The sequence below is a fragment of the Schistocerca americana genome, chromosome 3 (genome assembly GCF_021461395.2).
Source record: "Schistocerca americana isolate TAMUIC-IGC-003095 chromosome 3, iqSchAmer2.1, whole genome shotgun sequence".
NCBI classification, from domain to species: domain Eukaryota; kingdom Metazoa; phylum Arthropoda; class Insecta; order Orthoptera; family Acrididae; genus Schistocerca; species Schistocerca americana.
In genome coordinates, this window is record NC_060121.1 from 127777206 (window position 1) to 127849294 (window position 72089).

At 42.3% G+C, this 72089-nt stretch overlaps 1 protein-coding gene and 1 pseudogene across 1 annotated transcript; one reads left to right on the top strand and one right to left on the bottom strand.

Moving 5' to 3' along the window:
- The first annotated feature begins 1757 nt into the window (after positions 1 to 1757).
- Positions 1758 to 60479, top strand: LOC124607187 (UDP-glucosyltransferase 2-like). Its single transcript, XM_047139408.1, has 6 exons — positions 1758 to 1938; positions 9888 to 10075; positions 10168 to 10627; positions 40613 to 40835; positions 54406 to 54625; positions 59975 to 60479. Exons 1-6 carry the CDS (start codon positions 1762 to 1764, stop codon positions 60249 to 60251), a joined length of 1545 nt encoding a protein of 514 aa, XP_046995364.1. The 5' UTR covers positions 1758 to 1761; the 3' UTR covers positions 60252 to 60479.
- LOC124608140 lies at positions 39875 to 39993 on the bottom strand (annotated as a pseudogene).
- Positions 60480 to 72089: the final 11610 nt, after the last annotated feature.

Here is a 72089-nt window from a genome sequence, read left to right on the forward strand (position 1 = left end):
ATGAGTGGCTGGAAGTGACAGACAGTAATCTCCGTCTAGTAAAGCCCACAACGCCGCCGTCGCGTACCTCCCTCCAGCCACGTCGACGGGGCGAGGTCCTCCTTACTCGTCTTCGGACAGGCCACAGCCCTATGATGCGTAGTTTCTTGCTCCGGCGTACCACTGTGCGCCACATTTTATTAGACTGTGTTTTATTTTCCGACTAGCGGGCAGCGGCAGACTTGACGACAGATCTGCCCTCTATTTTAAGTAACGTTCAGACGAATCTGGTCAGAGTTTTAAGATTTTGTGACCTGTCCAAGTTGTTTCTGAATAATTTAGGGAGATGTTCTTAACGTGTTAACAAGGTGACTGGCTCACTCATTATTTTGTAAGTGATCAGCCAGTCACATTTCCCTGTGCCTCTCTTTTAGCTCTTCTGTGGTTTTACCTCCCTTGTAATCGCAGGTGTAGTACTTTTCATCCTTTCTGCGTTGTTTCAAGGCGTATGAGGTAGAGTGGTTGTCTTAGTGACGTAGTAGTGACGGCTTGAGTGTCGTTTTATAGGTTTCTTCGTCACTGTATGATAACAATTTTCATAACTTTATCCACATTCATTTCTTTTAGTATGCGTAAGGACGCTGATAACCTTGCTTTTGAGCGCCCGTAATCTCCAAAGATACACACACACTAATCTCGAAAGATACACACACACACACACACACACACACACACACACACACACACACACGTTGTGTCGTCTCTCTAGGTGGACGCTTCCTTCTTGACGCTGTGTTCGGTCTGGTTCACCCATTCCTGCCAACATCGTCGACCAGAGGCATAGCTCCTATTCAGATATCAGGCTCAACTACACGCCCTCTCTCGGATACTGACAACTGCGTTTATTGCTCAAGTGCCTGTCTGCGAGGCATAGTTACTGTCCAAATGAGTACACGGAATTAAATTCGCAAAAAATTTATACCCTGGTACCGATGTGTCCTCTATTTACCAAAATGTATAATTTTTCTGTCAGTACCCGTATATGCTCTAAGGCGCTGCAGTCATGGACTGTGCGGCTGCTCCCGGCAGAGGTTCGAGTCCTCCCTCGGGCATGGGTGTGTGTGTGTTTGTCCTTAGGATAATTTAGGTTAAGTAGTGTGTAAGCTTAGGGACTAATGACCTTAGCAGTTAAGTCCCATAAGATTTCACACATTTCACATTTTCAGTACCCGTATGAATATCAGTTTGAGGCCGATTTGCGTAACTCCTTCATGGTGGGTACTTTTTTTTCCTTGGAGTGTGCATTCAGTCATAAGACAATGTACCAGTATATGAAAAAGGAAATTGCACCAAGCCGGCCGCTGTGGCCGAGTGGTTCTAGGCGCTTCAGTCCGGAACCGCACTGCTGCTACGGTCGCAGGTTCGAATCCTGCCTCGGGCATGGACGTGGGTGATGTCCATAGGTTAGTTAGGTTTAAGTAATTCTAAATCCAGGGGACTGATGACCTCGGATGTTAAATACCATAGTGCTTAGAGCCACTTGAACCATTTTTTTTTTTTTTGAAATTTCACCAAAATGGAACCGCAAGAAACGGCACAATTTACAGTGCACAGTGAGAAGCAATTTCGTTTCGTATTTAGCGGCATTTTTCTGATACCTACCATATAAAAAAGTGAGACCAAATGTACGAAAAAGAAACGCGATCTGTTGCGTTTCCGCAAAAGCTGCTAGAGGAAGAATGTCTAACGCGTTTGTTGTTTATTCTTCGCAGGGAGTGCACTATGAATGGCGCGCCGTTGGTCATCTTATTGCTCGCCGTGGGAGGTTCGGAGTGTGCCAAGATCTTGGCCGCTTCGCCCTTTCCCGCCATCAGCCATGTGTTGCCTATGAGGCATATAGTCTTGGAACTCGCTAGGAGGGGACACGACGTGACGTTCATCACACCAGATCCAATCAAAGTATGTACTTTCATTCTTGTCAATACATCACAAAAACGCCTGCCTTTTCTACGAATTATTTTACCTAATATTTGTTACACATCTATTTCCTTCCGAATTCATTAAAGGTGACCGGACCTGCACTAGAGAAATGCCGGGCAGTATCCTGAAACATATTGGAATTGTCAATAATGTTTCTTGAGTACCGACATACTGAACTTACGTTTACTTTAATTTCATTTGTAGCGCTGTAAATGCTCAAAAATAACCTTTCTGAGAGGTTAAATGTTCTTCAAAGCAAGTGGCAAGTAGAATCACAAAATCAGTTGTACAAACTAAGATAACACTTTACTTATCAATAAGGTACACTGGCAACGACAGTGTTAAATCACATTCGTATTACGTATTGTAACATCCAGATGAAACTCACCAGTGTCAAAATCCATAGCGTTTCAAGGAAAAATAAGTTCTTACAGCAGCAAGGTAGAAAATGTGTAGAACGTAGGAAATAGACTGGAAAACAGAATCAAGATAATGAGGACATTTCTACAACGATAAATAATGTGCCAAAAGGTAAATAAGTCCTAACATTTAAGGTCTTTTCATACTTTTTTGCTGCTAAATACAGCAACTTTAGGGCTTTAGGTGTTTAACACTTCCTTCGTGGCTATCCTACAGATCCCAAAAAGAGCGTTTGGAAACAAAAATGATAACTACAACCGCTGCTTAGTATTGCAGTTCGATTCTCCTAGAGTAAATTTCTAACTGGCATTTCAAGTAATTGTTGAAATTGCTTCATAATTTGCTTGGTAAATAAGCATGGAAGGTTCGAAGAGAATGACAGACGGTGAGAGATACTGCTGCCGAGGATTGCCAGCGATGCATCGTCCTTGTGTGGAGCCTTGAAAATGTCAACGTCTTTAGTTGGTAGCATTTGATTTTCAATTTCTACTAAGACACTACTCTTCAGACTTCGTACAATTATCCGTTTGCTTTTGTTAGGGATATATTTATATTCAACATAAAATCTACTTGTTTTATTACAAAGAAAACATTTGGTTAAATGACAGAAAATGGTTGTCGCCAGTTTTAACAAGTAATAGGAGGTTCTCGGACATAGAGGTTCCGTTCTTTGCCATTATCATCGTGGGTGCGACATTTCGGAAGCCTTGGTACCAATACTGGAACATTCATACCTAAACTCTCAGCATCTTTATTTTTTAAATGTGGATGACCATTGTACAGGGTGTATCACATATTGGTACAGGGGGCAGTCTGGCGAAAACTAGAAGAAAAGTTCCCACCTTGATAACGAATGGATCCTGATGCCGCCATGATTGCTCGAGGATTTACATCTATCCTCAAGTAAGTAATGCTCTTGTGACGACCTACATAACTGAATATGACACATTACTCCTCATAACTAAAACGGCCCATATTGCAAGAGATATTGGTTTAGGGACATGTAGCTATACCAAATTTTCTTCTAGTTTTGGCCAATTTACCTCCTGTAGGAACATGTCATACTTTATTTGAAAATTTCCTGTCTATTCCTAGTTTCTACGTGGGATGTTTGGTGTTTTTCAAATAGGTTTCCTCGACACTTCAGTATTACGTATTTTGCTTCTGGCAGCATGGGGTGTCGAATGTTAGTAGAGATGCACCACATGGCTATTTTGCTAGGGAATCAGCAGCGACAAACCTATCATTTGCATGTTGTTTCTGATGATTAGTTAATATGTCAGTTATTCTCATTACCGAATGCACTGTTAGTACAAATGAATTTCTCACTGTGTGGAATCATTCAGATTTTGTGGATTAATACCTGTCAGGAAGGGCTGCTTATCCTTGCTGTGAGTTTAGTCGAAAAACTTTCCAGTTCCTTTCGGTTACTGACGTGTTACTATTTCGTACAATTTGTACTCGTATGCCAGGACCTCATATGAAATTTACTCCTTCAAGCAGTGATAAAAAGTATCAAAAGTACACGAAATGCTGTCATCGGTTTATTAAAAGTGAAATTTTGTGGAAAAGCGTTGCAAACATAGCTAAACAAATAGGTCATCTGATTACATTAGGCAAATTTCGTTAGTAAATTTCCTCTCATGCAAATATGGTGCAGTAAACGTGGCTCAATGAAATAAATATATATAAACAAGCTCAGGTAAATCTCATTATACGCGGAATTTACATTCCGCGAAATCGCCGCGTTTGACGCATTCGCGAAAATCGAGACTCATTTTGTAATTACAATAGGGGACCATGTTCTCATTTACTAACGTATTCAGTTTAAAATAGAGTTTCTTAGTGTTTTTACCAACAATAATACATCTTTTTGAAACGGATTTTAATGCAAAATTTATACACTTATAAATATAGCACTGAAGCACACAATAATATACTCTTTCGCAACCCTTTAGTTCCCTAGGATTTTGAGAGTGATACATCGTAAGAGGGTTTTAATTAGTAATCCCCTGCAACATTTCTTCCAAAATGAAGGCTGCATCTATCCTTGGCAGCCTTAAATCCCGGTAAAATTTTTCCTTCAATGGAAATGGACGTACAGCTACACATTCGTTTCCATAACAACCCCGTTTCATCAAGACTGAAGACCTGCTTCGCGGTATGGTCTTCTTCTGCCACAAAGTCTTTAAACTCTTCTTAAATTCGTCGTCTCCAACTTCATCTACCTCAACCGTCTCTCCTGTGATTTAAGATTGTGAAAGCTAAAACGATGCTAAAGATGACCAAACCAAGCTGAGTCTGCCGAAAAGAGTGATGGGTAGTTCTCTTCTTTCGTTAAATCTCCGAACAAGCTCTTGGCTTTAGCTAGAATAGCAGTTCCAGAGTCGAGAGAGGCACTTGCTGCTGGCTGTGGTGCTCAGTCCAGTGACTTAGCATTTATTCCATTCTTTCCATCGCCTCCGAGCGAGATTTCATCACTCTAGTCACACTTAAGTTAATTGCACTTTGAGCACTTATTCGAACTGATTCCGCATTGTCGCGAATAGTTCTCGCAGTGCGGTCACTACGTCACAAAGCACGCTGAATGTCAACAATACCTTCACATTTCTCATAGCCATCCAAAACTTTCAACTTTGTTTCTAATGAATACGGCCTTCGTACACTCTTCCTCCCTCGATAGGAACACCTTATGCTTTTACCTAATGAACCGTGAATTTAATTTCAAAGAATATTCTTAAAAATTTACTTTATTTACTAGCGATTCATTAAGAACATTAACACATTTAATCACACTATGTGAGCGTGGAAGTAGTTGCCAGGGAGTAACTGATGAAATCAAAATGAAATCGCTTTTAAAAAGTGGGAATTTTATTCCTAAAAGCTTTGTTTTTTTAAGAAACAGATTTAAAATAATAAGCACGAAGCTCCCTCTAAATATCAAGTATCAATTTATTCAGAGGCAGAAAGAAACAAATTTTTGAGTGTATGAGCTTTCGGGCTGAGATCCTTGCCGCTTCCTTTTGACACGTCCGTAGTCACGACCGCCCACAACAACCTCTGAAAGACTACACAGGTGCAAATCTGCAACACACCAGATTACCTTAAAGCTAAAGTTTTAACAATTCACACAAGCATATAAACTATGCACCCCGTAGGAGGGATGGAACTGACACAAAACACTAAAATTAAAAGATCAACCTGCCACCGAAGGTGCAACTTGATTTTAACTTCTAAGAAAAGTCTTACGGTGGAAGGGTGGCAACTTTGTATGCTAAAATGACCATTTAAATAAAAGCCCATGAAATGCAATCTTACATAAAATTATACAAGGTTGGCCAAACATGCTCTACAGTACACATATACCGCCTCTCAAGATGATAGACAAGATAAAAACATTTTTCAGGAATTAGGCCGTTACACTTCAAGCAATAAATTCGTTAACACACCGAATCCGACAAACATGACAGAGGGAGCATTAACGTATGGCAGATTGACAGGGATATTACTGAACAACCCGAACCGCAGGTTTTTCTAACCCGCCCCTACTCCACAAGGGATAAACGGACAGCCCAATTCATAAATAACAACCTTCCCGCGGGTGGGCAAACGGAGAAGAATGGTGGGACGAGCCCAAAACAAAGCGGCTGGTGACCTCACCAAGAAAACAAGTAGAATTTAACAAGTAAATGAAACAACATATCTCCAATCACTTAACTTCTAATAAACTGCGATGTCTGGCAAAGACCTGACGCCGCACCCCCAAAACGCTCTCCCGAACCGTCCGCTGCCAGCCGCTTCAACGGACGCAGGAAGTCACGCTGATCTCCCGTCTCACGGCGTCGCAGCTCGCACCGGCCAGACCGATGTCGAAGGTTGACTCCTGTTGCTCTCGTGTCGGCCGCGAAGCCACTATCCCTCGCTACACAGCGCGGCCCACTGGACTCACGTGACGACCTCAAATGCTCCGACGCTCAACGCGGACAAGTCATCTGGTGTCTCAGTGCGCGACCGACCAACCGATCGATCAATCCAACCGCCAATGACCGTTGCCTGAACGACTCGTGCAGACTGGCGGCCTAACGCGCAGACTCAGATGCAGGAACTAAGCCCCCAACCGGGCGACCACTCGGTGAGTTCTCTCACTGCGCCTCAAATTCGGACGAGAGACAGAGCAGCAAGCTGGGGACGAGAGATTGACCCAGACTGCATGCTGGCGAGCTCATAGCGCCCCTTACATGCACGTGAACACGCAACCTTTCCCCCTTCCCACCAGAGGGAGACACCAAAACTGGGATTGCCGCAGCGGCGCCACCGCCTGAAGCGGAGGGAGACTGCTTCACACTACGCGCTGCGGCGCGCTCTTCAAAACAGCAATTTTTACCACGGCTCACCTAACATTTTAAATACATATGCTGTCACGTGCAACTTCACAGCTCTACCGATCTGAAATGATGATTCACGTCTCGAAAAACACGACAGAAGATGCTGCAACGCATTACTGCTTCCACGTACTGCTAACAGAAGGCAACGCTGGACTTAAAACTGAAATCGCATATTTGCGAAAACGCGGATAACGAATAATCGGCGAATAATGAATCCGCGTATATCGGGTTCTACCTGCAATTGATGTAATATGGTAGTCATGACCTTAATTTTTATTTCTTAGCCAGATATTTTTCCAGTTGAGAAAAATCTGTGAGTACGGTACTCGTGTAGCGCTTTCACTAAGTTTCCAGTCTAGCGTCGGGCTTACCATTGGTGTGATAAAAAACACTTACATTGTACAGGGCCACCCTCAACGCCACCGAAAAAAATTTGACACTTATTCTGGCATATAGGAATAATTTATGAGTATTTTGGTCCAAGAGATCCATGTTCTATGGTGGCTCGTTACAGAATAATTGGTTCTGGTCTGTCGTTTAACTGCCTTTATCTTTGTCCCTGGTTTGCACGGAAAATACAGGGTTATTACAAATGATTGAAGCGATTTCACAGCTCTACAATAACTTTATAATTTGAGATATTTTCACAATGCTTTGCACACACATACAAAAACTCAAAAAGTTTTCTTAGGCATTCACAAATGTTCGATATGTGCCTCTTTAGTGATTCGGCAGACATCAAGCCGATAATCAAGTTCCTCCCACACTCGGCGCAGCATGTCCCCATCAATGAGTTCGAAAGCATCGTTGATGTGAGCTCGCAGTTCTGGCACGTTTCTTGGTAGAGGAGGTTTAAACACTGAATCTTTCACATAACCCCACAGAAAGATATCGCATGGAGTTAAGTCGGGAGAGCGTGGAGGCCATGACATGAATTGCTGATCATGATCTCCACCACGACCGATCCATCGGTTTTCCAATCTCCTGTTTAAGAAATGCCGAACATCATGATGGAAGTGCGGTGGAGCACCATCCTGTTGAAAGATGAAGTCGGCGCTGTCGGTCTCTAGTTGGGGCATGAGCCAATTTTCCAGCTTGTCCAGATACACGTGTCCTGTAACGTTTTTTTCGCAGAAGAAAAAGGGGCCGTAAACTTTAAACCGTGAGATTGCACAAAACACGTTAAATTTGGTGAATTGCGAATTTGCTGCACGAATGCGTGAGGATTCTCTACCGCCCAGATTCGCACATTGTGTCTGTTCACTTCACCATTAAGAAAAAATGTTGCTTCATCACTGAAAACAAGTTTCGCACTGAACGCATCCTCTTCCATGAGCTGTTGCAACCGCGCTGAAAATTCAAAGCGTTTGACTTTGTCATTGGGTGTCAGGGCTTGTAGAATTGTAAACGGTAAGGCTTCTGCTTTAGCCTTTTCTGTAAGATTTTCCAAACCGTCGGCTGTGGTACGTTTAGCTCCCTGCTTGCTTTATTCGTCGACTTCCGCGGGCTACGCGTGAAACTTGCCCGCACGCGTTCAACCGTTTCTTCGCTCACTGCAGGCCGACCCGTTGATTTCCCCTTACAGAGGCATCCAGAAGCTTTAAACTGCGCATACCATCGCCGAATGGAGTTAGCAGTTGGTGGATCTTTGTTGAACTTCGTCCTGAAGTGTCGTTGCACTGTTATGACTGACTGATGTGAGTGCATTTCAAGCACGACGTACTCTTTCTCGGCTCCTGTCGCCGTTTTGTCTCACTGCACTCTCGAGTGCTCTGGCGGCAGAAACCTGAAGTGCGGCTTCAGCCGAACAAAACTTTATGAGTTTTTCTACGTATCTGTAGTGTGTCGTGACCATATGTCAATGAATGGAGCTACAGTGAATTTATGAAATCGCTTCAATCATTTGTAATAGCCCTGTATATGTATAAGAATACTAACGTCGGCGTTATGTAGTGTGTATCTCATCTGGAAACAAACTTGTTCCATTCACTCACGGTCCTCGCTGTTGACAACAGTAATGCCTAGTTTACTCTTCGCTTTGAACCTTGCTTTCACTAGTCCTTGGTTCTCTCTCAGGTTTTGCTATTCCTGCAGTATTGGTCGTACGTGACCAAGCAGTACGGGTATGGTTACTAATGAGGAGTTGGCAGAGATGCGCCTCATGTACGGTTTCACCCAATACAATGGAAAAGCGGCACGATGATGCTACGCTGAACTCTTCCGTTAGCGGTGGTACCCACGTCACATTATGTTTGCATCTGTACTTAGTCTTCCACAAGCAACCTGACCCTTTCGTGTTGCCGCTCGGAGTGGCCGTGCCGTCTAGGGCGCCATGTCACGGATTGCGAGGCCCCTCCCGCCGGAGGTTCGAGTCCTCCCTCGGGCATGGGTGGGTGTGTTGTTCTCAGCATAAGTTAGTTTAAGTAGTGTGTTAAGTCTTGGGACCGATGACCTCAGCAGTTTGGTCCCTTAGGAATTCACGCACATTTGAACAAATGGTTCAAATGGCTCTGAGCACTATGCGACTTAACTTCTGAGGTCATCAGTCGCCAAGAACTTTGAACTAATTAAACCTAACTAACCTAAGGACATCACACACATCCATGCCCGAGGCAGGATTCGAACCTGGGACCGTAGCGGTCGCTCGGCTCCAGACTGTAGCGCCCAGAACCGCACATTTGGACATTTGAACCTTCCGTGTTATGGTGATTTTTTCATATCACAGGCTGCTTCGCCGTTGTGTTTTACCCTAAACAAAGGTACTTGAGATAACAAATGATGACTATGGGTTGGTGATGCCAAAATACTCAAAAAATATCCCTCAGGAACGTCCTACATTTACTTTGTATGTGGTATCACACAGTTTCGTTTGCGCAATAGTACACTGGCTATCGCTTACAAATACCGTCAGACAGTATGCTGGGTGGAAACAGCGTTCTCACTGCGCATAGTCTCCCGTAGTGCTTGGTAAATACCTGCACCCAGGTTGCCGGTCCACCACTGGGTAACTATGGGGTGCTGAGGCCACCAAACTTTATTTACGATTTTAAGTGTTCTAATCAACTGACTGCTAAGTATTGAATGGATCCCTGTTATTATTCCATTTAACTTTTTCGTTTACAGAAGCCTATAAAAAATTTGACGGAGATCGACATATCTCCGACGTATAAACACCTTAGGATGTCTGTCAGATGGATGGACCTCGCCATGCGTGACTGGAGCCCCATGGAGTTTGCGTCGGGCATACCAGGCCCCTCAGGTCCTCTCTGCGAAGATGGGCTTAATAGCCCAGAGGTGATCAGCTTCTTGAAGTACGTCCACCACTGCAAATTACTTACTGCCAATACTCAATTGCTTCAGGACAAAAGACACGTAAGTACCTACTCACAAACTGCTGTTACAGGTCGGCGCAGAAGTTCGACCTGTACATCATGGAGAGGTCGTTGTTGCCGTGCTTCTATGGCGTGGCTCACGCAGTGGGTTCCCCACCGATGGTGGGGCTCGTGACCCTCGGAGCCTACCCTTACACCCACTGGACGCACGGGAACCCGGACAACCCAGCCTATTCACCCTGGTGGGCCCATCCTTATTCCGACCATTTGTCATTTTGGCAGAGGCTCTACAGCTCTTGCGTATGGTTCTACTTCAATTATCTGTGGTTCAATGTTGTGTTGCCGAAACACGACGCTATATTGAAGAATAATTTTGGTCCTGAAGTGCCGTCGATATTCGAACTGGAGAGAAATTTCAGTCTGATGCTCATCACGAACCACTTCACCCAAAGCTACCCCAGACCGAACCTTCCGAATTTCGTGGAAGTTACTGGGCTACACATCCAGCCAGATGTTAAACCTCTTCCCAAGGTACAGCATTTATATTACTATATATAGTGTGAAAATTTTAGTAGTCAATAACCTAATCATGGGTTCAGCTCACACAATGGATTCCATAGGCCTGTATTCCACCATAAGAACTATCAAGATTTCAGAGTGAGTCGAACACTTGTAGATATTGAATCGGTAATTGGTGTTTCACAATGTTGTAAGCGAACCATACAAGAAACAGTCACCCCAAGGAGGCCTGTAGCCCTGTTAATGTCCCTACTCCTAAATCTTTTTCAGGTCTGCCATTTCCAGGTCAAGACAGACAATGATGATTAGATTCCGCAGAGCTACCGTAATGTGGGGATGTTTGCTACGTTTCATCCGCCATGTCAAATAGTCCCACATATTTTCTGTGGCATTGAGATCGGATTATTTATGGGGACAGTCGAGATGCGATGAGGGCCTGCGTCGTCACCAATCAGAAATGTATGCATGTAACCCTCTACTACAGAAGAACAATCAATACTTTCACTGCGCGATAACAATGGTGAAGTCACTGATGACAGCGCCACTAAAGCACAGTTATTAGACACGGTTTTCCGAAACTCCTTCACCAAAGAAGACGAAGTAAATATTCCTGAATTCCAATCAAGAACATCTGCCAAGATGAGAAACATAGAAGTAGAGATCCTCAGTGTAGCAAAGCAGCTTAAATCACTTAACAAAGGCAAGGTCTCCGATCCAGATTGTATACCAGTTAGGTTTCTTTCAGAGTATGCTGATGCAATAGCTCCATTTTGAGCAATTATATACAACCCCTCGCCCACAGAAAGTTCCGTACCTAAGACTGGAAAATTGCTCAAGTCACACCAATACCCAAAAAGGGAAATAGGAGTAATCCGCTGAATTACAGGCCCATATCACTAACGTCGATTTGCAGTAGGTTTCTGGAACATATACTGTGTTCCAACATTATGAATTACATCTAAGAAAACGATTTATTGACATATAGTCAGCACGGATTTAGAAAACACCGCTCTTGTGAAACACAACTAGCTCTTTATACTCATGAAGTAACGAGTGCTATCTACAGGGGATGTCAAATAGATCCCATATTTTTAGATTTCCAGAAGGTTTTCGACACCGTTCCTCACAAGCGTCTTCTGACCAAACTGCGTGCCTACGGAGTATCGCCTCAGCTGTGCAACTGGATTCGTGGTTGTCTGTCAGAAAGATCACAGTTCGTAGTAATGGACGGAAAGTCATTGAGTAAAACAGATGTAACATCCGGTGTTCCCCCAGGAAGTTATAGGCCCTCTATATTCCTTGATCTGTAATAACGACAAAGGAGACAATCTGACTAGCACTATTAGATTGTTTGCAGATGATGCCGTCATTTACCGTCTTGTACAGTCATCAGATGACCAAAACGAATTGCGAAATGAATCTGTATGGTGCGAAAAGTGGCAATTGACCCTGAATAAAGAAAAGTGTGAAGTTATTCACATGAGTACTAAAAGAAATCCGATAAATTTCGATTACGCGATAAGTGACATAAGTCTTAAGGCTGTAAATTCAACTAAATACTTAGGGATTACAATTACAGATAACCTATATTGGAACGATCACATAGATAATGTTGTGGGTAGAGCAAACCAAAGACTGCGATTCACTGGCAGAACATTGAGAAGGTGCAACACATCTACAAAAGAAACTGCTTACATCACGCTTTTCCGCCCTATTCTGGAGTACTGATTGCTGTGCGGTGTGGGATCCGCATCAGGTGACGGATGTCATCGAAAAAGTTCAAAGAAGGGCGGCTCGTTTTGTATTATCGCGAAATAGGGGAGATATTGACACAGACAAGATACGTGAATTGGAGTGGCAATTATTAAAACAAAGGCGTTTTTCGTTACGACGGGATCTTCTCATGAAATTTCAATCACCAATTTTCTCCTCCGACTACGAAAACATTCTGTTAGCACCCACCTACATAGGGAGAAATGATCATCACGATAAAATAAGAAAAATCAGGGCTCACACAGAAAAAATTAAGTGCTCGTTTTTCCCGCGTGCCGTTCTAGAGTGGAACGATAGAGAGACAGCTTGAAGGTGGTTCAATGAACGCTCTGCCCCAGGATATCACAGAACCATCTGTGATTTGAACTTTCATCTCCACAAACTGCTTATTAAACGCCTCATTCGACTTTTGATGCGCACGGAACGTAGTATAATTCGAATATTAAAATCGTCACTGTACCACACTACACTCTTCTTGTTAGCTGTTGCCCAGTTTCTATGTTGCTTGGCCTATTGCACGCAGCGGCGAGCTGTAATGCCTGCAGTGTGACGTAGTGGTTGTCTGGTGTGCTGCAGGTCGATTTATTTGGTGATAAGGCTATGGTGGCTATTTTTCTATACTTTACACTTCTGGTTGGCGAGAACTTAAATGAACCGTGTATCTGAAGTTGGGCGGGAAAGACTTCTACTGAGTTTTGTTACTCGTAAATTTATATAAAAATCCTTGGTTCGTTAGCGGGTGAAAATAGCTCGAAACTGTTAAATATTACGTTATCACGACTTCAAATGGATGTGTCACAGTGGTAAAATACTTTTAAGCAACAAAATTTCATTAGCTGTGAATTGTTACGTAAAATGCAAAATCATGACGTCGCTCCATGTCTTACTTACCGTCTTTCGTTTTGCGTCACTTAAATTGGGAGTTATCATAAAGATCAGAGCCATGTTCAATAATCACTTTCATGTAATTCACAGTAACGTAATCTACAAAGCTAAGTTTTAATTGCAAAACGATGTCAAATTTCAATAAATCATTTTACTGATTTGTTGATCTCTGTTATTCACTAACAGTTACTGAAAATCACTTCTTATATTACTACCATTGTTTTTTCAAGACTTAACGAACATCACTGACTGATCGTAGTTGCGTAAAATGAAAACTTATTTACCATTAAAAAATACCCAAATTACTGTTCAAATTACTAAACTGTTTGGTTAATTACTCTCTTGCATACAATTGAAACTTTAATCACCGTTACTTCTTTCAACGTAGCAAAAAGTTGCTCGCTGCTTAGTTATTTTAATTGACTTATTTCTTTTATAGGAAAACATTGCAGTTGCTTATCATTCATTACGGTTTCCTTAGGTTAGTAATAGTGGATAAGATGGAAGCTACTTTGATAAATTGTCTTAGGTAGAACTGATAAGCAATGCTTCGAAATATTTTGCTATTATTTAGTCAGTAAATTAAGTGCGACGCTAGCTAGCCGTATGCAAGTCTAATCAAATAATTAGTCAGATCTTACTTAATGTTTTCACCGAGCGAGGTGGCGCAGTGGTTAGACACTGGACTCGCATTCGGGAGGACGACGGTTCAATCCCGCGTCCGGCCATCCTGATTTGGGTTTTCCGTGATTTCCCTAAATCGTTCCAGGCAAATGCCGGGATGGTTCCTTTCAAAGGGCACGGCCGACTTCCTTCCCCGTCCTTCCCTAATCCGATGAGACCGATGACCTCGCTGTCTGGTCTCCTTCCCCAAACCAACCAACCAACCAACTTAATGTTTAGTCGTCGTCGGTTCATGTAAGGCATTGTTCGTTGACGTTGTGTCGTATAGGCTCTTCTTACAGCTACACAATAAATAAAACTGGACCCACAGCACAATTCACGTTAACTGGTTTCTCTAGAAGTGGCTGTACTGTACCTCATGTACTGTACTGTACCTTATACTGTGCCTGGCCACACCGAGCTTTTACATCTTTTAGTCCCGCTGCCTTACGACCATGTCTCAACACACGCGCCGCGTCACTACTGTCTCCACTGTTCTTTGTACGCGACTCCACTATTTCACATCTCAACAGCGCTCTACACTAGAATGAAAAGCCAGTCCAAGTAGCAAATTTTTACTTTTTATTCATTCGATGACTAGTTTTGGGCCGAGACCCATTTTCACTTCATCATAACATAGTCGAAAATGGCATTTCCGAAAAAAATGGCTCTAAGCACTATGGGACTTAACATATGAGATCATCAGTCTCCTAGAACTTAGAACTACTTAAACCCAACTAACCTAAGGACAGCACACACATCCATGCCCGTGGCAGGATTCGAACCTGCGACCGCAGCAGCAGCGCGGTTCCGGACTGAAGCGCCTAGAACCGCTCGACCACAGCGGCCGGCGGCATTTCCGAATATGTCGACAATGTGCAATGATCATTTACAGTGCATACAAATAACTATAGCGTTCTACACTAATTTGACGGAGCGCCCGCGCGATCAGCGACACTTCACTAGGCTCTTTGACAATAACTTATAACCCTGAATAACCCAGCGTGTGTACATACAGCCAGCTTTCATGTAATATTCTCTCAAATTTACAATATAAAAGCGTATAACATTTCAACATCTCATAACGAGAAAATATTATTTCAACTGCACAACATTTGCTTCACACAATAAACACATCGGAACATCAAAATCGCAACGAAAAAATTAGTAACCCACAGAGTTCTTGTGTTACACAGTGACCCCACTGAGCCTTAGCATTTCTCCTTTCAGATTTTCTAGACGTTCTAACATATGACATTCCAATTCGGCAACGTAAATGCTGCCGCCTACACGGACAGTAATTGGAATACCAACAGTCCATCGATATCACGGTCTATATTTTCAGAAGAACAATGAATTCCAAACCAGCAGCAAGTCAGCCACATCATCAGTGTTTTCCGTAGATTCTGATCAGTACGCGACGATATTTGTGAAATGATCTGACCGAGTCGCCAGACACAACCGTTAGGATGACCTGACGTGTTTCGCAGATGTATGTATTTATTGGCAGGCGGAGCCCAGCAGTGGTTCGAGAACAACGAAGAGAAGCTCAGTAGCTGGGATAAATTCCAGGCAGAACTGAAGAGAACGCTTAGCGACGATCAGCAGCAAGTCAACAATTGAAGTCCAGCGTCCATCGTCAGGGGAAACGACACAGTCATACCAGGGTGGTTCGAAAATTTCTCGGAATCACCACCAGAGGTCAGCGCCAGCGCAATGAGTTCTTCAAGTGACGTTCATTGGACTGTTGCCTGTAAACACGTGCCACGTCAGTCCTCTTGGTAGAGAGCTGTAGTAGCGACGTGTCTCTGTTGTTGTTTCTGCGTGGTGATGGAAAAAATTGAGATTCGAGCAGTGATTAAGTACTTTCTAAAGAAAGGTATGAAAGCGGGGGACATTCATGCCGGTTTCCAAATACACTGGGAGACTCTGCTCCTTCATATACAACTGTCGCCAAGTGAACAAATGAATTTAAATTTCGTCGGGGAGCTTAGATGATGATCCACACAGTGGTCGGCCAAGATATGTCGCAACTCCAGAAATCATTGCAAAAGTGCACAAAATGGTCATGGAGGATCGCCAATTGAAAGGGTGTGAAATTGCCCGTGCTTACCAGACGTCATCTGAAAGGGTATATCATATTTTAACTGAAGAATTAGATATGAAAAAAAAAATTATCTGCAAGATGGGTGCCACGACTCTTGACGCTGGATCAAAAACGCATGAGAATTGCCATATTGGAACAATGTTTGGCCTGTTTTAGAAGAGATGAACAAGATTTTTGTGACCACAGATGAAACTTGGGTCCACTACTATACCCTAGAGACAAAACAACAGTCAAAGCAGTGGAAACATGCTGATTTTCCGCCACCAAAGAAACCAAAGATAATTCCTTCGGTGGGAAATGTTATGGCATCAGTGTTCTGGAATGCAAAGGGGATCCTGGTTGTAGATTATCTCGCTGCTGGGCAAACAATTCCTGAAGAATATTATGCCAGCCTCCTGGACCAACTGCAACAAAAGATACGCGAGAAAAGGCCAGGTTTAGCAAGGAAGAAAGTCATCTTCCATCAGGACAATGCGCACCCTCACACACGTGGCGTTTCCATGGCAAAATTAGACGAATTAAGGTATGGAATGTTGCCACACCCGCCTTATTCATCTGATATGGCTCTATCAGACTTCCTTTTCTTCCCAAAATTGAAAATTTTTCTTGGTGGACGAAGATTCATTTCAAACAAAGAACTATTTTGCAGGCCTGTAGGAAACTCATTTTCGAGATGGGATCAAGGCGCTGGAACATAGTTGAAGCAAGTGCATTGATCTACAAGGAGACTACATTGAAAAATTAAAAAAAAGTGTCGGTGATGTAAGTACTTTTTTCTATTTTATTCTGAGAACTTTCCAAACCACCCTCGTAAATGCAGAGTACTTTGGCCATATGCCACGTTCCGCATCAAAATATGGCAGAACCTGACAAAAGTAACACACTTGATGAAGGGAGTCGCGTAAGACGTGTACCCAGTTGTCACAACAACCGAGTAATTCAACAAGTGGTGCCAGCACATCGGGAGCTTGCAAGAGAAAAAGAGTTGGACGGAACAAGTATGAGCGACTCCCTAATGTGGCCCTTTGGCAGTTGAGGAAGTGCACCGCTACCTCGTCTCTTTCACATGCCACGTAATGAGAGATGAAATACTGCATTTTTGCAACAAGAACTGTCGGATAAACTAAGCAAGAAATAGCAGTCAAGAATGTCGAGCCAGTACATCAGGAGGTTTTAGAGAATGTTGTAAAAGAGATGTGTCGATCGTTAGCACAAATCCTCGCCACCAGCCAAATGTGCAAGGAAAAATGGATTCGGCCAACCTGGACTTACGCCACAGCTATCAAACGACGACCCAGCACCCAACTACCACAAGTATGACCAGCTCCTCCACCATAGTTCTAGGCGCTCAGTCCGGAACCACGCGACTGCTACGGTCGCAGGTTCGAATCCTGCCTCGGGCATGGATGTGCGTGATGTCCTTAGGTTAGTTAGGTTTAAGTAGTTCTAAGTTCTAGGGGACTGATGATCACAGATGTTAAGTCCCATAGTGCTCAGAGCCATTAGTCCTCCACCATACATTACGCCCCACAGAAGAACAGACATTTGGAGGAGAGAGGAGAACAAGCCTGTGTGTTTCCACTATTGACACCGAGGACACGTTTGTAAGTTAAACAGCTGCTTGATTCAGTTAAATTAAGTGAGGCGACCATATATAGATAATAGCCACTCATCTAGCCTCTGAACTGGGGTAAGATAAATGAGGCGACCATCTTCGGAAATGGATGCCAGTCACAAAGGTTTCAAGAAATCTCATCAACATCACCATTCACGGCCAACCCGTCTGCAGGCCAGTTGACTCACGGGCTTCATGTCAGGTGCTTATTGTCATCAACTATAGAAGTCTATGTTCCATGACACAAAAGCGATTGTGCTGAAAGTCATAACTGAGAAATATGTCCACCCAACAGGACAGTGCAAGGTGAGAATAACTGTCAATGACAGAACACAGCCCTTGAAATTTCTCATTTTAAAAGACTGTAGACATAAAGTTATTCTCATATGAGACGTCTTGCAGTCATAACAAGCCCTCATAGACTGTAAGTAGTGAGGCAGAACCGAAGCTAGGACAGCCTGCATTGTTGCCAAATTTATCCAAGGTGGTGGCTCCCCCACATCCCCCTCACACCCTAGTGGTAGATGTCGCAATGTCACATTTTCATGTCACCAGCTCTACTCCTCCCACTGCCCACTTACCCTCTCATCCTAGACTTCTCCCCTCCCCTCCCCCACAAACCTTCCTCTCCCACACTTCTACTCTCTCCACACCCACTTGTGAATTGGTGGGAAAAAAGCCTCAGTCTTGCTAAGCTGCTGGAGAAAAAGGATGTAAGGCAACGTTTTCATTTATTTACTTTATTTATTTTTGAGGTGTTATCCTCCTGAAGAATTTCCTAAATTTTAGGTGGGGAAACCGAACTGAGAATTACCCTACAGCATGTGTGCTTGAAATTGGCGATACGATAGAAAAACACCCACTAATCGTGAAAAAACAGTGCCCTATAGAAAAACGCTCTGAAAATTGCTCTAAAAACGATGAGTGAAACAAAACCATAAACTGGAATACACGGCGAAAAACTTTGAAGCAAAAACGCTTGCTACAGAGGTTAACAGATAAAAAAAACGACCCGAAAATTACTGAGTGCTACCACATCAGAGGTTATAAATGCTAATAACGCAATGCACACAACCATGACACCCACCACTCTAAAATATGATCGCATATTTAAAAAAATCACGCATCTTCCAGCTGCCTGCACATGTCCAGCTGACTTCATGGCTCACTACTGTCTGATGCCCAGGGCAAGGAGGCTGATATACCACCACCTTGTGACGGGGTCAGGCAAGCACTACCTGAACTAGTGCATTGTCAGGGACAGCTATCGTATCAGTCTGCCGTGGTCTGTAATGTGGTACCTGCTCCGTCTTTTGTCTCATTATATGCTCGCAACCAGATAGGGGAGTCCCTCACCATACCGTCCTCCACTACCTGCTCATGGCTGCAGCGTCACTGCTCGGTCGTGTGTTTGGGACCCCTTGCTGTGAGGCCCTCCATGTCCCCCTTTTCTGCTGCCACAGGTGACTGCTGTTCCGATCTGTGTTTCCCAGATCTGTGTCAATTATACCAGGGAACTGGGACCTATACCTTTGTCTGGAACAGATCAAACTATTTCACTATCAAAGGCGATAGTGATCTACCAGCAACTTCTAGGAAGGATTATGCCATTGCCCACCTCACACAGGAACCAGAGGCACCCCAGAAAAGTATGCAGCTACTTCCTTGGTGTGTGAGAACACGCAGTTTTGTCTGAAAAACGACAATTTATCTCGCTAGCGGTCTACCTCAAAGGTTTGAAGACCACTCAGTAGAAATCGGTGGCTCTGTGCTTGTCAAAGATGATGCAAATACATGCATGTCCAGCATTCATCTGCAGACTTGTTCTAATTTGTTGGTCACTGTTCCTGCAATCCTATTGGCTGTTGTGGAAATAGGTTGGTGATCAGATTTCAAATATACCCTTGTCTTGTTGCAGTCACCCTCATTCAACCTCTGTCTACAGCTACTCTTATTTCGAGTTCTCGCCACTAGGATGAAACGCTCTTCATGAATATCTTCAACCTGCGGCAATCCCAGCTGCAGACGCCTTAGGCTGGATGAAGGTGAATTACTGTATAAGTACATTTTTCCACCTTCAATGTGTGGTTGTGGTCAGAGTTAGGAACAAGTAACATTCTTTAATGAAACGACTGTTATCTCATCAGATTCAGTATCATGCATTAAACGAGTGTTATTTAGTGTTAAGACATCCCAGAAGAATTTCTCTACACATCTTCAGCTTGTGTATTACCCATGCCAAAGATACTTTTCAGTGCTTCCCACTGCTGATGCCTCTTCCTATATCTGCGTGAAACTTTTATGGTCGTTTGTCTGATTTAGTACCAAGTTGAATTATAGTAGTTCTCTCTCCCCCTCCCCCCCCTCTCTCTCTCTCTTTGTGTGTGTGTGTGTGTGTGTGTGTGTGTGTGTGTGTGTTTGTGAGTGTGTGTGTGTGTGTGTGTATGTATGTGTGTTAAATCGATTTAAAATTACTTAGGAACAAGAAGCTCTCGTTAAAAACAAATATGTTATTTTGCACCATGCCCTTCATGTTTTTGTATTTAGTATCTCTATATTTTCGGTGAATTTAGTAGTTCTGTGTTGTACAAGTCTTTTTTTTTCTATTCATTGCAGCCTACATCCATGAAGTGCAGGAGCAGTTAATTCGTCAGCTGGAAGCTGAAAGAGAGGTGGTGGTTACACAACCACAGAAATAGCTTCCTCCAGCCATGCTTCCACCGGTACAGCAGTCTTGGAAGTACATAATTATTTCATCTGCAAATCTTGTAGTACACTTACATTAGAAGAAGAATGAGTTTACATTTCTGTTTGTTTTCTTGTTAAGTACACGATCTGGACCAATTACATGCGGTTCTTCAGAGACATCACAATGGAGAGTCACTTTCACAACCATCACGTCAAGACATAGACATCATGTTTCGTAGGAGCAGTATATGTTCCAGAAAAGAATGTTTGCAGTTCCAGTTGTTCTTCTTACAGTGGACATAGACCAATGGCTCCATGACAGTGGCAAGATGTTGGAGAAGTTAATGGAGCAGCAATAACTCCCAGAACCAAACTCGCCAATGCCAGACTGAGTGGGGAAAGTGGTGGGAGAGCAGGGTTACTGTAAACCCCAACCCTGCCAATGCCCAACTGGTCTATGGATGTCACAGATGCAGACATCTGGGACCAGATATCATCATGGGCAGATTGCCAACTAGGTAATTATTGTATATAATCAGTGTTCTTTCTTTCCTTGCAGTGTAGTAGTAGCATGCAGGTATACTTATTCTCTCTCTCTTCACGGGCTATACCATTACAGTACACTGTGGCATGAAAGCAAAGGCAGATGGTAATGCCAACAACAAAACGCTGCCCCATTACGCATGCCTCGCCCAGCAGAACGAGACTTGCAGCAGCATGGGATGCAGCCACCTCCACTAACCACATTCTCCCGTCCTGCTGTGGCATCCATTTCGACTCTAACTGCTCTGGCTGGCAGAACACTGCCACCAGCTGGAGTAGCTGCATCATCTAGCTGATCTGCATTGCCCCAGCTAGGCCGCTCCCACTGGCTGATGCAGGTTAAATCTCACCGCCTCCATCTCGCAGTCCTGCATTGCACCATACCAGCTGTTCTCGCTGGTGTAACGAAGGCCGCCAACAGTAACCTACCACTCATAGTGTTTCAACGGTAGACAGCAGCACCTTCCCCTGTCCTAATAGTGATGGGCATCAGGTCAGTAACATCATGCCAGAGCTAAGCTACCTGGTGACTGCAGATGCTTTTGACGAGCGTATCTCATTCTCCAGGACTGAGAACCGATCAAGGGAGTATAAAGACCCAACAGGGTTTCTGAACGCTTGCTTCCCCCTGCTGGAGAGAGAGATTACTCAGCTCGTCAGTCATCCACACTACCCCTCCATTACGTGCAGTGCAGTGCTGTGCTGCAAGCTCACACATCTCTCAAAACACAGTGGTGCTGTAGAGGAGAGCAGCATCGTCTACATTTGGGGGAGAACCGATGGAGTGGTAACGCTAACGACCTCATTCGTTACGTGGATTAAAGATTTCACCTTGAGTGCAACAAGGTGCAATTTTTCCGAGGTGGAACATGGAGTGTCTGGTAAAGCACTCAGCTGAGTAATACACCTCGACATAAATATGTATGTCCATGATCCAGTCAATGGCAAGTACAGCAATATCAAGCTTCCTGACGATATAGCTAACGAGAAGACATCTATTAATGTGAAAAATGACGATGAATATCGCTTCGTGTGGTCTCTCCTGGCTTGTAAGAGAAATTATAAAGCGCACCCAGAGTGCTTAACTCGATACAGTCATAATATTGACGTTTGTGGTTTTTATAACTTTAACGGTATAGAATTTTCTGTAAAACTGCAGGACGTTCCTAAATTTGGGGCACAGAATCGTGACACATTGGTTCATAGTTATACCCTGGGCAAGTGCAGTTCAAATGATTGTATATTATCGAACCATACTCTCAGACCTGTCATTTTTTTTTTAAATTTGCGTGTCGGCGTAAAATACATGTGTATATGCTTCTATTGTCAGATGATTAAAATAAAGAGAAAAATAATTATCATTACTACTGGATTAAGGACATTTCCCACCTTCTTTCCACCCAACTAAGTAATCCTGGCATCAGGATTACTTAGTTTTGCCTAAGATGTGTCAGTGCTTTTTCCTCAGACGAGCTCTTAGTAAATCATCAAATTAACAGCTCAGCCAGGAAACCAGTACATGCTGTCATGCCCACTGAAGAATGCAAAATCTTGAAGTTTAAGAATTCCTACCATCAGGAGCGTTGCCCTTTTGTAGTGTACGCTGAGTTTGAGTGCTCCTCGCTCCTGTGACACAATGTGAATGCGGCCTTACAGTCTCGAATACCACCTTCACCGAGAAACACATATCGTATGCAGTAGTGTACCAGGACGTATGTTCATATGAGTCAAGTCGTAGCAGCCATATGTTGGGAATAATCTTGCGATTTAGGTGCTCACTGAGTTGGAAAATCTTTCACGAGAGATTGATAAACTATGCAGCACCGAAATTTCCATGTCCGAGTCAAAGGAGAAGGATGATTTGTAAAAGAAGACAGTTGACTGTCATATCTAGAGGCAGCCATTAGATTGGAAAGCGGAAACTCCTCATAGGACAATTGTCATCTAATGGAGAAGTTCCAGAATGCCACTCATAACACACGCAACTGGAAGTGTGAATTACCACCATGCATACCTGTCTCTTTCCACAGTTTGAGTGGTTATGATTCACACTTTCTTGTTGAGCACTTGGACGATTCCTGTATGGAGAAAGATCAGGTCAGTGTCCCGCCTGAGAGCGTTAAGAAATACATTTCATTCTCCAGAAGAATGATGCCAAGAATTGCTCTCCGCTACGTTTTATGCAGGCACCACTCCAGAAACTTGTTCAAATTCTTCCTCCGCAGAATATGCACATTACTCGAGCTGCTTATTCCGATGACATAAAGTTTCATCTTGTGACAAGGAAGAAGGTTTACCCATATGAGTATCTGGATTGTATGGGAAAACTCAAAGACACCAGACTACTCAACACAACTGCATTCACCAGTAATCTTATAGGCGATATCATATCGGATGCACAATACGTGCATGCTGTGCATGCTTAGCAGACGTTTTACATCCCAAATTTGGGAGAGTATGCAAGACTTTACACGGACATGGACGTGCACTTGCTTTCCGATGTTTTATAGAATTTCTGGAGTGTATGCATGACCACCTTACGCTCTTAACCCTGCATTTTATTACACAGCACGAGGATCAGCCAATAGTTCGATGCTAACCATCGTTTTCTTGCGCATGACATCCCAAGACAATTAACGTGGTGATTTGTCAAGGACTCGTTCGAGGAAAAAGCATTAGACATCTTAAGCAAAAGTACCGTCTGTGGCCATGTTTACGCAGTTGGGCGGAAAGGTGGGAAATATCCCTAATACAGCGATAATGATAATTACTTTTCTCCTTACTTTTATCATATGAGAATAAAAGCATGTTCACATGTATTTTACCCTGACATACAAATTTTAAAAAAATTGATGGGAATGAAAGTATGGTTCGAAAATATACAGTCATTCGAACTGCACTTGCCAGGGTATAAATGTGAACCATTATGTCATGATTCTGTGCCTCAAATTTAGGAACGTCCTGGGATTTTACAGGGAATTCAATACCGTTACAGTTATAAAAACCACAGACATCAATATTACGACTGTATCGAGTTAAGCACTCTGGATGCGCCTTATAATTTCTCTTACAAGCCAGGAGAGACCACGCGAAGCAATATTCATCGTTATTTTTGACATTAATAGACGTCTTCTCGTTAGCTGTATCGTCAGGAACCTTGATATTGCTGGACCCACCATTGACTGGACGATGGACATACATATGGATATTGAGGTGTATTACTCGACTGTGTGCTTTATCAGAGCCTCATGTTCCACCTTGGAAAACTTGTCCCTTGTTGCACACACTGTGAAATCTTTAAGCCACATAGTGATTGAGCTGCTCCGTTAGTTCTCCATTAGTTCTCCCCCAAATGTAGGTGATGTTGCTCTCCTCTGTAACACCGCTGTTGTTTGAGGGATACGTGAGCTTCCAACACAGCGCTGCACTACACTTAATGGAGGGGTAATCTGGATGATTGACAAGCTGAGGGATTTCTCTCTTCAGCAGGGGGAAGTAAGTGTTTAGAATCCCTATTGGGTCTTTATTTACCCTACAGTGTCCACAGCCCTGGAGAATGAGATACGCTCATCAACAGCAACCGCAAACATAACATACTTTGGCTTCCTACCATTGAAGCACTATGACTAGTGGTGGGTTGCTGTTGGCAGTCTTCATCATTCTAGCTGGAACAGCAGGACTGGGGCGATGCAGGTTTTTATGATGGTGGCGATGCATAACGACCTGCATAAGGCCAGTGGGACCATGCAGGCTGGGGCAATGCGGGTCTGCTGGATGGTACAGCTATCCCAACTCTAGATGCTCCCGGTAGTATTTTGGCAGCTACAGGAGTTAGCATCGCTATGGATGCCAGAATGGGACAGTATAATGGCGGCGGTGGAGATGGCAGTGGCAGAGACAGCATCCCATGTGGCTGAAAGCCTCATTCTGCAGGGCGAGGCATGCCTGACAGGACATTACGATCTGTCTTTGAACCCGAGCCACAGTGCTCTGTGATGGTGCATAGGTGGAGAGAGAGAGAGAGAACAGCTGTAGCAGCATGCTACCACTACTACTGAAACTAAAGAAAGAACATCTATTAAATATAATAATTACCTAGATGTCTGCATAATCTGGGACATGCATAGCCCAATTGGGCTCATACACCATTTCCACCACCCAATCTGGCATGAGCGAGTGGGATTCTGGGAGTTGTTGTTCCTCCACTAACTGCTCCAGCATCTCACCACTCTCAGGGGCCACTGATCTGTGCCCACTACAACAAAACAAATGGAATTGGAAACTACCTTTTCTAAAATATATACTACTACTACTACTATTACTACTACTACAAAACCTGATCTCTATCTATTTGCATCCAGTGGTGGGTACAGAAAAACCTCAAGGAGGGGGCGCTAAAGATATCTTGAGCTACCTTTACTTTTACTGCACTAAAAAATAACCAAGTCACATGCATTCGATAGAGGGCCTATATAGTAACTATGCGTTTTTAGGAATGTTCTCGAAAGTAACTATTACCAGAGATACACGCATCAATAGTCTCCCGCACCTAACTTCTTTTATGTTAATAGTAAAAAATTGTTACGAGTTTCGTAATAATATTTTTACTGAGAAATTACAATGAATTTGTATTATTAATACTTCACAATCAACTGAGCACTCTCACTGTTGACTAATCATTACACTTGCACTTGCTACAACTAGGACTTTTAACTTATTCATGCTTCAGTCTTCATATTTCTGCTTCTGAATATAAACCAGCTTCCTATTCGGCGAACAGTCCGTATTTACGAGGGTTGAATGGAAAGTAGCGCCTCCACATTCGTTAATTGGGTTTTGATGGTAATATTTTAATAAATCAAATGCAGAAATAATCCTTAGAACGTGATCTTTAGTTACCAATATTCACTTTTCCACATAACCACCTGCCAATTGGGTACATTTCTGCCAACGATGAACAAGTTTTCTGAAGTCGTCACGGAAGGAGTCGACACTATTTCGCCGGCCGGTGTGGTCGAGGTGTTCTAGGTGCTACAGTCTGGAATCGCGCGACCGCTACGGTTGCAGGTTCTAATCCTGCCTCGGGCATGGATGTGTGTGATGTTCTTAGGTTAGTTAGGTTTAAGTAGTTCTAAGTTCTAGGGGACTGATGACATCAGATGTTAAGTCCCACAGTGCTCAGAGCCATTTGAACCATTTTTAACACTGTTTCCACAACCACAGTTTCACAGTTCTCTCATCGTCTTCATCAGAAGTATAATGACGTCGCCGCAGATCGTCTTTCATTATGTGGAACAGATGGAAGTCCGATGGTGCTAAATCTGGACTGTATGGAAGATGCCGTATGGTGGTGAGATTCGGTCTCTGAAGTTCTGCTGTGGTGGCACGTGAAGTGTGCGGTTTGGCATTGTCATGCTGCAGGAGAACATTCCCCTTTTCCTTTCGGACCCTTGTTAGCTGTCGTTTCAGAGTTCGCAGCGTTGTGATGTAACGCTCTGAATTTATTGTTGTTCCACGATCAAGGAAATCAACATCGATAACACCATCTGCGTCCCAGAACACTGTGGCCATGATTTTTCCAGCTGAGGGCTGCGTCTTGAATTTCTTTTCCTGGAGCGCGTCTTTTTGGTGATGTTCCATAGACTGACGTTTCGTCTCTGGGTCGTAATGGTGGAACCACGTTTCGTCTCCTATCACAACTGAATGGAGAAAGGCGTCACCTTCATTCTCGTAACGCGAGAGGAGTTCCTGTGCGTTTTCACTTCAGGAGTCAGCATCTGGGGTATCCATCGTGCACAGATCTTCCAATAGCCAAGAAAAGCATTAGCGTGACCCACTCGGTCTTGTGAAATGCCGATTGTGCTTGCAGTTTCTCTCTGTGTGATACGACGATCGGCCTGAATCAATCTGTTAACATTTTTCTTGTGAAACTCGGTGGCTACTGTCACATTACGTTTAACTCTTTGTTTGTCACGCAGATCAGATGTTCCCATCTCAACATTTTTCAACTTGCTCGCCCAACGACGCACAGTACTCATATCAACAATCTGCTTTCATTCTCTGACGAATCTTCTTTAGGGTGACACCTTCTGCTGTCAAGAATTCAGTGACTGCACATCGCTTAAATCGCATTGACCGACCGTCTCTGCAGCGTTTCATGCTTTACACTGTAACAACACAACTGTTCAATGGTAAGACGTCCCGCCAACTGGAGCTGTAGAGAAGAGGCTACGAAACAAGCCAGTAGGTGCCGCATACCAATGCTGCCAACTGTTGAAGAGTTACGAAGGTGGATGTATTACTTTTCAGTCAACCCTCGTATAACGCTAGGTATCGAAGGTCCTCTGTACAAGAAAACAGTAGAATATTCGCGACTTTTCTCGAATAAATGCCAGACAGAATCACGTATCGAGATGACTAGAATGGCCGCGACTTTTCTCATAGGTATGTGTTAGCTATGTATGTGCCAGACAGAAACGTATAAAATGCGATGACGCGAACACGCGTGCTGCATAAGAAAGTTCAACTGCTCGATAACTCGATTCAGTCGAGTCGACTGACGAAAGAAACGAACGAATAGCGTGCGAGGTGACTGGCGGCGGCGGCGCGGGTGCCAATGGTGTCGGCCATGAAACGGGGATGGGGGGGGGGGGCGGGGGAGGGGGGGGGGGGGGAGCGAGCGCCGCTCATATGTATCAGCCACTGCTTACACGATGATTTCGATGGAGACTCCCCATTGTGACATCTCTCAACAAGCACAGGTATTTGGTCGTGATCGTGCACTGTAACAAGGGTAAATAAATGTAAACTCATTCTTTTTCTAACGTAAATATACTACCAGATTTGAAGGCAATATAATTATGTATTTACAGGGTTTATGTGCCAGTAGAAGGACCCCTGGAAGAGGCTGTTCCTGAGGTTGTGTAACCATCACTTCTGTTTCAGCTTCCAGCTGACGAATTAGTTGCTCCTACACTTCATGGATGTACAGTGCAACTAAAAGAAAAAAATAGACTTGGAGGACACAGAAATACTAAATAAAAACGAGAATATAGAAAGACTAATAGAAAAACATGCAGCTGCGTGGTGGAAAATAACTTAGTTGTTTTTAACGAGAGCTGCTTGTTCCTAAAGCATTTTAACACAGGCACACACAGAGCCACTAGAATGCAACTTGGTACTGAATCAGGAGAACGAGACACCGTAAAAGCTTCCAGTTGTTACCGGAAGAGGTATCAGCAGTGAGAAGCACCAAAGAGTAGCTTGGGCCAGGCTAAAACATTGGGTGAAAGCATGCAGAGAAATTCTTCTGCAAAACGTTAACACCAAATAACATCCGCTTAATGTGTTATTCTATGTCCAACCAAATAACAGTCGTTTTTCTTTAATGAAAGATAGTTTCTAAATCTGAACACACACATGCACTGAAGATGAATGTATGTACTTACACAGGAATACGTCTTCATCTGGTCTTGGGCGTTTGCCAGTGGCACTGCCAAAGGTTGAAGATGTTGATATGAGCATTTCATCTTGCTGGCGAGAATTGGAAATAAGCTGTAGACAGAGGAAGAATGAGTGGCTGTGTCGGGATGAGGGTTTTTATAACATCTGATCACCCCAGTATTTCTGCGACAGCCAGTAGTGTTGTAGTAACAGCGAGAAACAAGTTAGGACATGTCTGCAGATGATTACTGGACATGCATGTGTTACCACCATCTTTGACGAGCAGAGAGCTGCCATCTTCTACTGGGTGGTCTGTAAACCTTTGAGGTAGATAGGTGAAAGGATAAATTGTCGTGCTGCAGACAAAACTGTGGGTTCTCAGACACACAGGAAGCAACAGCATACTTCCCTGGGGCGACTCTGGTTCCTGTGTGATGGGGGCAACAGTACAGCCCTTCCTGGAAGGCGCCATTAGATCGGTATCACCTTTAATAGTGATATTTGAAACACGTCTGGAAAACGGAGGAGGGAATGGTGGTTGTGTGGGGCAGCAGCAATGAAGGATGTGAAGGGCCTCCCAGTGTGGTATTTGTAAGCTTACATTCATGAGCAGGGGGAGGGAAGCATACAGTGAGGGGTGCACCATATAGTCGTGAGCAGTTAGTGGGTACCGCTGTAATGACCGCAGCAGACCAATAAGTAGCCATCTCCAGCCACTCGCTAGTTCAGACAGCAGCCACCACGTCCTGCCACAAGGCGGTGCTATACCAGCTGCCTCACCCTGGCTGTCAGACAGCAGTGAGCCACGAAGCCAGCTAGACAGCGAGCAGCCGGAAAGCGCTATTCCTCACATGATTTTCGTTTAAATATGTCATTGTGCACGACTGGCCATTAAAATTGCTACACCACGAAGGTGACGTGCTACAGACGCGAAATTTAACCGACAGGAAGAAGATGCTGTGATATGCAAATGATTAGCTTTTCAGAGCATTCAAACAGGGTTGGCACCGGTGGCAACACCTACAACGAGCTGACATGAGGAAAGTTGCCAACCGATTTCTCATACACAAACAGCAGTTGACCGGCGTTGCCTGGTGAAACGTTGTTGTGATGCCTCATGTAAGGAGGAGAAATGTGTAACATCACGTTTCCAACTTTGATAAAGGTCGGATTGTTGCCTATCGCGATTGCGGTTTATCGTATTGCGACACTGCTGCTCGTGTTGGTCGAGATCCAATGACTGTTAGCAGAATAGGGAATCGGTTGGTTCAGGAGGGTAATACGGAACGCCGTGCTGGATCCCAACGGCCTCGTATCACTAGCAGTCGAGATGACAGGCATCTTATCCGCATGACTGTAGCGGATCGTGCAACGACGTCTCGATCCCTGAGTCAACAGATGAGGACGTTTGCAAGACAACAACAATCTGCACGAACAGTTCGACGACGTTTGCAGCAGCATGGACTGTCAGCTCGGAGACCATGGCTGCGGTTACCCTTGACGCTACATCACAGACAGGAGCGCCAGCGATGGTGTACTTAACGACGAACCTGGATGCACGAATGACAAAACGTGATTTTTTCGGATGAATCCTGGTTCTGTTTACAGCATCGTGATGGTCGCATCCGTGTTTGGTGACATCGCGGTGAACGCACATTGGAAGCGTGTATTCGTCATCGCCTTACTGGCGTATCACCCGGCGTGATGGTATGGGGTGCCATTGGTTACACGTCTCGGTCACCTCTTGTTCGTATTGATGGCACTTTGAACAGTGGACGTTACATTTCAGATGTGTTACGACCCGTGGTTCTACCCTGCATTCGGTCCCTGCCAAACCCTACATTTCAGCAGGATAATGCACGACCGCATGTTGCAGGTCCTGTACGGGCCTTTCTGGATACAGAAAATTTTCGACTGCTGCCCTGGCCAGCACATTCTCCAGATCTCTCACCAATTGAAAACGTCTGGTCTGGTCAATACGCCAGTCACGACTCTTGATGAACTGTGGTATTGTGTTGAAGCTGCATGGGCAGCTGTGCCTGTACACGCCATCCAAGCCCTGTTTGACTCAATGCCCAGGCGTATCAAGGCCGTTATTACGGCCAGAGGTGGTTGTTCTGGGTACTGATTTCTCAGGATCTATGCACCCAAATTGCGTGAAAATGTAATCACATGTCAGTTCTAGTATAATATATTTGTCTAATGAATGCCCGTTTATCATCTGCATTTCTTCTTGGTGCAGCAATTTTAATGGGCAGTAGTGTATTTACAGGCGGTGGGGGTCTTTACTGTTTTGCGCATTGCATTAGTAGCAGTTTTAACCTTCAGCGCGATATCTCTCGGCAATTTCGTGGCATTTTTATATCTGTTAGCATCCACAGCAAACTTTTTCTTCGATATTTTTCGATGTGTAGGTCAGTCTACTTTCTTGCTTCAATTATCGTTTTTAGAACAGCTTCCAGAGCGTCTTTCATTGATGTTTCGTTTGTGATATGTGGTTTTGTCTTGTGCTATCATCAGACAGTTTACAAATCGTTTTTCTTCGAAGTGTCTCGGTGTGTAGACCAGGTCATGTTTTTGTTTTAGTTATCGTTTTTAGAACAACTTCAGAGCATTTTTCATTGATGATTTTCATGATACATGATCAGACAGTCCGCATCTGGTAGCTGAGTGGTCAGCGCGACTGAATGTCATACCTAATGGCCCGGCTCGAATCCCGGCTGTGTCGGAGATTTTCTCCGCTCAGGGACTGGGTGTTGTGTTGTCCTTATGATTATCATTTAATCCCCATCGACACCCAAGTCGCCGAAGTGGCATCAACTCAAAAGACTTCACCAGGCGAATGGTCTACCCGACAGGTCGCCCTAGCCACACAGCATTTCCATTTCCATGATCAGACAATTTACAAATCATTTTTCTTCGAAGTTTTTCGATATGTAAGCCAGCGGATGGTTCTGTTTGAGTTATTATTTATAGATCATTTTCCAGAGGTATTGTTTTTTTCTGAAATGGTGGTTGTTTTTTATCATAACGCAAATTTCAAGCACCAAGGCTGTGGGATAATTGTCAGTTCGGTTTCGCTGCCAAAAATTTAGAAAAAATTTTCAGCAGGATAATACCCCCAAAAATAAGTAAGGTAAATAAAGACACCATCTTACATCCTTTTCTACAGCAGCTCAGCACAGACAGACTTTTTCCTGCCAGTTCAAAAATGAGGAAGGGGCACGGAATTGTTGAGGGTTGGTGGAAAGTGGGGGAGGGTAGAGGAAGCGGAGGAGGGGGGGTGTCATCGACAGTGCGACATTTCCCCATCTACGCTCCAGGGTGAGAGGAGAGACAATATCATGAAGAAAATTGCCAATTCAGGCTGCCGCAACTTTGGCTTCGCCCTACTACTATTGCGGACGATCAGATCTCCAGAATGACGAGCCATTGCAACAAGGACACACAACAGAGACTGCACAAGAGTGTTGTTTGCCAATGGAGACGTTGTTACCCCACTGTCATCAACGAGACGAGCTCCTGCCGTCAATCGAAATGCTCAGTTAAACTATGAAACTTTTGTCGAGTGTTAAAAGCTACTCTGTCTCACAAAAAGAAATTTACATGCCAGCGAAGATCGTAAACATCGTAAGTAGTCATGAAAATTTTTGGATCACTGACAGTCTCGAGGAGCAATAACTGTAATAACTCATCCCTATAGGTATGTGCAGAGGGACAGCCAAAACAATCCAGAAAGGTCACTTTAATACCATCTACGAAGAATCGTGCTGCGCTAGAGATAAAGACAACGCAGAGGAGGAGACACTATACAAACGCCCATAGGATATGGACTAACTGAGGAATAAAGTTGGCGATTAAAGCAGTTCTGCGATATTTTTCGGATTCTTTCAAATCTGGAGTAGAGAAAAGACCAGGCAACCCATGGTAAAACGTCGTATCAGCATTGCGGATCATCCATCAATTAGCCACCACTCACATGAAGTGTCGCCATCTGAACGAGGGATAGTCCGGGACAAAGTGGAGAAGATGCTGCAAGATATCATTGAACACTCAGGGAGTTGTTGACTCTATCCTGTGATCCTTGTAAAGAAGAAGGTTGATACGTGACGTTTCCATGTCGGCAACCGATGACTGAGCATAATCATGAAGAAAGATATCCGTCCATTGTGGCACACTGGTGACACCCTACACTGCTTGAAAGTAGCGAAGTATTTGTCAACTATGGACGTCCAGACAGGGTACCGATAAATCGAGGCTGACAAGTCTGATTGTGAACAGACTGCGTTCGTAACTGCTGACGGCGTTTACGTGTTTAAAGTTTTGTCGTTTGGACTGTGTAACGCTCCAGCCACCTTCGAACATGTGATGAACAACATGTTTCGGGACATGGACGACGTGTCTGCGCTGTCTGGATGAGATTGTTATGTTTTCAAAGTCATTTGAAGAACATCTAAGCTGACCGACAATCTTTTTGAAATACGTTTTAACTTTATGCCGACGCCTAAACCTGAAAAATTGCCTCTTCGTCGTGCAAAGATAAAAATCTTAGGGCATCTAGTGACTGGCAGTGGAGTCTAACCCACTCCAGAAAAAATAAAAGTAGTCCCACCTTTTCTGGTTCCTCAACACATTCGTGATGTGAGAAGTTTTCTTGGAATGGGCTCATACTACAGAGATTCATAACCGACTTTTATAATCGAGGCACTCCCCTTGCAAGAAGAACCACAGGGAGAAGCCAAATTCTCCTGGAACGAAATATGTACAAGAAATATCTTCCTTATCCTTAAGGAGGCGCTAAAATTTTGTGCAGTCCTAATATTGTACAACAAGAATGCTGAGACAGAACTTAACACCGATGCTAGCTGTTACGGGATAAGTGCAGTTCTTCAAGAAGGTGCTAGAAACCGTGATAGCTTATGCTTCTAGAGTATCTCAAAGTCTGGGATGAGCTAGTTTACAAGCGAGAAGAGCACTTTGCAGTTGTTGGGATCATCAACAGGTTCCATCCTCCAGATGAATTTCGCAAACCATTCACTGTTGTAATGGGCCAACATTCTCTGTACTGAGTGACTAGCCTGAAGGACCTGTCTGGTCGACTGGCGATTGGGGCGCTGAGGCTTCAGGAATAGGAGGACATCACAGTGGTACACAACGTTTGACGCAAACACAAAGAGGTCCACTGTCTTTCAAGGAATCGTTTTGGTGAATCACTGCAGTGTGAATAAAATCTCAGTCATCGTTATATAAAATGATATTGTTGCTGAACAGAGGGGTGATCCAGCACTGATAAAAACCAAAGAAGCTTTGGAGAAGGAGAAAAACCAATTAATAAACAGAGCATTGTATAAGAGGAAATACTATCCAGAAATGATAAGAAAACAAAGTTTTGACAACAAAACAAATCAGCATGTTATCAGGTTTTCTTCATTTTAGTGGAAATGGTAATTTCAGCCGATAAAATATTACTCACCCCCTTCAAAGAACATAGGGATCGCTTTGAATCTCTGTAGAACTGGTAGCATGTGGTCATACGACCCTCCTAACGCAAGTCATGGCAGTGAAGAGGTATGTCTGTGCCAGTCGGCTGTATACAATCAGCCCAGCAAGTTGGCTGACATGGAAACGTAACACAATGGCGGAAAGGAGCTACCGCACTTGGACCTGCCCATGATCACATCATGAGCGAAGTTGGCAGATTTGTTTGTATATCAACGAGGTCTGTCCAGCATAACTGCAAGGAACGGTGTACCAATAGCAGCCATGTGACACGCCGTAAGAACAGAAGATACTAATCCTAGAGATAGGAGGGGACAGTCACGTTTCGCTGTTTGAGAAGTATTCACTGCGGCTGACCTCAACACCCTGGTTCTAGATGTTGTCAAAGGTCCTCTGTACGACAGTGCCGGCAGATACTCGTGTTCTGATCGTGTTCCTACATCCTCTTCACTACGAGTGTCGAATGTAGCTTCTCCCTTCGAAGTTGGTTTTCAGTTTTCTTGAACCTCCCATAGTCGCAAACACCATGACAAGAAAAAAGTGTTACCGCCAGTCGCTGTATTTCCAGGAGAGGCTGCTATGAGCAGTGTTGCGTTGTTAGCCGGGCGTCAAATGTGAGGCCGAGGATTGTAACCCTTCCTCAAGAAGATAAAAGTGCAGAAACGCTGTCCCAATCCCCAGTATGAAGCCTACTACAGTCCAGAGGGGTAGAGCTGTGTTGCATGCAGTTTCGTATAATGATTAAAGTTCCACAATAGCATGCTCAGGGTCGCCAGTTCAAACTTCACCACAAGCAATTTTTTATTATTCACTATTTATCAGTGACAATAGGTTTGCTGCTGTTAATTAATGCAAGCCCATCTCAAACTTTTCTGGAAGATCTTGGAAACACCTTATGTTTGTAACGTTGTTATAATTTGAAATATTCGATGTTTGTGTAAATAGCAGCACTCCCCACTCAGGAGTTTGGTTCTGGCCCGTCTGTACGTTAGCGTTCGTAAAAAACATGCTTTCGTTTCTGTGTTGTGTGTTACCGAGCGAATGTTGCGATGAAACACGCATGCAGTCTACAATGTGAATCGGTTACCACGCAAATATCAATTGCTCACAGCGCCAGGCCGGCCGAAGTGGCCGTGCGGTTAAAGGCGCTGCAGTCTGGAACCGCAAGACCGCTACGGTCGCAGGTTCCAATCCTGCCTCGGCCATGGATGTGTGTAATGCCCTTAGGTTAGTTAGGTTTACGTAATTCTAAGTCTAGGGGACTGATGACCTCAGCAGTTGAGTCCCATAGTGCTCAGAGCCATTTGAACCATTTTTTGAACAGCGCCAGGCTGCGTGTATTGTGACGTCGTAACCACACTCAGGTCCAGCTCCGAAAGCAGGGTCGTCAATGATATACGATTATCTGTAATACGTATAGCGCTGCTGCTGAACTGCTGGAATAAAACTGTAGTTTTGAGATTTGTGCAAACAACTATAGTTCTGAACAGTAAATGAACTTTCCTTCATGTCTGAATGACTGACAACAAATCGGAGTTCGCTAAAATTAGCTATATACGTCCGAAGAAAAATGTGATAAATACATCAAACACTCACTCAGGCGGTCCCATTTGTCAACACGTGACGATGAGGCAACCTACTGTGACATTGTGGTATTGTTAATCGCACATATATGCCTCCTCAATCCTTTACCATGTAATACGTTTAGATGCCAGTACTGTTCCTCATATGTTCCTCTTATACTTCAGTGTCCTGAGGCAAATAATTCCTTTGCTAATGACAGTAAAATTATATTAGCTGAACACGACAAGAGTATTTCTGACAGAGAGGCAAATGAAACCCTTAAGGAACTGTACATTTGGTCAACATCCAAAAAACTTACGTGGAACCTAAAGAAAACAAATACTCTAAATTTCAGTTTGAAGAGCGAAAATGACACTGTCAAATAACAAAATGGTGGTACCTCTATACATTTCGTAATAAACAAAAAAATTCTAGGAATAAATACAACATGTCCTTTGAAGTAGTGAGAAATCACAAAGACACTTCTAACAATTTGCCAACAGCATGTTTTGCCCTCAGAACCATGCCGTAAGAGTGTAACAGCCACTGCCTTTTAGTTACATTGTATTCATATATCCAATTAACTCTTAGCTATAGGATTCTTTTCTGGAAGACAAATGCTCAAAACATAAACACAGTTTTCGGACAACGAAAAAGGCCCATTAGAATAAGAATCAAAACTATTGATTGGATGTATTGTAAAGATCTGTTGAAAAGAGTGGGGCATTTAAGTACAACGCTGAGCACATTTACCAACCATTTATGTACATAACAAATCTCCACAACAGCTGCACAAACGGCTCTGGCTATAACAAAAGCACTAAACTTAGATATTTACCAAGAGAGGGTAAACATGAAACTCTAATCAGAACTTTCTACTAAGGAACTGCCCAAGGAGAAGCAATAGTCTACAAAACCGCAATCATGTTACCGGTAAAATGAATCGGTATTACCACTGAGCTTCACATACACTGAAGCGCCAAAGAAACTGTTAAAGGCACGCGTATTCAAATACAGAGACATGTAAACAGGCAGAATACAGCACTGGGGTCGGCAACGTCTAAAAAAACAACAAGTGTCTGGCGCAGTTGTTAGGTCGGTTGCTGCTGCTACAATGGCGGGTTATCAAGATTTAATTGAGTTTGAACGTGGTGTTATAGTCGGCGCACGAGCGATGGGACGCAGCATCTCCGAGGTAGCGATGGAGTGAGGATTTTTCCATACGACCATTTCACGAGTGTACTGTGAATATCAGGAATCGGGAAAAGCATCAAATCTCCGACATCTATGCGGCCGGAAAAAGATCCTGCAAGAACGGGACCAACGACGACTGAAGAGAATCGTTCAACGTGACAAAAGTGCAACCCTTCCGCAAATTGCTGCAGATTTCAGTGCTGGGCTATCAACAAGTGTCACCCTGCGAACCATTCAACGAAAAATCATCTCTATGGGCTTTAGGAGCCAAAGATACAATCGTATACCCCTGATGGCTGCACTACACAAAGCTTTACGCCTCTCCTGGGCCAGCGAACACTGACATTCGACAGTTGATGACTGGAAACATGTTGCCCGGTCGGACGAGTCTCGTTTCAAATTGTATCGAGCGGATGGACGTGTACGTGTGAGGAAACAACGTCATGAATCCAAATCCAGTCTGATTCCCTGATCCATTCATATCCATTGTGCATTCCGGTGGACTTGGACAATTCCAGCAGGACAATGCGACACCCCACACGTCCATAATTGCTACAGAGTGGCTTCAGGAACACTCTTCTGAGGTTAAACACTTCTGCTGGCCACCAAACTCCCCAGACATGAACATTATTGAGCATATCTGGGATTCCTTGTAACGCGCTGTTCAGAAGAGATCTCCACTCCCTCTTACTCTTGCGGATTTATGGACAATCCTGCAGGATTCATGGTGTCAGTTGCCTCCAGCACTGTTTCAGACATTAGTCGAGGCCATTCCATGTCGTGTTGCGGCTCTTCTGTGCACTCGCAAAGGCTGTATACGATATTAGACAGTGCACCAGTTTCTTTCGCTCTTCAGTGTTGTTCCTGGTGTGACGAACACTGAGGTACCCCATTGCACATCGACTACCAGCTAAATCACTCGAGCTTAATCCGACAGAAAATGTCTGGGACTCTTTGGAAACAGCATTTGAAACGCAGCAGTCCGTACCCCTGCAGTACGCTAGTTCTACAGGATCTAATATCACCAAGGAGTAGCTTCAGCTGCATGTGACAAACCTGATGAAACGTGTGTAGTCTCTTGCACACCGAAATGGGGTCATTATCAAGACTAGAGTATGTGATACTCGATATTAGTGTCAAGTTGCAGCCTAACTATAATAAAGATTACTTTCAACACCAAGCCAGCGGTAATGGCGTGTGGCCGCTAAATTATTTGGCTCTTGGTTGTCTATGGGAGCCACCACACGCAACCGCACTCTGTCACACCAAAGTACAAGTTTTCTAACATCTCTGATTATTAAAATATATGAAGTGGGGACTCAGTATCCCGATGCTACATTCAAGAATTTACTTGATGTTCCGTTTAATCAACCGAACTCGGCAATAAATATTGGCAGTCTATTTCTCAGAGAGTGTAGATGTGTGTCTAGGGTAACATAATCTTCAGACCGGGCGAGGTGGCGCAGTGGTTAGACACTGAACTCGCATTCGGGAGGACGACGGTTCAATCCCGCGTCCGGCCATCCTGATTTAGGTTTTCCGTGATTTCCCCAAATCACTCCAGGCAAATGTCGGGATGGTTCCCCTGGAAGGGCACGGCCGACTTCCTTCTCCATCCTTCCCGAGACCGATGACCACGCTGTCTGGTCTCCTTCCCCAAAACAACCAACCAACCATAATCTTCAGAGAGGATCGTCGCCTTTCAGATTCAGGCTGTTGTCTTTTGCCAAAGAAATGCTCAGATTTCAACACTATAAACTAAACTGAAGACTTATTTTCTTTATTTGTGTCAGATGTGCACTAAAATAAACACATATACAGTACATACAAAGAAAACTATACCACTGAAGACTATCATCAACTAACTAGTAAAGATCGGAGTTCCGACTGTTCATTCTTAGTCGCTGAAGTTCGGCGCCACTACACAAAAATTCTGCTATGTTCAACGCGGTATGCAACATGAGTAATGTAGAGTTTCGTACCACTGCACGCTGATTTATCTAACTCTGAAGCTTGCACATCCGCGCCGAATGGTACAAAATACAACACTGCGGCACTGCAGCCGCCAGTAGTCTGATTACGTCACTTTCACTAAACTTCTCGCACCAACTAAGCGCCAAACCTATTCAGGTAGTCCATGGTTGACATACTCTGTCCTACTTCGCGCACCCAATACCTATACACCCACATCACCATTCTGCCTCCAAATCCCAGGGTCTGTCGTCCAAGTACAGAAAAATAATGATAAGAACTACTTCTTATAACCTAATTAAAACTGCTTGCATCACACTGTGCCGCTTTCAAAAACGCACCCACTGTTACTCAACACACCGGTGTTTCTCTTTACTCTTTGGCCAAAGCGATTTTTTTGTCAAATTTTTCTTATCATAGGTTACTATACTAACATTAATTTAAAAGAAATAATTAAAACTATCCATGAGCTTATTCATTTCCAATAGATTTTTCCTGACCACTCCCCTGGTTATGGCCAAACTTCACTAGTTATTACGGAATCTCAGAATTAATAATATCTAAGACTTAAAATCCTGTTAATTCTGCAGAATAGGCATTGTCCAGTTCATTGATTGGTACAAATTGTTTAAGATCATTTTCTAGGATGCTGTATAGTTTCCTGTAGTGATTTGTTGTTATCCTAAAATCAATTGCTCCACTATAATTAAAACTATATCAAATAAACGCTTGAATTTGGAATATTATCAGATTTTTCATACATAATTTAGTGGTACATGAAGCACATCATTGAATTACGTCTTGGTTAAAGCTGTGATAATTTTTCTACGAGTGTTATCAGTTTTAAACTAAATGTTCAAATGTCCTGTTTACGTTTGTCGCGACTATCTCGCTCTGGCCGTCAGTCCCTATATACCCATGTCCCCACTCTACCTCCAAATCCCGTACTTCTAGCGCCCACGTGCAGAATGAAAGGCGCTCCTGCTTTTAACAATTTGTATTTTTTTTATCACTGTCGAACGGTGTTTTCGCCTTTTAAATTTCCTTTACAGTAGTGACGGTATGGCGACATTATAACAACAAACACCGTCTGAACAGATCTTGAAGTCACACCGGTTCCGACCGGCCGCCGTGTCATCCTCACTCAGCCCTTAGTCGTCACTGGATACAGATACGGATGGGCATGTGGTCAGAATACCGCTCTACCGTCCGCTGTCAGTTCAGTTTTCGTGACCGGCGCCGCTACTTCTCATTCAAGTAGCTCCTCAACTGGCCTCACAAGGGCTGGGTACCCCCCCCCTCTCTCCCCCCCCCTTGCCAATAACATTCGGCAGACCCGGACGGTGACCCATCCAAGTGCTAGCCAAGCCCGACAGCGCTTAACTTCGGTGATCTGACGGAAACCGGTGTTACCACTGCGGCAAGGCCGTTGGCATGGCGACTTTATACTATTGTGATATTGAAATTGTGGCAGTCTGGCAGCACCCAGGTGCAGGCAGCATTAGGCTCAGTTTTCGACAGCAAACAGTTTGGGATGCACATCGTTATGCCACGTCTCAATAACCCCACCTCGTAATCATCATCAACGTCCTTCAATTCAGTGACATGGTGATGTGGCCCTTTCGAGTCGGTCTGCTATACAGGATCCCTGCAGGTTCTTCCATTTCTCCTGACATTGAGCTTACCGCTGCCAGTTCACTCCAGCTGTCTTTTTTAAGTCTCTGCCCATCTGCCCAGTTGTCTTCTCCTTGGTCTTTTTTGATAAATTTGGCTCCAATCTGCCACTTATTTTGACCACATGCCATCTTTTCCCCGAGCCACATGACCAGCCCATATCCTCCATAATAGAGTGAACACATTTTGATCCTGTGACATGTTTACGTATTGCTCTATCCATGGCAACAGGAGGGATATCTCCAACATGAGAGCTTACCATTACTGTCTACTTTTTTGAATGGGCAGTCACAAAGGCAGTCTATACGACTAATTGATCTTCTTGGTCGTTTTATAACTTTCTTTTCACCTCAGAGTATGCACTGTGTTTCGCCTACAGGATATTCAGTACTGGCTGGATGAAGCAACTGAAGGTGTTATCTACTTCAGCCTGGGTACGAATGTACTGAGTAGCACAATGCCACCAGAAAAGCGACGGGCTTTCCTCGACGCCTTCTCCCAACTGCCGCAGAGAGTGCTCTGGAAATGGGAGGAGGACGATACGACAGACCTGCCACCTAACGTCAAACTGTCCAAGTGGTTGCCACAACAGTCTGTACTTGGTATGTCGTATTTTTATATCATAGTGTTTTATTACCGCTTTTATTTTTATTATTATTGTTGTTGTCATGTTCATGAAGAACCCCTGTGAATTAGTGTTTTTAATGGAATTTGGTATCTAAGTACTTACAGCTGATGATCTTTAAGTGCATGGTCGGTAGAGAGTCTGGTAGCAGTAACACTGTGCAGTGACGTTAATCTGCGCGAAAAGCATCATTATACATTATTTATTTTATTTATTTATTTATTTACTGCGTATTTAGCCTGACTATATTAGGGCCTTAAGGCCCTCTCTTACATCTGGCAAGGCACAACACACACAAAAAATATTGCATAACAATCACAATAATAATAAATTTCACTATTAACAGAAAATAATAATAGGCAATAATAATAAATAATGAAACGATTATATGGCATTGTTGGCCAGGAGGCCCCATGCCAGGCAGTTCGGCCGCCGTATTAAAGTTCATTTTAGTTGACGTCACTTCGGCGACCTGCGAGTCAATGATGATAAATGACACACAACACCCAGTCATTTCAGGGCAGAGAAAATCCTGTCGGGAATCGAACCCGGGACCCCGTGCGTGGGAAGGGAAAACGCTACCCCAAGACCACGAGCTGCGGACATGGTGATGAATAATAATAATAATAATAATAATAATAATAATAATAACACCAGTAATGATAAAATAATGGTGGTATTAAGAATGGTATTGATTATTATTATATAATAAATTCAATAATAATAATATTGGCAATTATTAATAAAAGTAAAAATTGGCAATAATAATAATAGTAACAGTAATTACAATAATAAAATAATGGAGTCAAAAATAATGTTGAATAATGTAGCAGTGTCGAAGCCTTGTTCGGAATTAGAGAAGTGGAGGGAATAATGAAAGAGGAAAAGATCGAAGTGAAAGTGACAATGGGTGTTAGGAAAGGGGAGCATTTCAGTAGAGAACTCTATAGACGAGGGAAGGGAAAAGTGGTGGGGGTAGGGAGAGCTGACGAAAGTCAGCTACAGACAGTATGTGGAAGGCCGGCCGTGGGTGGCTGAGCGGTTCTAGGCGCTTCAGTCTGGAAACACGCGACCGCTACGGTCGCAGGTTCGAATCGTGCCTTGAGCATGAATGTGTGTGATGTCCTTAGGTTAGTTAGGTTTAAGTAGTGCTAAGTTCTAGGGGACTGATGACCTCAGATGTTAAGTCCCATAGTGCTCAGAGCCATTTGAACAGTATGTGGAAGAGGTTGCTACTGCATTATAAAGTGGGCCACTAGTTATCTCTTCAAGTTTGAAAGCATTTTAATTTCACTAATATTTCGAAGAGGATTGTTTCACAGTAGGTTCCTGATACAGACAATGACTCAGAAAACATGGTAGTGTTATGTGATTGTACAGAGACAGTTTTACTTTGCGAGAACGAGTGTTTCTACTATATTGTTCAGATACTAGTGTAAGGGTTGAAGCTAAATAAGAAAGTGTACAGTGATTGAGAAGCGATAGAGCAAACACGTGGTATGATAATCTGTACGCTTATCGCCACGTAGCCACGATAATTGTTCGTAGGTAGGAGTGATAGGATCGAAACAGCTTACGTCACAAATGTTTTGCATACAAGCATTCATCCAACCGTCGTGAACTCTCATACGAAAGTCCTTGGAGAGTCCTACCACCAAAATCAAAAATGGAGAGTATTAGTGACTCTGCGAGTTGCTTTGTAATCTCGATAGGAAATGCTTTTTTTGTATTTCTGTAGCGAATGAAGTGAAGATGATACCTTCTTACAGACTGCAATTGTCTGTTCAGTCAAGTCTAAATGACGGTCAGTATCTTCATTAGAAATAGAAAAGGTTATTTCCGTGCTGTTTAGGATTAAGACTGAAAGAGGTACTGTGTTTTTTCAACAACTAAGACTGTCTGCAGTTTAGATGGGTTACGTTTCAAAGTATGTTCTGCGTCCACCCTGGTAAAGAAAGCAAGTCAGCATTTATGTGCTCGATGGCTGTGCACAGGTTTGTTGGGCTTACACCTAGGTGTAACTGAAGGCCGTCAGCATATAAACGGTATATCCAGTGGGAGATAATAGGGGACACATGTGTAACACATAATGGGAAAAGTAATGGGCCCGACACGGATCCTTTTGGGACCACTGTACTACATTCCTCGATCGTAACCACTCTGTTCCGATCATTAACTCTGTTGGTGGGCCGGCCGCGGTGGCCGTGCGGTTCTAGGCGCTCCAGTCCGGAGGCGCGCTGCTGCTACGGTCGCAGGTTCGAATCCTGCCTCGGGCAAGGGTGTGTGTGATGTCCTTAGGTTAGTTAGGTTTAAGTAGTTCTAAGTTCTAGGGGACTGATGACCACAGCAGTTGAGTCCCATAGTGCTCAGAGCCATTTTCTGTTGGTGGAATGTAGGTATGTGTGGAACCATTGTACTGCACTTGACGAAAATTTTTACCTAATAATTTTTCCAATACGATCCCAAAAAGGAAAGTGTCTAGAGCTTTGCTGAAATTTAAAATGGACACAATAGCCGCCTGTTCTTTGGCGATAGCTCGTTTCAGTTCGTCAGTCACTTTTAGAAGAACGATAGTGGTGGTGCTGTTTTTTCCGGAAACCAGACTGGTACTCGTCCACAATGTTATTGGATGTTAAATAATTTGTAAACTGTTTTGTTAACAGTAAACATATTGCGGTATGACAAGATGTTTTTGTTGTGCACCATGACACAGTTCTACATCTACATTCTCCCGCGTCCGGCCAACCTGATTTAGGTTTTCCGAGATTTCCCTAAATCGATCCATGCGAATGCCGGGATGGTTCCTTTGAAAGGGCACGGCCGACGTCCTTCTCTGTCCTTCCCCAATCCGATGAGACCGATGACCTCGCTGTTTGGTCTCTTTCCCAAAACAACCCAACCCAACATCTACATATGGTAGAGAGCACTTTACATGGTTCATCATGTTATGAATTTTGCCATTACTTTGGCGTGTGGATCGCGTGAACTACGGTTGCCTGAATTCATCTTTGTTTTATGTAATTAGTCTAATTTTCAGAATCCGCTTGGAAGCCCTCCCTAGGAAGCTGAAGAATATCTCTAGATTATTCAAAAATGGTTAAAATGACTCTGAGCACTGTGGGACTTAACATCTGAGGTCATCAGTCCCCTAGAACTTAAAACTATTTAAACCTAACTAACCTAAGGACATCACACACATCCATGCCCAAGGCAGAATTCGAACCTGCGACCGTATCGGTCACGCAGTTACAGACAGAAGCGTCTAGAAAAGTTTGGCCACACCGGCCGGCTCTAGATTATTCGCTGGAATAACTGGTGGCTATGTTTCCCACGTTTTCGTGACGCTCAAACTAACATGTGGCTCTTCACGCCGTCCTTCTTTGTACGTGATCTTGTAGGATGGGTTCCACGATTGTTTTGTAAGCAGTCTCCCTTTTAGACTGTTGTCATTTCCCAAATATCCTGCCAATGAGACGAAGTCTGCCGCCTAATTTAGTTAAAACTGAGGATATGAGATCGTTCCATTTCATATTCAAAATTGGTTCAAATGGCTCTGAGCACAATGGGACTTCAACTTCTGAGGTCATCAGTCCCCTAGAACGTAGAACTACTTAAACCTAACAAACCTAAGGACATCACACATATCCATGCCCGAGGCAGGATTCGAACCTTTGACCGTAGCGGTCGCGCGGTTCCAGACTGTAGCGGCTAGAACCGCTCGGCCACTCCGGCCGGCATTTTATATTCCTGCAAATTGTTACACCGAGGTATTCGTATGAGTTTACTGATCCCAACTTAGACCCACTGACATTGTAGTCATGAGGTACTATTTTCTTGTTCATATGAGGGCCACATTTTAAATTTCTGGACATTGAAGACAAGTAGGCAATAACTGATCCACTCTGAAATCGTAGCAGGTCTTTACTGGATATTTGTGCAGCCTTTTTAAGATATTTTCATTGTAGCTAACTACATGATCTCCAAACAGCCCATGTAACAATCAACTTATTTTAGGATGTGGTTTCCCATAGCTCTTATATATTTGAAAAACGTCGCGTTACCGCCTTGAGCTGCTGCTAAAATACTGTATTTATACAACTTGACGCCTCTGTGTGATATGAATATGTTCATCGTGTGCCGGTCGCTGTGGCCGAGCGGTTCTAGGGGCTTCAGTCCGGAACCGCGCTGCTGCTACGGTCGCCGGTTCGAATCCAGCCTCGGGCATGGATGTGTGTGATGTTCTTAGGTTAGTTAGGCTTAAGTAGTTCTAAGTCTAGGAGACTGATGACCTCAGATGTTAAGTCACATAGTGCTTAGAGCCATTTGAACCATTTTGTTCATCGTGCTAACGCCGGTTACAGTTTTAACATCAACATGTGCACTTCCTAGCACAGTTTTTATAGACCGGCTACGTAATTCATGTTACGATTTGACAACAGGTGTATTATTCGTGGTTTAATCACCTGAAGATCACGATCTAATACGTCAGCTAATACGATGCTGTGAATACTTTTGTGAACCTGATGATGGTCAGACGACTGAAAATAGTTGTATAAGTAAAGTATTTTACTAGCAGCTCATGATGGTAACACGACATTTTTCAAGTACCTATCAGTATTGTCTGCCACGTCATAAATGCAAACGTAAACAACAGGGGTCCGAACATATTTCCATGGGATATAGCTGAAGTTATTTCTATTTCCGTTGATGTCTCTGTACCGAAGATACTATGTCGTCGTCCCTACCAATAAATCTCAACGCAGGCACCAATTTTGTTCGATATTCCATATAATTATACCTTTTTTAAGAAAACGTTGGTGCAGTATCGAGTTAAATGCTATTCGGAAGACAGGAAATCCTGCGTCAACCTGACTGGCTTCATCCTTGGTCTTCAGGATGTCACCTGAGAAAAGCGCAAGTTGGGTTTCGCACTATTGATGTTTTAGGAATCCATGTTGATTGGCGTGGAGGAGGTCATTCTGTTCGAGTTACCTCATTGTGTTTGAGCTCAGAAGATGGACGTCAGTCAGAATGGATGGTAGTTTGGTTGGTCGCTTGTGCTGATACCAGATACTAGCTTGCAGTGTAACCTGTGGTCACGTATTCTGAACTGGGAAATTTCCGCGGTGTGGTTCCAGCTAAATGTCGAATAATGGGTAACTTTCCGCTACAGCTTTGTATGCATTTCGGGTTGTTACTATTCTCTTGATGAGTGAAAATTATATTACTGGATGAACAGATTGTGAAGGCTTTAGGAATTTGAGGGAAGATATTTTATCCCAAAAGACACTCGTGTCAGTACCACCATCCGTCTCCAAAGGCTTACCATTCGCTACAGCACAGACATTCTGTCAAAGAAAGGTTGTCGTTGTAGGACGGTGGGATGACGGCTGTGCTGTAAGAGGAAATGGGAAACATTTTGAAAGTTGTAATAATTCCACCATTCGTGTAATAACGTAGAAGGTAGATTGATGTGTAGCGCTCCATCGCTGCTAATCGCTTTAAGAACAATATTGAGGAACACAATATGCTTCTAGGCGCGCAGTCCGGAACCGCGCGACTGCTACGGTCGTAGGTTCGAATCCTGCCTCGGGCATGGATGTGTGTGATGTCCTTAGGTTAGTTAGGTTTAAGTAGTTCTAAGTTTAGAGGACTGATGACCACAGTAGTTAAGTCCCATAGTGCTCAGAGCCATTTGAACCATTTGAAACGTCCCCTTAGAACAAATTATACACGACTGTGCTTAACCTGACACACACAATTTTTAGCGTAACGCAATCTGACTTTCAAGAATCCCTACAAAAGAATGGCCCTGACTAACATTAAACTATACCTTCCAGAAATCACTTACCTAACAAAAATCTTCATTACTCGAACTACTGCAATACAGCGAGCGCCACTACTGCCAGCTAAATAAAAGATTCAAACTACTGAAGGCACTAACTACTGATAGGGATAGTTAGCAAATGAAAGATATTAATAGAGAACGAACAATGTATTTACTTTGATATCATCATATATAAATATAGCAGTTCATGACAAATTACAAAACTCCGCCATCTCTCTCCCCACATCCACCACTGCTGGCGGCTCACCTCCAACTGCGCAACGCTACGCGCTGTTCACAGCCAGCTGCCTAACACTACAATGGCGAGTATTACAACAATGCAAAGCAGCCACAGACTGCACACAGCACAGCCAGTGATTTTCATACAGAGGTGGTGTTACCAATAAAAAAACCTAAACAGCCTACTTACACATTTGAACACAATATGCCGTTTCCGCTTCGAAAGAACCGTCCAGGAGTTTCCACCTTGCTCATTTTAGAACAACCACCTGAAATGCGAACCTCGATAGCCGAATAGGGGTTTGAAACTCATTATTCCAAAGTTCGAGTACTGCAACAGAAGTACCCAAAGAAGTCCAGTGTTTATCAGCGAAGTTCTACATCGTTAACACTTATGCTAGGATTAACAACTGTTAATTATAAATGTGTACATGATAACTGCGTTGCACTGTCATGCAATTAGGACTTTGTAGATCACAATATTAGTTCGCAGCTCGTAATCTTGCGGTAGCGTTCCCGCTTCCCGCGCACGAGGTCCCGGGTTCGATTCCCGGCGGGGTAAGGGATTTTCCCTGCCTCGAGATGACTGGGGGTTGTTGTGTTGTCTTAATCATCATCATTCATCCCCATTAAGGTCGGAGGACCTTGCCTAGTGGGCGGTGCGGGTCTCCCGCATCGTTCCGTATGGGACCTCATCATCATCACTATATTAGTGGATGAGGTTAGTGGCTTCTCTGAGGTCCTGGTTTCAACTCCTTTTGACCATTAGGTATTTTTGTGAGGTGAAATGGTCTACAATGTGGTCTGCTGGGTATTGTGACGTCATATGAAGAACTCTATCAATATAAAAATTAGCGCAATGACACTCAAACCTTCGAAACTGCATCGATTTTTACAGTACCAGTAGCACCAACTTTGTACATTAGGTGCATTCCCCTGTGGCGACGATGGCAAGCAACGCTTAATGCGGAACATGGGGAGCTAAATTACTAATTAATTTTTGACTAATGGACTAAATCTATCTTGCTCTTATAGTTTTCTTGTCCTCACACAGCATGATTCGTATTTTAAGTTCAGATGAGTACACACTCTCTGAATAAGAGAAATTAAGAAAAAGATTTAATGTAGTGTTCAAAAAATGGCTCTGAGCACTATGGGACTTAACATCTATGGTCATCAGTCCCCTAGAACTTAGAACTACTTAAACCTAACTAACCTAAGGACAGCACATAACACCCAGTCATTAATGTAGTGTTCCATTATGCAATTACCGAGTATAATTATCTGGTAAGAATACTTTTGGCCTGCGGTAAGTGCTGGTAGAGTATAATCAATGATTCAGCGAGGCGAAAGGATTAGCGTTTGTATTTTCATTTCAGACTTTCATACCACATCATACTTTCTACCTCAAAAGAAAAAAAAAATGGCTCTGAGCACTATGGGACTTAACATCTATGGTCATCAGTCCCCTAGAACTTAGAACTACTTAAACCTAACTAACCTAAGGACAACACACAACACCCAGCCATCACGAGGCAGAGAAAATCCCTGACCCCGCCGGGAATCGAACCCGGGAACCCGGGCGTGGGAAGCGAGAACGCTACCGCACGACCACGAGATGCGGGCTCTCAAAAGAAAAGTTTTATGATTTGCAATTATGGTAACAAAGTGCAACGCTTCGAAGGAACTGTCAGAAAAGCATAAAAAATTCATTGGTGCTACAAGAAATTTATGATTGTTTAACATCAGTCATCAGACTACTTTCATGCGACCCTTCATGTCTTCCTCTCCTGTGCTAACCTGTTTATCTCAGAGCAGCACTTACACACAACATCCTCAGTTACATACATCCTCAGTTACATACATTCCAATCTCCGTCTCCTTCGACAGTTTTCACTCTCTACAGCAACACAATGTTCCAAGGAAGTTATTTCAAAATATCTTAACACGAGGGCGTGCTGTAAACTAATGCCTCCGAATTTTATTTTGTGAAAACTCTGAAGCCTTTTTAAATGAAACAAAGTTTGTTAACATTCTACATCTTAATTCTTCATGTCTACACATATTTGTTTCTCATTATAGTCGCCCTGGTGGTGAACACATTTCTCCCAACGAGAGACCAGTTTGTTGATACCGTCACTGTAGAATATTTGACAGTGTTGACGGAACGCAACCTCACCTCTGCTTGCACCGTTTCGTCATTATCAAAGAAAAAAAAATCGAAGGTGTTCTTCAAGTTATGGAAAAAGATGAAAATCGGATGGGCCAAGTCGGGACTCATGGTCGATGATCAATGATAGTAAACGCAAGGCGACGAATTTGTTACAGATGTAGCAGCCCCCGTGTTTATTACGCCATTGTCATGCTGCAGGAGAGAGTGTTCGATGTGTGCACGAACTCTTCGAATTCGACACTCGATTACAGCAGAATGTTTCGCACGCACCGACAAGTTACATTACACCCCGCCATGTCCGCCTGCTTAGCTGGGTGGTAACGTGCTCGTCTCCCGAGCAAGTGGGCCTGGGTTCGATTCCCGGCCGAGTTGGGGATTTTCTCCGCTCGGGGACTGGGTGTTGTGTTGTCCTCATCATCATTTCACCCTCATCACCGTCGCCCAATGTGGCGTCGACTGAAATAAGACTTGCACTTGGCGGCCATACGCTCATTTCTATTTTTACCCCGCCATGTTAGATCCTACAATTCGGAGCTCTCTAGCTGTAGAGGGTTCCAAATATGTACACTAGAATAAAGATGTAGAATATCAATAACTCTTGTTTATTTTAAAAAGCTTTAAGAGTTTTCACGTAAAAAGCTCCGAGGCATTATTTTTCAGCACCCCTTCGTATATATCTATCGTTAATACGTTTATCGTTTATACAATTTGTGATGTGGTAGCGATATGAGATCACACTGAGCACGCTCATGACTTGCTACGTAAGTAACGTAATAAAGTCAGTAGATTAAAAGAAGAAATGGTAGTTGAATATCTTTAACGTGTGCTCTGTCAAACTTGATACTGATTGCAATCCAGATAGTAATCCGACTTCTGGATTCGTAGATACCTCAATTTTAATTCCCTGGAGTGAACGACAGCCACGTCCCATCCCAGTAGCGCTGAGGGCCGCTGAGAGCCCAGTAAAATACCAATTACCCATGGCAACGGCAGAACGAAGCATAGGGAGGGTCCTGGAGTACTGATGCAAGGTTTCTACAGACGCAGTCTGTGAGGTCAGACACCCATTAGCAACGAGCAGTTGAACTTATCTGAAGTCCTGAAGGGTGGGAGAAGGAAAAATAACCCATCCACAAAAATACATTTCTAAGACGTATCATGGTCTTAAAGTTATTTCCAGCAGTGTTGCTAGAAAGTTGACGTTAGAGGAATCAGTGCAACACATAATAACATCAAAAGTGTGAATAATACGAAAACAGATGCACCTGACGTCACAATTGGCAGGAAAGTTATAAGTAGGGGCGACAGACCATTGCTTAAGGCGGAACGCTTTTGTTGTTAGCCGAGGCAAGCTCTGTGGCTGATAAAAACTCAATCTCAGTGGCGCAATGAACTTTGTAATCGTTCATCTTATGTTGACAAATTGAAACTATGAACAGTCGCATTGGCAGTGACTTTAACCCTAAAAAAAATGCCAGAGAGACAATAATCGTTAATTGTTGTTGAATTTTGTCAACAACATACTTCTTAAAGAGGGACTGATTTGCATGTAGGTTCTAGAACCTGAAAATATCTTTTAGCACACTGTTAGCAACATCAACGCACGTGTACAACAGACTTTATCACCGCCACAAAAAAAATAAAAAATTACAAAATTTTGGGGTAAGTTTAAGGGGAAAATTTGAAACATCTATGGAATCGGGTAGAAAAATTCATTAAAAGTAATAAGTATTTTTTTCAAAGTCTTAAATTATAAACTTACAGACTAGTTTAGTTTACAATATATTCAAAAGGCAGGCATAAAATACACACACATGCCCATTGATATTGGGAGGGTTAACCGGCGTTTTGAAATTATAATTCGGATTGTGCTAATGGCTACAGACCTAGACGTCGGAAGAGTAGATGAACAAAGCTTATGTCATGGTGATGTCATCTGCCAACTTGGTGAAAAATAGGCTGACGACTTTTGGTCGCGAATGTGTGGCTCAGTTTTTATCGCCTTAGAGGATATTGTGCGTCTTGTTGCCTAGCAGATTCAGAACTGTCTTGTAGTTTCGTTTTACGAGTCCTGGGTGGCTGCAGCATTGTTGTAATCTCATAAGGGAGTCGAATCGCTAGAGTTATGTTTGGGAGTGTTCCCGGTCAATCAGAAGTTACGCCTACGTGCAGGGTCCTGGAATGCTCGTGCACGCCGATTGTAGCTTTGCGTTTTTTTGTTGTTTTTTTAAATTTTTGTTATTAAATTACACCACACTAATCGCAGGACATAGGGTCTCAAGAAAATAATGTCTTTTTACTAAAGTAGCGTAACATTTATTTCATGATCTCCTGAATTGTGTTCTGTTCATGCTCAGATAGGTTTCTGTTATCACTCCATCACACATCCCTGTTATTCCTCTGAACAGAGTTGCAGACAGTTCGTTCTAACACATGTTCATGTGTGTTGTTGGGTTTATTCATCCTATCTGTTTAAATAGATGTACTGATTATTAACAGTAACATACGAAAGTAATCCCAAAAGTAAGGTCTCCTATTATTTTAAAGTACATAGATCTGTTTATTTCTACAATGATTTACAACAGTTTACAGCTTGAACATTTAGCTATTTTTAGACATAATCACCATTTCTGTCGATGCATTTTTGTAGACGCTGTGGCAGTTTTTGTATGCGCAGGTCATACCAGCTCGCCGCCATGCTGTTCAAAAAGTTATGAACCCCTTCTTTCACCTCGTCGTCGGAGCTGAATCGCTGTCCGGCCAAATGTTCTTTTAACCTAGGGAACAGGTGACAGTCACTGGGCGCCAAGTCAGGAATATAGGGTGGGTGGGTGATTATGTTCCACTGAAACTGTTGCAGGAGAGCAACGGTTTGTCGAGCGATGTGTGGGCGAGTGTTGTCATGGAGAATGTGTACCCCCTTGCTCAACATTCCTCTTCTCCGGTTCTGAATTACCCGTTTGAGTTTTTTCAGAGTCTCACAGTACCTGTCAGCGTTAATTGTGGTCCCAGCGATTCAGCTCCGACGACGAGGTGAAAGAAGAGGTTCATAACTCTCTGAACAACATGGCGGCGAGCTGGTATGACATGGTCATACAAAAACTGCCACAGGGTCTACAAACATGCATCGACAGAAATGGTGATTATGCCTAAAAATAGCTAAATGTTCAAGATGTAAATTGATGTAAACCATTGTAGAAATAAAAAGGTCTATGTACTTATAAAAAAATAGGAGACCTTACTTATGGGATTACCTTCGTAATTTAAAACGTTTCAGATTAGTGTAGTTCTTATCCTAAAAATTAGTAATAACTAATAATTAATAGGACTATTCCCTAAGAAGGACGAAGATTGGGTGGCTCGTCACCATCGTTATAGCAGCAGCAAGCCATGCACAACTTCAAATCCTTTTCATCTTATTATTAAAGGAACACTCATGCTCATAAATTAAGGATAATTGCAGAATGTGGTGCCACACAACGTGGCACTACACAAAACTGGAGCGAACAGCATAGGCACATAGGAAACACACACGACACAGATCTGTAAGTCCACGGTATTGGTGATAAGTTGAGAAAACCGTCCCGAAACACTTGTGCTACAAAACGCCACTGTTTCCTTCATCAATATGGGATACGGTTACCATGCACACGTACACAGGCCGCACAACGACATATTCTGGATCAGGTGGTCGAACAGCTGCTGGAGTATAGCCTCCCATTCTTGCTCCAGTGTCTGTCGGAGCTCCTGAAGTGTCCTAGGGGTTTGAAGACGAGCAGCGATACGTCGACCGAGAGCATCCCAGACGTGCTCGATGGGGTTTAGGTCTGGAGAACAGACAGACCACTCCATTCGCCTGATCTGTTTCAAGGTACCTCCACGATGGCAACTCGGTGGGGCCGTGCGTTATCATCCATCAGGAGGAAGGTGGGACCCACTGCACCCCTGAAAAGGCATGCATGACATGCACTGGTGCCAAATGACGACCCTATACACTTGACCTGTTACAGTTCCTCTGTCAAAGACACGCTGGCGTGTAAGTGCACCATCAAACCACCACCTCCATACAAGTCCCTTTCAAGGACATTAAGGGGTTGGTATCTGATTCCTGGTTCACGCCAGATGGCGAGAATCACTGTTCAGACTATACCTAGACTCGTCAGTGAACATAACCTAGGAGCAGTGTTCCAATGACCATGTACTGTGTTCTTGTCACCAGGCTTTACGGGCTCTCCTGTGACCAGGGATCAGTGGAATGGACCTTGCAGGTCTCCGGGCGAATAAGCCATGTCTGTTCAGTCGTCTGTAGACTGTGACTGGAGACAACTGTTCCAGTGGCTGCGGTAAGGTCCCGAGCAAGGCTACCTGCAGTACTCCGCGGCCGTCTGCGGGCACTGATGGTGAGATATCGGTCTTCTTGTGGTGTTGTACACTGTGGACGTCCCGTACAATAGCGCCTGGAGACGTTTCCTGTCTGCTGGAATCGTTGCCATAATCTTGAGATCACATTTTGTGACACACGGAGGGCCCGTGCTACGATCTGCTGTGTTTGACCAGCCTCCAGTCGCCCTAGTATTCTACCCCTCATAACATCATCAATATGTGTTCTTTGAGCCATTTTCAACACACAGTCACCATTAGCACGTCTGAAAACGTCTGCACACTTACTCGGTGCATCGTACTCCGACATGCACCAACACACCTCTGCGTATGTGGACTGCTGGCTCCGCTGTGCGACGACCACAAGTCTAATGCACCTCATGGTCATACTCCGAGGTGATTTAAACCCGCAAGCCACCCACCAGAGCGTTGTTTCACCATGTATCAGCATTATCCTTAATTTATGAGGAAGAATGTAGATAGATTTATTTTGTGAAATTACTGTAACTGTTTGTTAACATATTCAAAGAAAATATTTCATCTGCTTCCACAGTTTCTCATCGTGAAGAACTTTTACGGTTTCTGACGTGCCCTAAAACCCAAACAACGACCGTGGGGCTTAGATTATTTAGCAGTTCTTTAATTTTTCTCCTTGTGTTCCATTTCTGGAAATTTGAACCATTAAGAAAAAAAACATCCCGCATTTTCTTCTGCAACATTCAGTACTGCATTATACACGTGCAATTTTTGGTAACTAATTTATTCTCCTGTGAAAATTTGTTCTAAAATCTCTGACGTATTTTGCTAGGCGTCATTTGTGTCTCACTTGATCAGTGACTAGGACAACTTGACAGATTTTTTCTCTTCATAGTTTGATGATTACAGTGATTTCTTGCTGTTAATAACGTATTTGAATGATATCCACAGCACATCCTAACGTGAAGGTCTTCATCACTCAAGGTGGCCTGCAGAGTTTTAATGAAGCCACTTACTATGGTGTTCCTTTAATTGGGATTCCATTCATGGGAGACCAGCACTACAACGTTGAAAAAATGGTAACTGCCGAAATTGGATACAGACTGCAGTTCCGGCATGTCACGAAGGATACTGTTTTAGAGGCTATACGAACGGTTCTTGAGAATCCCAGGTAAGGAATTTTTCTTTCGGGTTATCCATTTTTTCAGTAGTGATGTGTAGTGGATGAAATAATACAAATGCTGCAAATAACGCAACTCATGATTTGAGTGATTTAATTACGGTCTCTGTTGAAATTAGGATCTAGTTGATTTATTCGACAGTACCTTCCTCTGTGCTTGTAAGTGTGCTTCCTTCCAAATTAAAATTTTTTTATGTTTGTCTATTTTACATTGTATCAGCAATTAGAAGTTTGCACGCGTGTTCCTAGCTCTCATTTACTGGCTTATAGTCTATTTGATTTAATAAAACCTGCTTTATTTCTGTTCTTTAAGTATTTCTTCCCAGCCCTCTTTTGCACAGTCTTCAATTATATCAGCAAGCCGGCCGCTGTGGCAGAGCGGTTCTAGGCGCTTCAGTCTGGAACCGCGCTGCTGCTACGGTCGCAGGTTCGAATCCTGCCTCGGGCATGGATGTGTGTGATGTCCTTAGGTTAGTTAGGTTTAAGTAGTTCTGAGTCTATGGGACTGATGACCTCATATGTTAAGTCCCATAGTGCTTCGAGCCATTTGATTTTATATCAGCAAATTTGATGTAATCCTGTACTAATGTATTTTCTTTCTACTACAGGTTACTTTCATTTTCTAAATTTGTTTCTAACAAGTTACTGTTTCAGTGCGTTGCTTGTTTCCTTCTTCAGCTGGTCGTTATCTAACAGCATTAACTTCATAAAACAAATGTTAAATCTCGTTTTCCCTTGCTTTCACGGATTGTGTGACTTTATAGTTATTTATAGTTTCAAAAACCTTTATTTTTGGATAAAGTGCAATGTTGCTATTGTTGTCGGAACTACATTTCGTCCGAGCAATCACTGCCCCTTGATTAAGCTATCGTTCTGGCATTTCCGTGGAGGGCTTCTTTTACTGCAGCCAGTACGCGGCTATTGCATGTTGTACGAGCCGTGATTTACTCGTATTTAATTGAAAAGAGGAAGAGAGGGAGAGAGAGAGAGAGAGAGAGAGAGAGAGAGAGAGAGAGAGAGAGAGCTGAGAAGAAAGCCTGCGGTGCGCGTGGCAGAGAGCGGCGAGGAAAAAGTCCGAAAATTATTGTACCCTGCTGAATGAGTTTGACATTGAGCATTTGGTGACATTCTTCGCCGGAAATTTTATTCGCTACGTATTGGGATAAGAATCGACATGTGGCAGATGTAGCAAATTAAGTAGATAAAAAATGATGAATACTCGCGTTGGGTCCAATCTAACTATTTTTAATTGACTGAGCTTTAAAATACACTGTCAAGTTTGTTGCCATTTTCTCACGACTGATAAAGGGCTCCAAGTAATTTATTAGCTGTTGATAGAACATGTGACGGTTTCTGTAGCGTGCACGTCGTGGTTTCAAAATGAGATTTCTCTCCTTATTATTTACTCTTTCTGCTTACCGAAGACTGCATTTCTTTTCATGAACGAATCAGTGTCCCTATCGTCAGACGATACAGGTAATATCGTTTTCTGAGCAGATCACACACCTCGCAGTAAGTAGACGTTTTATTGTACAAGTAGCTACGTTCTGGAAAAAAAGTAGAAGCTTTGGGCCAATCAACCAGGAAAAGGAGAAATAGTGAACATTCAATAGCGACTGATTGTCAGTCGTGCACAGCCTTGTCCAAGTTCCCACACTACGTTAGACTGCCGTGGTCGGCTGTCTGCGTTTTTAAAAACTGTTACTAAGTTCTGAGGCTTTTGTAACTGTACTATCAAACGTCAAACAACTGACTAAAAGAGCACGCTAAGCCGAGAACACAAACGGAGATTGTGGAATTGTATGATTATTGTTTGTCTGATAGGTAGAAAAATTTCTTACAGGAGTAGTCTGTACACAGAAACAAACCGTCAGACACATTTTTATACATGAAATGTGAAATTTTAATTGGTAACTCGTAAACCGCGGTCGACCGCAGCTCTAAGGAATTCGCCAGGCAGAAGATTCCTTGAACTCCAATGAACAGTCCAATGAACATCGGGCTTGGAAGTATATCTTTGAGTAGTCTCTTGTTTGAAGTCTCTAGATAAGGAGTGCTCAACCTTTTAGCTACCACGACCACGTTGGAAGAAGACGAGTATACTTAAAACTACTAACATAACTGCTGGGGGAAAAAATAGAGACAGAACGGGACGGACCAACAGAGAATAGTTTCGTGTGGCAGGAGTTTCAGATTGAAACTGTTCAGTTTATCTTAACTTTACATAAACAGAGATTTGTGAAATTTATTTTTTTCCAATCATGTGATAGATGCTCACTTCTTGGGCCCCACTGATATTTGCTTTTGGCCGCATGCAGCCCACAGGCCGCGTGCTGGACCTCCCTGATCTAGCTGGAACAAAGAACAGCAACACATAATAGTTCACACCGTAACAAAGTGCACCACATGGCAAAAAGTCCTGCTGGGGGAACACCAGCAACTGAGCATTGTAGCTGAAGTTGAAAATACCGCTTCAGTTGTAAGGTATTTTTATTTCTCAGTGCTTAAGCCGCGACGGCTTTCGGGTTATTACATGCTCATAGTGGGGTGTGAGACTGAACATAAACAAGAGACTGGAGCTAGGAGTAAACACGAGAAAACAAAAACGAAGTACCACGTGACATTATTAGAAAACAGCGGTTCAGGCGCGGTGCGATAATACAAAAGTCAATACCAAGGCAACACCAGGCAATACAAGGAACGACTACATAGGTGAAGAACTATGGAATGAACACCAGGACACACATTTTGTACTGCGATCCCGAGCGCCGCGATGGAGAGTTTATGACGCGCTGTACCATCAGCGAACGTAGAGCACGGAGTTGCGTACACGAAGGAAGCAAACTGGTGAACCAGATCGGTGAAAGTACTGCCATCTGTTGACGGGAAGAACATCGCAGGAGCAACTAGCCCGTCCGTTCACAATTTGAATTAGTGATTTACATGCAAAAGGAAAACCATTACGAAAAAGTTGCATGAAAAGCGTTAAGGGCGCATTATGAGTGGTAGAGGAACATGTTGAATAACGGAGGCAGTACATAACTGTAGCACAGCTCCTAACTGGAGGCCGGTGACTTAACGTTTCATGGAAAAATTGCATGCACTTGAAAATGCAGAAAGATTGTTTACTCCATGTTATGCGTAGGACATGGAACTTTTCGCGTGGAATGAACCTTCAGACATGCACTTGGCCGATGGTGCTGCAGGAACTATGGCAGGAGCACATTTGTGCGCGGAACGTTGTCCAAAGAGACGAATACCAAATCACAGAACATTTGCTTCTGTGGTCCGTCGTCTCCTTGACAAGGACACAGTAGAAGGAAATTTCCATGCTCAGGATTGACCACGGAGTGTACGCAATACTGGTTTCGAGGAACGAGTTCAAATGGCTCTGAGCACTATGGGACTTAACTTCTAAGGTCATCAGTCCCCTAGAACGTAGAACTACTTAAATATAATTAACCTAAGGATATCACACACATCCATGCCCGAGGCAGGATTCAAACCTGCGGCCGTAGCGGTCGCGCGGTTCCAGACTGTATAGGAACGAGTACTACAAATGTTAGACAACAATACTTTAGATAGCGTATTCTCCGTGCTCATGTTTTAAATGCTAATTATGATCTCCGTCATACATACAAGGTGTGTAAGGTACAAGACTTCTACCCAGTGATTTTCCAATTCGGAACGACTTTGCCATACGGTTTTTGCAACAGAGAATGATAACTCGCGACATCGCAAACATAATTCTGTGGACTGATGAATCGACTTTCATCTGCGAAGGAATGTTCAACAGTCCCAACTCCCATGTGTTATTTCGTGAAAATCCTCGAAATATGGCTTTCCACTGTTTTCAAGAACGATTTTCAGTTAATGTTTTGGCTGGAATTATCCACAACCAAGCAGTGGGGCCTTACATTCTTCCACACCGTCTAACTGATCTGCCGCTCCAAACCAGAAGACGCATGTTCTTCCAGCTTGGTGGGACACTTCCCCATTTCACAAATCGAATGAGAGGATTCTTAGACAGACTTGCATATACCCTGGTCGCTGTATTGTATTTAATGGACGTGTTCACTGGCCTGCAAGATCACCAGATCTCACACCACATCATTTTTATCTTTGGAGCCACGTGGAGGCTCGTGTGTATCAAACTCCTATAAACACTGCTGAAGAACTCGTAGCTCGAATTGCTATTGCTGCAGGAGACGTCCGAGAACAAGCTAATGAAACATTATCCAATGTTTACCGTTCCGTGGTTCGACGACTTGAGTTATGCCATCAAGTCAATGATGCACACTTCGAGTATTTACTGGAGTACTCACAACGTACAGTGATGTTTCTTCCAGGCAAAACGAATGCGCTTTAGCGTTGTCTAACGCACTAATTCTGAGTCAGAGATCCCACGTTCATATACTTAAATTGACTGCCTATATCCAACATCACAAAAAATCTGCGCTTGTTTATGAAACGCCCGGTATATAGACACATATATAAACCTTGCATGTAATAGAAAATGGAAAAACAAGGGTTATATATGTATAACTTAAGTACAAATGGATTATAAAACTCATGTTGTGCAGTGGAAAAGCAATGTCCAAATGACAAACTTGGTGGAACTAAAGTGATATGTGCCAGTTATGTGTCAGGATCACAAACATTATATAATTCATCACATTATAATTATTCTTTTAAGGGGATTTGTGTTTTGACAGATTCCAAAATTCCCAATTCTGTGTTTTACAAGTAAAAGGCTATAAACAGTTTCTTAGATTTAATAAAATCTTAGAAATAGTTGCAGTGGATGGAGCATCAGTTTAAATGTACAGTTACTCATCTAGTGTGGAAAAACTGAACTTTAGGAAACTAAAGAGGCCATTAGCTTGCACTTTTATCATTTAGACATTGTTTCTCCATGGCATAATGTAAGTTTCACAATCTGTCTATACGTAAATTGTACATATGTATGCCTTGTTTTTTCATATTCTATTATATGCAACGATTTATGTTAAATTCATAGCAATTTCCAGAAACACTTGAAATGGCCTAACGTAAAGGCCAGTAAAATTCTCAGCACCATTTGGAGCAAGCTTTCATAAATTGAGATGGATACAAATTAAAGGTATGTCAGTATGCCCCCAAATTCAATTGTGCCATGTATTTTACTGAAGTGTCATGGATTCCTTGCGAAATATTTTGAAAATCTCTTGATTTTACTTACAAATAACATGAAATACCTACATATAATAATAAACTATTCGTTGTCTTTGTACTTTGAAAGAACTGCATTGTGTCCATTTATCCTCAAGATGTGCTAATGGTATGATATGATGTCAACAGTTACCATGACAACATGAAGAGGTTGTCAGCAATATACCGTGATCACCAGGCACAGTCGTTGCCACAAGCCATCTGGTGGATAGAATACGTACTGCGGCACCATGGAGCTCCACATCTGCGAAGCGCTGCCATGGATCTCACTTGGTACCAGTTGCTGTCGCTAGATGTCATTGCCTTCCTGCTGGCTGTCACAACAATTGCTGCTGTTATGTTGCACTCACTGGCGAGCTATCTAATGTCTCACATATTTAAGACAAAAAAACACAAGACTCAATGATGAACGACTTTTCATTAGCATTAAAGGACTGAAGCAACATTCATAACTGTCTTCTTTTGGCTACATCAAAATCAATGTGTTATGGCACTGTACACACAATATGATTTGTCTTGGCATTTATCATTGTTTTTGTTCATGCATGTTAGCCGCACGTGCCCACATACAGAAACATTATGTAAGTAGATACGAGGGGCACATCGCATTTAGTTACAGGTGGTCACATGTATACTGAGACATCGCCTTCGAAATTAAAAACGTTACGATCAGTGATCGATGAGTGATCAATGAGTAAGTAAGCTAATAACTTATAAACGTCTGTGTATGTGGTGCTGTAGAGACATATGTATAAAATTTCTATGCAGTTTCCTAATGAATGTGTTTTAATTATTTTACTGTATGTCCAATCTGAAAGCATATATTGTATTTCGAATTATATTTAATAATTACTCAATACATTACATTCGTAAAATAGTACACTTCTCAGGGCTTCCTCTTGCTCACCTAATGCTGGATGTCAGCTTTTGCCACAGATCAACACATAACATCCATTTCTTCCTTCCATATCAATGCACTGTAGTGCCTAGATTTTTCATCTGTCCCTCTAAAATAACTAATTTATGATTAACATAATCAGTTAATAAATAAATCACAATGAAACGCAGCCTCTCCAAACGCCTCCCATGTTCAACATGTAAAGGTACGATGTCTCTCTGTCTGTCCCACATGCTTCAAATAATGTTCTCATTGTGAGTTTTCAAGCACCTCAGAAGCTGTAAGAGAGGCTTGATGCTCAGTATCTAAAATGCGACGGGCTTGTGATTGTTGTAGTGCCTCTGTAACTCTTAAGGCTGTCTGCCATTCTACATCCAAGTTCCGTTGGACACGAGAGTGCCCCGAAGTTCGCTGGATTTCAGTAACTTTCGCAGATCAAGCTCTCTTAGAACTATGCGCTAAATCAGACATGTTTGCAAGGCTCATTACAACAGTTTTAAATATGGTTATCAGGCTTAGCATCAGGTCTTGTTGCTCTAACTCCACAAAATATTTCCAGCTATCATAGATCGCACATATAGCAATATTGGATTTCCACTGTCTCCGCATAATCTGTAAAGATTAACACTAAGAGTCTTTCACGTCCAACTCTCTCGCGGATTGTAAAATTGTTGCTCTTTGGTTTATTTATTCTCTTTGTAACAACACATTTACGAAAAGAGTTACGTGAAATACTTTTAGCAATGCTGTGCTTTGCTTTTCTTTATCGTCATTACCTTTTAGCGGTGTAAAATGCATATATGGAAGCCTTATTGTTCTGTATCTGGCCTACAATTTAAGGAACGATTTTTCATAACTGCAACTCATGCTAAGAATCAATATATCTTCCCTACTTCATAGTGATTAAAAGTTGAAATTACTTTGTTATGAACACTGATGTTACAGTTCGTGTGATCGTTCAAAAACACAAGTTCGCAGTGGATTTTATTTCTCGTTAAAATGCTATTTCATACCACGACTAGCCCAAGAACATGAGACTCTCATTAAAAAATACGTTGTCACTATAAAGTTTGCCAGATCAGAACGGAGCACAGCAAGATTCCTATCAGATTCTGAAGGTACATTAAATTATTTGCACTGTAAATTATATCCTATCAGCAGCCCGCGTCAATCTGCAACACATCATAAAATCTGCTGATCTTCACTGCCAGTCTGGGAGCTAAAAGAAATAATATTATTTTTACTATTATTTTACCGCTTCCTTGCGGTATGCTCGACTATATTGTAAGTCGTTTAAATACGCCGCGGCAGCGGCTCTTCGTTCTCCACGCAGCTCAGCACCACAGATAATATTTATATAACTGAAAAATGTCTCAACAGGATGGGATAATATGCAAGCAAGCTTAACAATAAATAATACAAGTTTTCATTTAAACACCTCTATTAAAACCTTTAAATATCTCAGTGATTACAGACCTTTGTGAATTCACACGTAATGGCGTACATTGCTTAGTCTCGACAAAAGAATGCTACATTGGCGTTCTCTACGACAACAACAGGAGATCTTACTCGCACAACTTCCAAATTAAGACGACAAAGACATTCATATTCAACACGTATTATATACTAGTTCCTTTTTTAATCTCTGTTTAACATTTATCTTCTGTGTCGGTTTTATTACTCGCCGACGCAGACGTTTTCAGAAATAAATAATAAAAAAAATACATAATTTTATACAATGACACAATATGATACATCTAATTCTCTAATTACTACATAATATATTGTTTTTGTTTCTCTAGACGTCACAAGTCGCCCACCACCACACTATTGTTGTCTGCATCCCGTTCGCGTATATCATATCGGAAAATGGTAATAATACTGAAACAAAACACAACTTTCTACAGTAGTCTCTGTTCTTCCTCAGGGCCCATGCTAACTCCAAACCAGATTTTATCAGAATCACTTCATCGGTAGAGTCATGTAAAGGAAACAACCAGAATTACTTTCGCGTTTAGTAATATTGTTATTAGTATGGAAGTATGGATTAAACTCGTAGAGAATTGAATCAGCATTGTACTTATTACTTTGAATTATATTATGTAAAATATATCAACCAATAAAAACATTTTCACGAAAACGATCAAGTTCAGACGTGAAAGAGTAATAGCCTTTTCAGAGAGTAAATATTTTTCCGTAATTCGTGTAATATTCTACAAATCAATAAATATCTTGTACTAAAAACATTGTAAAGCAGCGTATGTTCTTCCTCAGGGTTCAAGTTATCTTACATCAATTTCATGGACATTGGTTCAGTGATGTAGTCGCGAAAAATAAGACAGATGATTTCTTTCCCATTTATAATATTAATATGGAAGTGAGGATTGGTATGGATTAAGCACGTTCAGGACTGTATAACGATTGTATTCTAGCTGTTACTTCCGGATGCGATCGCATATCAGTTAAATTAAATGAAATGTGCCTATATCTTTATTGGCCAGGAGAATCTGGTGGGGATTTTTAGGAGCTTGGTGCAAGTCTTTTTATTTGACGCCACTTCAGCGACTTGAAGGTCTATGATGATAAAATAATGATGAAAAGAACAGACACATCCCCTTGCAAGCAGAAAAATACGACGTGGCTAGGAATTGAACCTAGGCACCCATGAATGTGAAAAAGCAATGCTAACTGCGTGACCACGGGCTGTTTATGCAAATCTGAACACAACAAAGACGTTATAAGAGACATATAATGCTCAGTGGCTAAAATGTGACAGGTTTGTGTCTGATATTAGTACGGAAGTACTGATCAAGCATGTAGAGGATTGTACTTATTGTGTTCAATCGTATCATGTTGAACACATGAAATAATAAAAATATTTTAACAAATTTGATAAAGTGCGAAAGACAAAGAGTAAACGCCTTTTTCAAAGTGTAATTATCGTATATTTCATGTTATATTCTTCAAATTAGTAAATGTGTTGTAATACTCACTTTCTAAAATAACTTATGTTCTTCCTTAGCAGTTGAACCATCTCCACACCAAATTTCCTCCATATCGCTTCAGCTATTTGGTCGTGAAAGCATAACAGACAGTTATAATATTAATATGGGTTAATTATTGTATAAGTAACTGGCTGTTGAATTACACTATATGCAACTTTTATGAATTGAATGGTATGCTATATGCACTACATTCCCTTTCCTTTTGGCATCAATGCTGCTTTGGAGACAGAACCTTAGCTTAGGAATGGCGTCACACACTCGAGGCTATGTCTCTAGTAGTAACTTAGTCTCAAGTGGAGTCATAGAGCTACAACTGCCTCACGAAATGATAAACACTATGTGCTACATTTTGCTATGAGGCTCCATCTGATACAAATAAAGTCACCAAAAATTATTTTACGCCAATGAAACAAAGTTCATGTCTTTATTTTTTATATTGTATCAGGTGTAAAATATTGAGTAAGGTATTGCAGTTCTTGTGATGTTAAGGAGAATGATGCAATGTTCCTTCGGACATGCATGTACGTCCAAAGGAACAGGCACTCCTGCGGCTACAGCCATTATGAAATACAGGAAAAGTACTGGCAGCTGCGAATGCCACCAACCATCAGCTGTGTAAATGAATGACGACAACAACAATTTGTCGAGTGCCGGTCCATTACAAATCTTCGCTGTCGTCATTCCCTTATTCAGCTGATGATTGTATGTAGTCCCAACTGTGAATATATTTTATGTATATAATAGTGAGTACTGTAGCACTCGAGTTTCATTTGAAACGGTTCAGTGCAAGACTATGGCTCAGAAGGATTACAAAACAATTTTTAAGTGTCAAACCTGCAGCTGCATATTATGATGGAACCAAATACCAATAAATCTTAAAACTGTTCGAATAACCGAACGATCTGCAGTTATCTGAATTCCATTAACAGCTTACCTGTTAAAAATATTGAAGGAAACATACTATAATGCTCTTTCAAGAAACTACTTGCAGGACACTATTATCAGACAAATAGGTACTGGATATCATGTGGCCATCCACAAAGCTAAATTATGACAGAAGTGAAAAGATTGGTGATCACTTTTTTATTGACATGAAAAGAAGTGATCCCACACTTAGCAACACTACCAACATTTACTTTCAAAGCAAATTTCGTATATCCATATAAGAGCACACTGTTCATGAAAGACAACTCTTGAATACTCAGCCAACTAACACCAGAAAGTACCAATGCCGAATATGATAAAGAAACGATTGTTTTGAATTTTACATCAACACCACATACAAGAGGAGGTTTGCCCACTTGTTTTCCAATATTACGGTTAATAAAAGAGAACTAGTTTATTGGCAAATCAGCTCCACATCCTTACAGTCAAAACAACGACGTACACGTACTGACAGCAACCTACCGACAGGATACAGAGTAGCAGAAGTGAAATCACAAACAAGAACACTTGTACTGTACAAGATACACAGTGTATGAGAATGACATGCACGCAGAGTAAGCTGAAACTACGAGTAATTGACATCGTGTCATTTTTATTAATGGGGCACACTAAAAAGCATAGTGTATGCTGTAAATCCTTGCACAATAGACGATCGTAAACGGAACTTTACTAGGGAAATTAACGACATTACACCTGCACAATTACGGTGTATTGCTGGTAACCGCACACGAAGATAGTTATGCCTGTGTGCCCATGGGCCGGCCGGTGTGGCCGAGCGGCTCTAGGTGCTACAGTCTGCAACCGCTCGACTGCTAGGATCGCAGGTTCGAATCCTAGGTTCTAGGGGACTGATGACCTCAGATGATAAGTCCCATAGAGCTCAGAGCCATTTGAACCATTTTTTGTGCCCTTGGCCACCACTTCCAGCATCTGTTATAAACAGGTGACTATATGTTTTTTAACGATACTATTAACAATTCTTTTTTAGTTAGTTAATTTTATTCGTATCTGAAGCTTGAGACATACCGGTTTTTGTGGGACACCTGTACTTTTAACAACATAAGCAATTATTAATAAGAGTGCAACAGTAACCCAGGCATCACTCCAGGTAGCCACCGCTCGTAAGGCAGAAGTAACCAGGGTGTGCTGCTGTCAGTGTGTGGCCAGCTTTGTCGCAGCAGTGACAACGGAGGTGGCGCAAGGCCACTGAGTTTGTAGTACGTTTACTGTACACCAGCTGCACTGCCAAACATCTTGGCACAATGTGTGCTGATGCCCACCAGATCATGCCGTGCCCCCCACAAAAGAGCAGCAACCTGCAGGAGCAGAAGCAGGCCCGAATATTCCTTGCCCTTGAGACCGTGAAAGATCAGCTGCACATATGTTGGCTTGTACTATAGACCACCAGGAGGCCTGATGGTTAGAAGTCGCTAAGTGCCCCACATCATATGCAGCACAAACAGCAGCGCTGTGACTGACAGCTGGCAAGGCCTCATCTTCGGACTTGCAGTTCCTTACAAGATTGTAGACAGCTAGATGAGTAGATGGCAGACCGAAATAGGGCCCTCCTTGTAGCTGGATGCTGGCAGACAGAGATATGTCTAGCTGAAATTGAGCAACATTTATATGTGCCTGGCGAGTGTTTGTTATGTTACTGTGCTGGGTTCTTTAAATCAGTCCATTATGGAGCTATGGCCTGCAAATGTGGAAATCAGGCCGCCCACATTGTGGTTGCCCCATCTTTCCGTTGTGTCTGTACCTTGGAGTCTCAGATCACCTAACCTGGCGACAGTATGAAGGAGCTGTGTTGATGGGGCAACCATAACATCACCATTGTCACATGAAATTGTAACAAAATGTCCTCATACAACACTACTGTCACCACTCTAAATTGTAACACATCGCCCCTTGCATTACTGTTGATATATGAAACAGTAACAAATAGCACCATGCTTCGCCAGTGTTATACAAAATGGTAACAAATTGCTCCTTACATCGCCACTGTTACATATAATTGTATCAAAGTTCCCTATGTGTTGCTGACTAGGCAAGTGGAGACTAGTTACGACAAGCTATGTCTGGTTCCAACAAGGATAAATGATAAGTCAGCAAGTTGAGGCTTGTCAATGCCTACAAGTCAAGACTTGTTCCAACAAGCGAAATGCTTAGTCAGAAAGTTGAGACTGTTCACTAAGCATATGTACAAAACCCAGCATATTTCCCCCTGATGTCACACAGTCGCAGCGAGGAGGGCAACATGAATGAAGGTGTGATGTAAGAGAGGCTTAGTTAAGATGTGTGCATTTCCTTAACCAACAGTATCAACTTGCTGACTGAGCGTTTTGCTTGTTAGAACCAGTCTTGACTTCCTGGCATCGACAACCCTCAGCTTGCTGACTAATCACTCTTGCTTGCTGGAACGAGTTTCAACTTGTCAGAATAAGTCTCAGCCTGCTTAGTCAGTGATATATAGGGCAATTCATTAAAATTTTGTGGAACATTGCCGACGTGTGGAGCAATATCTTACAGTTTTGTGTAACGCTGATGGTCTATGGGGATTTGTTAAAATTTCGTGTAAATGATGATTTATGGAAGAATTTGTTACATTTTAGTGTAACAGTAGTGCTGTTTGTGAGCATTTCATTACAATTCATGTAACAATGGTGTTGCATGAGGAAGCAATTTGCTAAAATATAGTTTGATGCTTATGACTGTTGGGCTCTGGTGGGCCTAATGTATATTGTTAGCACACTATTTTCCTTCATTGTTGAATAAACCCATTCATTTAGTAGTGTTAGTGACCATGATTCGAGAAGTGCTGGTAATCTTATACACTGGCCATTTTTAATCCAATAGTATCCATTATGTGTTCCAGGTGATGATAGTCATCATGATAGGGATAATTGCAATCATTGCGTCATCTGACCATCATTGTCCCAATAGGGTCCAACTTGCATTCCGGATAATGGGAATCACCACAAGTGGAGTAATGGTAGTCAGGCACACACCAACAGACAACTTCTGGTGTTACAATACTATAGGGATCCAGCTGCTGACACCCATTGGCCAGTTATGGCACATATACTATAACCATGCTTTTAGGGTATGGTACAATTTGTTGCAATTTCTTTTTATGCTGATCTGCGACATTGTGATGTATGATACAGTTTGTTACAGAATCATGTGAAATGGTGATAAGTGGGGCAATTTGTTACAATTTCTTGTAATAATGGTAATTTATGAGTTAATTTGTTACAATTTGGCTGTAATAAAGTGAAGTTTTGGGCAATTTGTTACTATTTTGCTATAAATGTGACAATGTATTGAGAAATCTGTTAAAACAAGACAGTGTATTGGGCAACTTGCAATAATTTTGCTGCAAATGATGAACACCATTTTTTGTAAAATGAAGATGTATGGAGGGAGAACTGTTGTGTAGTCTCCAGTGTGTGGTGCCATAAGCTAGCATTATCAGCAGAAGATAACAAATATTTGTATCTCAGTAAAAGATAATATCCTAGCATGGAGTTGCTGTAATATTTGGATGACTTTGAGAAGTAGTAATTTCTTATCTATATGGGTGTATATAATTACTGCTCAGTATGCTGTTTCATCAAAGAGTCATGTAGTATTCACTGAATGGCAGCATAAGCCAATCTAGACAAATTCACTTTAGATTAGGCAAGCAGTAGTGCCACACATATTTTTCAAATGTCACAGGAGAAATGTTTACATATTTTCTTAAAAATAGAGAGAGTTTTTAGTTTCTTTAAAGTGTGGTACGATAATCGAACTATGCTCACTGACAAGTGCAGCTTAACCTGCAACTTACATCAGTAGTAATAATATGTGAGCCATGCATATTTTTATATTGTTATAGGACAATTAAGTTAAGGACAGTAGCGCCAAATGTGTCGTGTACTTGAAATCTTTATGTATTTTGATAAACAATTTCACCTTGGTTTGAAGAACATATTTTTTAGGCTTGGAACTTCCCTCTATGTGTGGTTTACACTCCTTGCCCTTGACAATGCTTTGTTTATGTTTCATTTGGTACATTAGGAAGTTATATTTGTGTATCACTGAAGTACATATTTTAAGTGACAACAAAAATTAAAGATCTCTTCAAGATGGATCATTTTTTGTATGGTTTGTTTTGGTAATGTGTGAGAAAATGTGATCTCAGTGAGTAAAAATGCTATCACAGGTATGTTGAAGATAAAAGTCAATAAAAAGGACGTATTAGACAGTCAATAAGGTTAATTATTTTTTTTTGTTGATACATTATCTTCTTCCACCATTAAACGGTGCTTTGTCAGTTTGGTTTTGCACTACCAGAACATACCCACCCTAAGACATAAGATAATGTATCAACTCTTACTGCATAAATTTATTTAAGCTGAACATGTCATTGTGTTTAGATTGGAAATAATGCTGGGACACTTAATTTGAGAGTTGACATTCATATTTTAGGAGTCATATGTAAGATATAGAAAAATTGTATTCTTCCAGGAGTTTCTGCGTTAATTTAGCTAAAAAGGGTTTGATAGATGCGTGTTAGATGTGTAAATACTCCGAGTTACACCTTGACATACATTTTAGATGTTGAAACGTCATAAGTTTCAAGTTTTACATATTTTGGCAGAAATTTTGGATATGAAAATAAGATACTGACTCTTGAAATAAAAGTTATGTTGCTGATGAAGCTCATGTATTTTGACTCGTAGGTACAAATTTTCTACTGATTTAAAACCATCTACCCCATTATTAGAGAGTTGAACGTTTCAGCATAGCTCAGAATTGGATGAGAGTGAGAAATTAGCTAGCTTTCGTACCTGGTGTGTTGTGGAGGGTACTTTCTTTTTCCTCCTACCTATCTGTTAGGTACAAATTTTGCAGTTGATTTCAAACTTACTTTGTGATTAGTTAGATACCTGACGCAAATACATGACAGTTCAATACTAATGCGGTTTCTTCTGTGGTATGTGGGGTAATGTCTTTGCTTTTCTGTCTGTCTCTCTGTTCAGTACAAATTTTGCAAATGATTTTAAGCTAACTTCCTAATAAGCTAGAGATTTGAAACTTTCAGTATACCTCAGTAATTTGTGAAAATACAGTACTAACTCGCCTTCTTGTCTGGTGTGTGACGAAGTTTATTTTGTTTATTACTGCTCTTTTCCGTTTTCCTGTTCCAGTCCTGAATGTTTTATGGTAAGAATGAGTAATGGTAAGGTGCTTTGTGAGCATGATTCTATCTAACTTTTGGCTTCACACTCTTTTCGCTAATATACGTAGTAGGAAGCAATATATTGCTTGACTCAGATTAAAGGGATGCTGTAATAAAACCTTAAATTTACCTCATGTCTCTCTCATAGTCACATCAGCATGTCTTAAATCGATTGAAGAGTTTCAGACACGCACAAAAGATCACAAAGCAGGAGACAATTCTTTAAATAAAAAACTTCATAATATAGCTAGTATTTAAAATGGACTAAATGTGTATAATAATTTCTGCTGTCACCATATGCATTTCTAATCCATAGTGATAGTCTCGAAAATTTGTGCTTCTAAATTTTTAATAGCTGTGACAGTACTTGCAAAATCTGAAGCAGTTGTAAGGAGTGCAGTCAGTACCTGTTATTGAGAAAAATCGCACTACGGTTCATATCATTGCAGTGAAAATTGCTCCTGACTTACGTGAATTATCCATGGAGCAATTATCTACTGCATGCACCCACGTTTTTCGCTTTCAATTTTATAATTCGTAGCTGCTAAAAATTTATAAGCACACATATTGAATATCAGTTGTATGTGGTTAAAATTTGTATAGGACAAGGAGAAATTATTTTATACTTTTCAGTGTATTTTAAAAAACCTGTTACATTAAAATAAGTTTTTTATGTACTTAATTATTTGATAAAAGAAGACTCCACATTAGACATGAGTATACTGTAAGTTACTCATTGTACATATGTTTGCAGATATTTAAGACGTCCAAATAATATTATGACACTTGATACAACCATTGTGTGTGTGTGTGTGTGTGTGTGTGTGTGTGTGTGTGTGTGCATATTTATTTCTCATAGATATTTTAAATGTGAAAATACTGTAAGTTACTCCGTTATTGTTAACGACATTATATATTTTTGACATGGGTATATGATGGTGTACATCTGATGTATTTTTGATAAATAGTGCAGACAACTTGAATGTGAAAACCTTTGATTTGGGGCTGCATTGTGCCCTGCAGCAAGTGTGGTTGGTACAGCGACTGAACTATGCTTGTTGTGAAATGCTGCTTGACCCATGTGTTAGATCACTACTGCTTAAGTTACGCCCATATTATCAATTTCTTCACGCATTTTTTTATAAATAATCGAATACTATTGAACATGACGCCAACTGACATAAAATTCATATCGTTTGGATACTTTTGTAGGTGGTATCAATTTATGTTATCATACATGGCTTTGAATGTCTCACCACAGAGACATCAACCCATGTGACTGGAGTTCAAGGGCGGTCAAAGTGTTCCTGAAGGTGCCAAAATCATCTTGGCAAACTTTCCTGGTGTGTAGTGTAGTCACTTTTCTCGATCGGATTCTATGAAGGCATTAGTGGCTCACAGATCAAACTATCAAAGCGAAAGGTACAACGGAGACTGCATTTGTATGCCTAAAAGCGTTGTTTAGGCATAGATACTGTCTTCAAGAATTGTTTGCAAGGATGCAGACGACATGTACCTTGGCCCACTTGTTACCTGGATTTGAAGCCTGTAGACCTTTTCTGTCGGGAAATCTGAAACTCGCTGTCTACAAGGACATAATAACTATACCCGACGATATACAACGACGTATTAATGCAGGCTGCTCGGAAATCTCCGCTAAAATGCAAGAACGTGTGCAGCAGTAGTTCCATGTCTGACTGGAAGTGTGCATTGTCGCTGATGGTGGTCATTTTGAACACAACCTGTGGTGGTCAATTGTCTCGTAACTGGTCCGAATCCACAAAACTAATGTATGCACTTGGGTTGTTCTTTGGTGTATGCTGCCATAGGTACTGTACAAGTGTTAGTGTGACAACTTTTCAAAATACACTATCTCGTGAACGAGTAGCAGTAGAAACCTGCAACAATCATCTCTGAAATTCTATTTCATCCCACTTTTCGTTTGTTAATATCAGTAGTCATTTTTCCATATAAAAAGTATATGTTGGCACAAAAAACACATTTTATACGTATTAACACAACAGTAGTAAGGTAAGGACGGTACAAACACATTTTTTCGTGTGGGTTGCATACATTCAGGGGCAAACAAATATTCAGGAACAAACATATTGTTATGATAACTGATTTATAACCTCTTGGGGGTTAATTAATGACCCTTGGAGATAATCC

Bases quoted from the DNA above. Each gene is read 5' to 3' on its own strand.
- LOC124607187 (XM_047139408.1), top strand. From the start codon at position 1,762: ATGAATGGCGCGCCGTTGGTCATCTTATTGCTCGCCGTGGGAGGTTCG. The intron at 1,939-9,887 runs GTATGTACTTTC...TTTCGTTTACAG, and splicing joins TCACACCAGATCCAATCAAA to AAGCCTATAAAAAATTTGAC. The intron at 10,076-10,167 runs GTACGTCCACCA...CTGCTGTTACAG, and splicing joins GAGGTGATCAGCTTCTTGAA to GTCGGCGCAGAAGTTCGACC.